The following is a 72089-nucleotide window of genomic DNA, read 5'->3' on the forward strand; positions in this document are numbered from 1 at the left end:
ACAGTCCCGCCCACAAGAGTTTCCGGAAGTAAGAATTCAATGCAATTTCTCCATTGACAATTCGGGTATAAGCCATAAAAACTTAACTGCACATGGTAGACTCAAAACCAGCTACGGCTGTACTAAGCGATTGTGTATGCTCATATAGACGCCAAAAGTTCACGGGGCACTAACCTTGTTTTGAGATAAATGTCTTTTATTCACGATGTCTTGGATAAGTACTTCATTACCCACAATCCTGAACAATCCCACAATCCCACAGTGATGCCTCTGATTGGTGGAAAGGCCGTTAAGGTTATAGTTTGAAACTTTATCAGCGAAAATTATTGACAAAGAGTCTTTTACCGCCTATGGCGAAATTCTTAATGTGAATAAAAACTTTCTAGACGAACATTGGTACTTGTATCAACAAGGATTGTGGTTTATATATCACACAAACTTAGTCAGGGCCAATACACCATCAAATAGAACACTGGAAATGCTAGTTTGAACACTTAACTTTTCAGTTAGCCGACAGGCTAATAATTAGCCTTTCAGACATTAGAATGTCATTATAATGCTGCTAACATTAGCCTACATGCTGCAACACAGGTATGAAATATATTATGTTTTAGTGACCTTGTTGTTTCTATGAATATGAATTGTTGTTTATATGAAACATCAACTTAGTCGAGGCTTGAAAAGCCCGGTATATCCCCATTAAGTACTTAAATCTTTGAACTAGCTAGCTAGCTGATAGCACAGGCTGGATGCTACCACCGGCTAGACACTGCAGTAAAATGGTTAGAACTAGCAAACTGTCCATGCCCCCGTGAATATTTCACTGTTTCAAGGACGACATCAAGAGTGTCCAAAGGGGTGAAAACCACTTTAAATTGGGTCACATTATTGACTGCTGTGTGTCGAGGGTCAGCTTGTGGGTTTTGTAAGGGCCAGCATGAGGGACAAGACCTATCAAACCTACGAAGTTGTGTGGTGAGTTTTGCAGGGAGGTTGGTAATGCTAGTTAACATTAGCTAGGCTACTGTAGCCTTCATACTGTACGAGCCATATCATCAATCATTAACCTAGAAGTACTTCTTCGTACATTTAATGAACATTTTGTGTAATAATTCACAGCAAGTTAATAAACTGAATATGGTGGTCCAAGAGCAGACCATGCACCGGTCCATGCATCAGGATGGCAGTCAGATATGAAGCACTGCACAATGTTGCTAACGTTAACGTTAACCGGTTTCACACACACGATATAAAATACACAATGGTAAATATAACATTCAATACCAAAACACTATTATTTACACGATTACTCCTGAAATAACTGCTATTAACTATATAAAAATCATTGTTTGGAGGAAAGGGTTCGCGTGTTGTCGCCGGTTGGAAACATGGTTGGAAATGATTCGCTGGTTCGTGCTGCTTATATATTTTTCAGTGAGGCGCGGTGGTTTATGGGATGAGTAGTTCCTTCGCTCGGAAATAAAAATATGAACACAGTCTTGTACCTTTGACTTTTTTTGGACTTTCTCTTCGTTTTTTCACTTGAAATGATATGTTATATGCTTATGAGTTACGCCGTAGCTGATTAGCCTTAGACATGCTCTAAAACTCTTTAGATACGGATTTTTCCAAAACGTCAATGGGAGAAATGAATGGGAAATTTACTTCCGGAAACTAAGCTCTCTCGGAGGCGGGGCGGGACTGTGATGCTCTATTGTGCTGCTCGCTCCTCAAGGTGAAGAGAGAGCTCCATTACCAGGCCCTGGCTTTCCTTTCATTTGAGTCTGCTTGTTTGCTCTTTGCCCTGCAGTTGCTGTTGTGTTGCTTATATGAGTAGATGTCAGCTGAATGTGTGTGTGTGTGTGTGTGTGAGAGAGAGAGAAAGTGTGTGCGTGTATATATATATATATATATATATATATATATATTAGTGCTGTCAGTTAAACGCGTTATTAACGGCGTTAACGTAAACCTATTTTAACGGCGTCAAGAGATTAACGTTCTTTTTGGTGTAACAAACTTTGTAGTTTTTTCACAAGCTGTTGCAACAACTAGTAATGTTAGAACAACTACAACACCATACTGGATCTACCTAGACCGTGCTGCATGTAGCCTACACGCCCCCTTTTAGGGGAAAGGGAGCTGTTTGGATAATGGAAACCTATGCTGCATAGAAGTGAGCAGCGAAAAGGGGTTATACTTACTAAATCTTGAAACAAACGTGAATAAAAGGCACAAAATAAGGTTGGTGTAAGAGTTATCTGTGTGTTTATGGGATTAATGTGACCATTATGTTCCTCTTTCCAGTTTAGCCTACTAACAGGAGTGTCACGAATGTAGGCACAGTCAAACTGTCCGTGGCTGACTTTAACAAAGTTCGGCAAGCTTAACTTTACATGTCATAACATCAACTAAACATAAGTCACACATTCATTCTATCACTTGTAATATGAACGTAGCCTTTTTCCTACAACTAGGTGAGATAATTGGCTATGCCTGTTATACTTAAGTTCCACAGTTAGCTAGCTAGCAAGCTAACCATTTTACATGGGATATGGTAAGTGTGGCTAGTACGTGCTGAATGGGTTGTTATCTATGTAGCCTACATCGTTTCAACATGAGTAAGTTACATACACATAATTCTTTATAACTGCCGTGTTAGTAAAATTATTGAATGGCTTGTAAATTAATAACTAGATGTAATGTCAAGGTGTGATTAGGCTATCTGTCTTTCCCATTAGAATCAATGGGGCGTGATGCAGATTAAATGTAGCCTATCTGATAATGCGCTTTTAGTAGGCTACGTAAAGGCATGCTGCACACACTTGTTTGGACTTACGAGCCGGCCAATGAGTAGATTCGTACAATAAACACCAACGCAGTTCTGAACTCCCGGTCAGCTGAATGGTGTTTTAAATTGCTGTGGACACCAATGCCGACATGAGTGCACTCTGCTTTCGACATTCATTTACTGTACATTAGATTCCATTCTTTTCAATACAACTCATTAAATCCATTGTTCATCCAGTGTTTGCATGTTAAAAACTTGATGTGTGCGGCGCTGATGTGTGTGGCAAGTGACAGTGCACCATAGACTGTAGGCCTATAAAATGGCAGTGCACTCATGTCGAAAAGTTCCTTATTTTCAACTGAACTCAAAGATAATGAATATAGTATTTTATGTTTGTTATGCCCTTTATTAGCTATATTTCTGAAGAATATATTGTGTTGTCTCAGGTCTGCTGCACATCTTTTGAAATTTGATTTGAAATAATCAAATAGACCTACGTCTTAAAGTTAAGTTAATGAAGTAACTTGCTTTGCTTTCATTTGAATCCTAATCAAGATATACAATAATTGCTTTATATTGTTAACATTGGATTAACACCTGCTTTTACCAGGCAGAAATATATTTCACCGCAAAAGATGTGCGCTTTCATGGGAACTGGAAAGTTCACAAATGCAAAATAATAGAATTTTAATCATGCGATAAAATATGTGATTAATCGTGATTAACTAAAGGAATTCAGTGATTAATCGTGATTAAAATATTTAATCGTTTGACAGCACTAATATATATATATATATATATATATAAGATTTTATTTTATGACTGTTATTTAGTCTTGATGAGTTCTAGACACTGTATGCTTTGTGATGCCAATAAAGCGTTTTGAATTTGAACATTTGAATTTGAGAGAGAGAGAGCTCACAGAGTAAACTTTGTTTGTTATCTAACACTCCATGTGGAATTCATCAAACTCAACTATCATATTCTACATTCACCCTCTATTATACTATATCAGTGGCAAAAGATATCCTATCGGAACATCAAATATTACCAACCGTCCCGTATTTCCAACCTATGTGTCACTTACTATTCATTTCAATACAAACCAAGACTGCGGATTCCTAAAGAAATACAAGCACCCACACCATAAGTGTATCTAAATTAGCTATGTACCAAAAATTACATTTTACCGATGACTCGAACAGCTGTAAACAGTCTTGTAAGGCTGCGTTTACAAATCCGCTTGGAGCCCCAGTGGAATTTTGAATTGCGACGAGAATTTTCGGGCTAACCGTTGATGTGTTGTGAGAAAGGTTGGAAATAGGCACCCACCAGCCCAGCACTAAAGTCTGAGCGTGGTAAACAAAATCAGATATTTCAGGCAGTAAAAGCCCCAGTAACCAAACTAGATTTTGTACAAATCTACACAACTATGGCTACTGAAAAATGTAAGGTTAATTTATCAAATGTTATTTTGAAGTATTAAAAAAACATAATTGTTTTAGAATTTTCGAACAAAATGGTTGGTAATTAGTATGTTTACGATACATGTGTTAGGCTTGGAAATACACTGAGAGACATATTGGAGAGTGACGCCTTACAGTGATTCATGTTCATGTTATATTATAGCTATAAGAAATATGTAAGAACTATGTAAGAAATATCATTAAATAACATATACATAGTTCTTACATATTTCGGAAACACTTTATAATAACTACACACAATTCATCATTTATTAAGCCTTTGTTACTTATTAGTTAATGGTTTGTTCATCATTAGTAATTTCTTGTTCATGTATAATTTATCATTAATAATAATAATTTACTTTAATTTAATACATGATGAATTGTGTGTAGTTATTATAAAGTGTTACCGAAAAGTCTTATATACAAAACCTAACAGAAGAATTTTCCTATCTAATTTCAACTTATTTAAGTTTCTTTGAACTTTCAGAAGTAGTTCATGACTTTCTTTTTCACTAAGGTATGGAAATAAAGTGACAGAGGCTAAATTCTCTAGTCATTTTTCAACATTGGAAAGACAAGAGAATACACTAAGTCTAAATAAAAACAAAATGTGTTGACATTTGTAAGTCAGGGGATGTCTATAAAAACTAGGTACTTTGTTGAATATGCCTATATTTATAGTTAAAACAATGATTAACAGGTTGTAATCAACTGGAAATGTGACAAACATGCTTGGACAAAGACCCAAGGTTATCTTGCCCCCACACACATTATGGAGGATGGTAAAATAGGCAAAAAATTCCATAAGAACCACTGTTTGAAAGTTACAGAAAAAGGTATCATCTTGGAATCCATGCATTTCCATGGAATTATTTTTGGAATCTGATCCCTTATCATACCTGTTCATTCGTTCTCGTCGCTATGCTATGACTGTTGACAATGCGCTCTTAAAATAACATATCAACAACTCGCCATAGACTTCTGACCAGGTTTGTCTTGATCAGTGGCGTAATGCGTTTTAGGTGGTGTATAATATCGATTTTTACACAATGCGCCAGGCCACTCCCTAGGTTGGTAATTGCCACACCCCTGGATGCAAAAAAATAAATGTGCAAAATAAGAAAATAAACTGCGCCGGGTGGAAGACGAGTTTTACGCCATGCGCCAGGGTGCAAAATAGGGGCCTTGATGTGCCGTGTGCTCCAGTTTTCCCAGCCTCTTGTTATGTGTGTTCAGCCATTTTGGGTTTGCCACCTGAAGTTCATCTTTGTCCATCATTTGATTAATTAGTGTGTGTATTTAAACCTGGTTTTCTGTTACTGTTGTACTGAGTCTTTGTCAAACCGCTTTGGTTAGTTTCTGCTGAGAACTTTGCTCTGTCATTTTTGCATTACGTTGTTATGTGAATAAACCGACACGACACACAGAGCTGTAGTTGGATCTTATGCTACTCCATTTATTCCAACAACACACGTTTTTCTAACTTCCTACTCATGTTCTCACGTGCCAACGTAAAAACCCAATCAACACGCAGCATTGTCATAGCAATGCCAAACATAACATATGTATTACCCTTTTATTTGGTGGATTTATGCTTTGGACCTTGTATTGAAGATTTTTGTTTTTGTGCCTTTGGATTACTTGGACTTTTGTGACTACTGGATTTTCATTTTGGAATGCTGCCTCTTGCCTAACTGCCCTGCCTTAGTTGGATTGCACTTTGTTTTGAGCTTTTGTCTGGATCTTCTGAGCTTTTTGGAATGCTTTATTAAATCTGAACTTTTTATGTTATCTCTGCATCTGAGTCCTATCCTTAGCGTAGTGGTTAGCTAATTACCCTAGCAATCCAGAGACCCGGGTTTAATTCCTGATCCCGGCGTAACATATATGTTACAGTAGCTGGTGGTTCAATTGCTGCTCTGTAAGGATGCTGCCTGGTGTGAGTAGGCCTGTTTGGTGTTCAGCTGTTGCTGTACCAACGTTGCAGTGATGTATGAGTATGCCTATGGTGGTTCAATTGTATGTTATACATGTGGAAGGGGGGCAACACAGAAAATGTAGCCTAGGGGCCCATGACCACCTTAACCCGCAGGTCATCGGATCATCAGATGTCCAGGTGGTGGCTAACACAGGCAGACGGGGAACTAACATATAAAAATGAAAGAAATCAGACTAGTCTAGCAGAAACATGTCCTAAAACAACCCTTAACGTTCGTTTTCAAAACTGTGCAACTCACCGAGTGGTTAGTGGTGTCCATTGATGTTCCAAAACAAGTAGCATAGCGAAATACAGTTTATGTCGTGTTTTATTTGGCATTTTCTAAAATCCCACTGATTTCTGTTGGAAGACTCATTGCACGTTGATATTACTGCGCCACCGTCTATGCTTCAGGCTCAAATATTGAGCAGAAGTTTATACGCGGTTGTGAGGTGTCTGAAAAAATAGTTTCGCAATAGCAAATAAGACGGCTGGAAATCATACTTTGCGCCGATATATTGGATAATCAACGAACACCACTAACCACTCGGTGAGTTGCACAGTTTTGGAAACGAACGTTAAGGGTTGTTTTAGGACATGTTTGTGCATGCCTGTTGCAGCCACTCTGAAGCAGTAAAGCAGTTGATGGCATGAAGGTGTGGGGGACTCATTTGCTTTCAGAGTAGAAGAGTCTGAGGTAAGAAAGCAAAACTAATTTTAACCTGTACTTGATGTACGAGATAACAAAACATTAATAGGTTACCTTTATGTGTGACTGGATGATATTACCTACATTTACATTAATTCATTTACCTGACACTTGAAGTGTCTTTCCAATGGACTGACATTCAAGCTACAATACAATGCAAAAGAGTAACTTAGAGTAACAATAAATACATCTAGTCAGCACTACATTTACATACATTACAAGATAACTAGAGCTTGATAGTGCAGACGTTTCAGTGACAGCCAGGGAAGTGAAGCCTGGAGGAAAACTAAGTTCAGAACACTGACACACTTGTCAAACTTCTACATGTTGTAAAGCATGTAGGGCAATTCCACGGAAAATTGACTTTTTGTCACATCCATAACGCCAGTGAAATGCCTTGGCATTTGTATGATGTGAATGATAACATATTTTACATAACATTTGTTGTGCATTTTTCTCATGTACATTAAAATAAATATAAAAATATAAAATGCTCAAATATCATGTAATCATTCACATCATACCATACCATCACATTTTATTGGCGTTATTTAAACGTTATTTAAACGTAATTTTCCATGGAATTGCCCTGTAACACAATGTGGACTCCCCGTTAGTGTTCAGAATATATCAGATGGGGTCAGGCTGTGGTGTGAATGAAAATGAAATGACAACCATTATACCTTATTCCACTGCTTGGTTGAATTTTGTGTCCTACGTAATTTAGAACGACCATTAACCGTATGTTATTTGCACACCTATGAAGTAGATCCATTTTGTTGGCCGTATCACACTTGTATATTAATTCGCCGAACTCTTTGTGAAGTTTAAATGAACCGTCACATTGCATCCGAGCTGTAAGCAAAGTAATGCAGGCGTTCAGAACATGGCAACATTGTAGCATATGACGGAGGTGGCTTTTAGCTAGATGGATGACAGCAGGCTAAGTAAAATAGCAATGTTTTAAAGCTAAAGTTCATCAGAGTCCGCTTCACGTCAGGGCCGTTTTACAACCTGGACCGTGCATTAATAAAAATGATACAAGTGTGGAAATCAGGTCCTGTGTGTGTGTCAGAGGGTTTTGATGGTGATGCAGAGCAAATAGTTTCAAAGAAATGAGGATAAGATTTCTGAAAATTCAGAGTCTGACACTGAGTTTGAAGAGGAGGATAAGCATGAGCCAGCTCCGAAACGTAAAAGAGCCTCAGGACTAGCCCTTCAGCAGCCAGGACAAGCCTGCGAGCAGCCAGCCCCAGGACCATCCCGTGAGCAGCCAGCCCCAGGACCATCCCGTGAGCAGGCAGGACCAGCCCGCATGCAGCCAGCCCCAGGACCATCCCGTGAGCAGCCAGGACCAGCCCGTGAGCAGCCAGGACCAGCTCGTGAGCAGCCAGGACCAGCCTGTGAGCAGCCGGGACCAGGACCATTCCGTGAGCAGCCAGGACCAGCACGCAAGCAACCAGCCCCAGGATCAGCCCGCAAGCAGCCAGCCCCAGGACCAACCCGTGAGCAGCTAGCTTTAGGACTACCCCGTCAGCCTACATTGAAACGCAAGTGAATCTCAGGACCAGCCTGCCAGCAGCCAGCCCCAGGACCGGCCAATAAGCAGCAGGCCTCAGAACCAGATCGTGAGCAGCCAGCCATAGGACCAGCCTGTCAGCCAGCTCCGAAACGCAAGCGAACCTTAGGACCAGCCCACCAGCATCCAGGACCAGCTGATGAGCAGCAAGCCGCAGGACCAGCCGTTGAGCAGCCAGCCATAGAACCAGCCATTGAGCAGCCAGACATTGGACTAGACTGTCAGCAGCTTGCAAATGACAACATATGGATGTCAAAAAATGGTAGAATTGAATGGTCTTCCTGCTCAAGAAATGAACCCCCCTGCATGGCTGCCAATGTGATTCGGATGCTACCAGGACCTACATGCTCGATGTCTTGTGCATGTCACTTATGCACAAGATATCAATTCTTCTTTTTAACTTTTCATGCCATCCCCTATCAAAAAATACATATGCAATACACACACAGTGAGACTGCCCCTCATGTGTGGTATAGTCTGGTATAAAATTGCCGTGTTCAATGGTTCAATGTGTTGTTCAGACAGATGTTATTGAGTATGTTCAATTTCTAATGAAATTCAAATAAATAAAACTTGCTTCATTTGTACAATTGTTGATTATTTTCCAGTTATCACTGTTTTATGATGCATTTCCTTATTTTGTTATATTTTAATACAAAAATAAACAAAAACAAGTGGCACTTCTATTCATAATTGTGATTTAACAACGGGAAAGGCAACGCATTTAACATATGTGTTGTTTATATTACTTGCAATTGGGATGAAGTAAACATCTAGTGAGTATTTTTAAAAAAAAAAAAGTTTGATTATGTTGAATTAAAAGGCCTAAAATGCAATGGGTCCACTAGACCCAGCAGCACCTCCTGTGTAACAAAAAGCCGAACACCCTATGAGGGTTAAGCTAAAAACTGAAAACGGGTCCCACAGACCCGAACACCTTATAAGGGTTAACTTCTATGAACAGACCACCGTGTCGTCCATTATCCCTTACTTCTATTCTGTGTAGATTTCAATAATTTAACATAATTGATTACAAACAATATTGGGTGACATTTTGTTACATTTAACAAATTGAAAAAAGAGAGAGAAAAAAAAGATATTATAATAGGTCAAAAAACGAGTCATTTTTATCAGGTTGTTATTTATTAAAATCCATCAGAATTCCAGTTTGTAGATTTCATTCATAGGGTTTAAGATTTGCAGGAAAAAAATCAACACTCCAATCTAATGTCTAATCAGTTGCAGTGTTCTAGAAGTCTGCATCTATAGTTACAATGCAAGGGTGTCTTAGGTAGGTCTGCATCTATAGTTACAATGCAAGGGTGTCTTAGGTAGGTCTGCATCTATAGTTACAATGCAAGGGTGTCTTAGGTAGGTCTGCATCTATAGTTACAATGCAAGGATGTCTTAGGTAGGTCTGCATCTATAGTTACAATGCAATGATGTCTTAGGTAGGTCTGCATCTATAGTTACAATGCAAGGGTGTCTTAGGTAGGTCTGCATCTATAGTTACAATGCAAGGGTGTCTTAGGTAGGTCTGCATCTATAGTTACAATGCAAGGGTGTCTTAGGTAGGTCTGCATCTATAGTTACAATGCAAGGGTGTCTTAGGTAGGTCTGCATCTATAGTTACAATGCAAGGGTGTCTTAGGTAGGTCTGCATCTATAGTTACAATGCAAGGATGTCTTAGGTAGGTCTGCATCTATAGTTACAATGCAAGGGTGTCTTAGGTAGGTCTGCATCTATAGTTACAATGCAAGGGTGTCTTATAATGATAATTACTATGCTATTATGTACATGCTGCTCTCTACCAATATTAAGGTCATCATGTTGTACAAAACACTTACAAATAGAACAAATAACTACTGTAACTGAACTTTTGAGTAACTGCATTTGGAATGTACAGTCCCGTATTTTATCATAGTGCAGCATACACTTAACCAACATCTGGAGGATAGTATATTTGACAAACTCTTGTAATCACATGTTATATGAACATTACAATATGTTTAACATCATTTAAACATTCCCTTTATCAGTAATGATAACAACAACACAATATAAAAGCTGAAAAAGACGTCTTAATTGTTCAGTCCCTATGACTTGAAACCATGTCTTTTATTGACATCAACTTGACTTCAGCAATTTCACCAGATCTTTGGCATTCATGCGAGAATTGGGTGTAAATCTTAACAGTGGTTTTAAAATGTCATGAAGAGCAGGCTGTAGTTCAGCCAGAGCTTGAGGACCCTGGCGATCATAGAGAAGTTTACGTATTTCTTGCTGGTTATTGCTTGGCCAAGGTCTAGAGTTTGAGAACATCTCCAGAAGGGTGATGCCAAGAGACCACATGTCGGACATGGTGCTGCATTTCTCACACTCTACTATGCACTCTGGGGCCATGTAGGCAGGGGTTCCTCCCAGAGGGCCATAGTAACCCGCTGTTTTACCACTTCCTGTTTGAACACTTCCATACATGGTGTCTTTGAAGTTCGCCAGGCCCCAGTCAGTGAGATAGGCCTTTCTGTTACCTTCTGAAACCTGTGAACGACAATGAGAAAGGTCAACTTAAATGACCAGTGATTTGTGAATGACATTAAACCTGAAATGCTTGAGCATTAAAATTAAGCTTTGGATGTTAGTAAGCCTACAGTAATATTCTTCAATTATTAAGCTTAGCCATTCATGATTTAATTCGACTCCATATGAAACATGATACTCACCATTATGTTTGCTGGCTTCAGATCCTGGTGGATGATCCGTTTATCATGTATGTACTCAACTGCCATAGCGATATCTAAAGCTACACACAGCTTATCCTCATACTGTAACTGAAAGTGTAATCAAAGAATGTTTTTAACAAATTGTTATTATAATGTATTAAATGTTGATTACTATTTTCTATGTTAATTGCTATTATTACTTATAGCGAACATGCCTCACCTTGATGGGAATATCTTTATAAATAACCTGATTGAGGTTGGCACCTTGGATGTACTCATTAGCAATGAGGATCTTTGTCTCACTTTTGGCTACAGCCATCATCCTCACAATGTTTGGGTGAGACAAACGCCTGAAGAATATTTAATGTGATATTTTTGTCAATATTTGAATGTAAATTAAGCATGTTTACAGTATACTTACTGTATTAATGTGATGTTTAGCATAATTGTGTTGCATAACAAATAAACTGACTATGCAATCTACAGATTGACCAAACAATCATGTTTGAATTACATGCATACTATTACAAGACATATATACATACAAGATTGCAAATGCAGCTTCATGAAATGAACAATAAAGCATACAGAAACAGACAGAGAGACAGACAGACAGACACACACACACACACACGCACACACTTACAAAGGAATGAGAAACTCATTTGTGATGACTGAACTATCTCTAATAGGGATGATCTTTACAGCAGCAGGAGTTTCCTGGTATGAGCCTTTGTAAACTTCTCCATATGATCCACTTCCAATGCAATTACTGTAGTCCACGGTTATTGTAGATACATCCACAAAATGAAAATGTGTAAGGGGATCTAGACGTAAGAGAATATGCTAAAAGTTGTAGGTAAATTGAACCTTTTATGAACACCATACATTGAACTGAACAAAAATAGAAATTTAACATGGAACAATCACAAATATTTACTGATTTGAAGTTGCTATATCTCACAGTAGTGTGGATGCTGTATAATATTTGAGAGAAATAATTTTCCTGTGGCCATGAAGAAATTAAATTATTTCTTTCTCTTCACAAAACATTGGACCACAACCTTTCATGTTTTATTCATATTTTCTTAACATAGGTGTATTAATTGTTTCAGGCTAAAAATATCATACCCTTTAATGAGTTTAAACACCAAGCTTGTTTCTAAGTAGCAAGTCTTTTTTCATGTACTGGTCTCAAGATTAAATCCTGTTGAGCTATCTCACCATGTCCATGTGCTCTCGTTCTGTGGATCCCAATCTCACCATGTCCATGTGCTATGGTTCTATAAGTATAAGTATATATACTTTTTTGATCCCGTGAGGGAAATTTGGTCTCTGCATTTAACCCAATCGGTGAATTAGTGAAACACAAACAGCACACAGTGTACACACAGTGAGGTGAAGCACACACTAATCCTGGCGCAGTGAGCTGCTTGCTACAACGGCGGCGCTCGGGGAGCAGTGAGGGGTCAGGTGCCTTGCTCAAGGGCACTTCAGCCGTGCCTACTGGTCGGGGCTCGAACCGGCAACCCTCCGGTTACAAGTCCAGAGTGCTAACCAGTGGGCCACGGCTGCCCACGGCTGTTTTGTGGACTCCAGCTCCCATCTCTCCAGCTCCCCAGCTCCCATCTCCCCAGCTCCCATCTCTCCAGCTCCCCAGCTCCTATCTCTCCAGCTGCAGCCTCCTCTGCTGCCCCTCCTGTGCCATAGCCAGAGCTCTGAGTGGAGGCAGCCATGTTGAGACCCATGGGCGGATTATGAACTTTCGGGCCCCTGGGCCCAGATGTATTAAGGGCCCCCCACTAATTGTCGTATATGTGGGAGGGGGGGTTTGGGGGTCCTCAAATTTTGAATTTTTTGATGTGATTTCCTGTATTCTGGTGCATTTTGGGGATGGCCAATACTAAATTCAATCAGATTCATAGCCTACATCCTGATTTGTTAGATGGATAGATAGATAGATAGATAGATAGATAGATAGATAGATAGATAGATAAATAGCTAGATACTTTATTGATCCCCAAGGTGAAATTCGTGATATTGAGGCAATGATTCATTGCAAAGGCTTGGGCTTCAGGGCCCCCTGACCTCTTGGGCCCCTGGGCCCGGTAGGCCCGTGCAGTAATCCATCCCTACTGAGGCCTGTGCCATAGCCAGAGCTCTGAGTGGAGCCAGCCATGTTGAGGCCCTCAAAGTGCCGCAGGAGCTGAGATACAGGTCGTGATGAAGCAGAGCCATATCCAGATGTTCCTCCAGAGCCGTCATCAGGGATGTGTTCTTTTACTACATGTATATGCATAAATAATAGGCATTTGGTTAATTTGGTGTGAAGAGAATTACATTCTACATTACATTAAAAAGAAAAAATCACATTAAAAGTTGTATACTTACAATTGGGAGGAAAGTCCATACTCCTTCCTGCCACCATCTCCTCTATCTTGACCAGCAGCTCTGTCACCTGGTCACCATCCCTCTTCTCATTGTCTACAACATGATACCTGTTCCCACATTTCTCTACAACCCACTGCAGAGCCTCTCCTCCACTCTCAATGTGCTGCTCAATGCTCGTGTCTCCCAGACAGTCCCCACATGTGAACAGCACTATAGTGTGACTCCAGACTCTCTCCCCCAGCAGCTCCATGTGTTGCTGCACTGCTCTTCTGTGTGTCTCTGTGAATGAGTCACTCACATTAATGATCAGAAGTAGAGCATGGGGTCCTGGAGGACACAGAGACACACTGAGGACAATCTCTCCTTTATCACGTTCAGGAGTTTCCTCTACAGTGTAGTTGCTCCACCATCCTGGTGCCTCCACTACAGTGATGCGTCTCCCTGCTGTTTCTCCTTCTCTCTTCACACACTCAGCTGTTCTTCCTGAGGTGCCAAACTCCTCTCTGCCCAGGATGGTGTTTCCTGATGAACTCTTCCCAGCCACTCTGTCTCCCAGCAGCACAATCTTCATGTCAGAAAGATGTGGAACTCCACCTGGAAACAGAAAGCATGTAATTCTGTGAAACACACAAAATCATCTCTATGCTTTTGTGATCATAATTATGTGTGTGTGTGTATGTGGTTGTTGTGTGTGTGTACGTGATTGCCGTGTGTGTGTGTGTGTGTTTAGTGTGTGATGTGTGTGTGTGTTGGTGGTTGTGTGTGTGTGTATGTGTGTGTGGGCAGGGGTGGTTGTGTGTGTGTGTGTGTGTGTGTGTGTGTGATTGTGTATTTATGTGGTTGCATGTGTGTGTGTGTGTGTGCTAAAAGAGAAGACAGAGAGTATAGGACAGAGAGATAATGAATGAAGTAGACATGAGTTGTGATGCGTATATTTAAATGTCTCATGTCTAGGTTTGGGAGCTGAAAATGTCTCTCACCTGCTGATGATCTGAGAGTCTGTCTCTGCTTCTGCACCTTCATCTTCCTCTCCTCTGCTCTTCTCTCTGCTTCCTTCTTCTTCTCTTGTAGTTTTTTACAAATATTGCTGTCAAAGTCAAACTGATGGCCCCTGTTTCCTGCCACCATCTCCTCTATCTTGACCAGCAGCTCTGTCACCTGGCCACCATCACTCTTCTTATTGTCTACAACATGATACCTGTTCCCACATTTCTCTACAACCCACTGCAGAGCCTCTCCTCCACTCTCAATGTGCTGCTCAATGGTCGTGTCTCCCAGCCAGTCCCCTCTGGTGAACAGCACTATAGTGTGACTCCAGACTCTCTCCCCCAGCAGCTCCATGTGTTGCTGCACTGCTCTTCTGTGTGTCTCTGTGAATGAGTCACTCACATTAATGATCAGAAGTAGAGCATGGGGTCCTGGAGGACACAGAGACACACTGAGGACAATCTCTCCTTTATCACGTTCAGGAGTTTCCTCTACAGTGTAGTTGCTCCATCCTGGTGCCTCCACTACAGTGATGTGTCTCCCTGCTGTTTCTCCTTCTCTCTTCACACACTCAGCTGTTCTTCCTGAGGTGCCAAACTCCTCTCTGCCCAGGATGCTGTTTCCTGATGAACTCTTCCCCTGCCGTCTGCCTCCCAGCAGCACAATGTTCATGTCAGAAAGATGTGGAACTCCACCTGGAAACACAAAGCATGTAATTCTGTGAAACACACTGAAATTCCTCTCTATGATTTTGTCATAATAATAATGTGTGTGTGTGTGTGTGTGTGTGTGTGTGTGTGTGTGTGTGTGTGTGGATATGATCATGTGTGTATGTGATTGTGTGTGTGTGTGTGTTGTTAGGACCCTGTCAGGAACCAACCCCGCCCCTTATCTGTCAGTGTTCCCATTAGGGCTGGGCGATAAAACGATAGCAATATATATTGCAATAGACATGTAACCGATATCAATAAAAAATACGTTCGATAGAACATTCGATAATTAAAAGCAACACACACCTCCCGCCTTACGTTGTCCATAAATAAATAGGCTAAATATAGCTTGCATTATAGTATGTGCAACTCTACCAGAGTAGGCGATAGAAGTAGGCCTACCTCAACACAAACTCTCAAGGAGTCCTTGCCCCGTGCACTCTCTCTCTCCCTCTCAACAGGCGCATCCCTCAGCATGCACATGTAATCCAAACATTCACAATCGTGCAAGACAACTGGCTAAATTGCTATTAAATTCGGTTAGCATCATTAGCACGCTGTACGAATTTGTTCAAAACGGTTGCATTCAAATTGACTGTTAAGTTCTAATAATCCCAATCGCGATGCAAATAGCAAAGTATTTTTCAAGACTCAAATGGGCCTGTCCCAAGGAGAAAAAGTATTCATTTGAAACACACATGGGAAAACTGGACAGTCTAACAGGTAACCAGTAGACTATGATAAACTAGCAAATTAAGCTACTTTGTTTACAATATTTCCAGGCTTCAACCAGTGCTGCTTTTCATTCAGACTTCTGTGCACATTTATTTATTTGTTTTTCATGATTATGTTGCTATTTATTTTCCCTGTTTACTTTGATAACTGTGGTGATTAAAATCAGAGGACGGTTAAGTTTAAAATAAAAGTGTTCAAATGTAACTTTTCCCTTCTGGTCCTTATCTGAAATACCTTTTTATTTTAAAAAATCAATAATTATCATATTGTCAGGTCTCTGGGCTATCCGCTATGGTGATTTCAATGGTTAGATTGATTTGTTTAGATCCAGTGAAAATGCTGCCTTGACAACGCTACGTCATGGCTTCGGTGTTCCAAAAAGCCTCTGTCAGAAGCAAAGATTCTAGAGCGGAAGTTATATTGGAAATAAGAGTTGCCGGGAATTTAAAACACTAAAAAAAAAGATTCGGGGCTTTTGAAAAAAGATTCGGGGCTTAAGCCCCCTGAGCCACCCCCTAGCTCCGCCACTGATTTAGACCTATAAGGCAAACAGGCGGACATCTCCACACCCATTCGTCGTGGTTGAATATCTCACAAACTTTTCATTCAAAAAATTATAAATCGCATATCAGAATAAACAGCAGAACTTTCCAAACACAAAGGTGTAAAGCGTTCCGTTATGCAATTAGCCATTCCAGAGTAATCCGGTTTTGATATTGAAGCAAATGTCTACAAAGTCTCCAACTTTGGACTTTTGTAATACACGATAAGGCCAAATACAAAATAAATGTTAACAGTATCGCCTAGTTTTTCCAATGTAGTTTCACAAAATGCTAAGCATTAAGTTTCCTTAAGCTGAGCTGTGCATTTATTGTTCAGTGCATGATTTCATAACAGGCCAAATAGAAAATAAATGCAAAATTTTAAATATAGCCTTGATACCTGTAAATATTTAAATCAGATGATGTACAGTTAGATCAAGTTGGAGAGTCGATTAGAAGATGCTCCAGAACTCACACAAACGGAGTCTTAAAGGAGCCACACCACTTTTATGACATGACACTACGGCATATGAATGTGGTTCTGTTGGCCTTTAGTTTTGTTGTTACTGTGCTTGGAGGACAGCCGGTAGGTTTAGGGCAAAATTCAGCACATTTTAGTCGTATCGCAATAATGCCGATAACCCTGATAATTTTTGGTAGCCTACTATAATCATGATATCACATTTTCATGCCATTTCTACGACGGAGTATTAGGGCCACACATGAAGAAAAAAAATATTTTTGCCATGGCGAGATTAAACTCGACATGTTGACTTTAAAGTCAGCATGTCGACATTAAACTCGACATTTCGAGAATAAAGTTGAAATGTAATGTCGACTTTAATCTCGAAGTGTCGTCGACATGCTGACATTAAACTCGCAATAGGCCCTACTGTTTAAACATAGCCTACACAGTTTAAGCTATGTAGCCTACACTAATACACAATATGTTATATGAAAAATGGGCTTCAAATAGGTGTTGTTTCAGATAGATTGCTAGATTGCAGATATTCAGATAGATTGCGTCTTGTCTGTTAACTAGGCTACTCATTGCAGTCATCGTGAAGTGCTGTCTCGCGGTTATGGAAATACCATGCACTATGCCGTTTAGGCTAAATAGCTAGAAAAATATATGTATCCAATGATATAATGTTTCTATACAAAATGTTATTTCACTCTGTTTTACGTGGGTAAGGCCATTGCACATCCAAATAACTGCCCTTCATGACCCACAGGCCGTCACTCTCCATAGGATAACATGGCAAAACTCATTTTTCTAAAACTGCTTTTCCATGTCTCACCTGCAATACGTAGCCTATAGGAGGCTAGAAACACAGGTATAGCCTAAGGATATATACTATTTTGATCCCGGGAGAGAATATGTGTGCATGCACTTTATTTATGCACTAGGCTATGTGTGCATATGTGTGCATGTAGGCTTCATTCGTCCCTCCATAGACATTCAGCAATAGGCTGTTTTGCATCCATTACAAACAAGCAACGTGAAAGTCTAGGATTGGGGAGAGCGCCTAGTATGACTAGTCTAGTGCATAAGCATGAAGTTGAACCTTTAGATGAAAAACAACACTTTAATAATGGGCCTACAATAAATAAATAAACCGCTATGACGTTTAGGCTACTTTTGACCATCGCATTTATCGCCTGTAACTCCGTGATGGGACCTAACTATTTGGCTGAGCAACGTAGGTTAATATGTTCTATGTTTTGTCCACATGATATAGTCCTATGTCTGATCATTGTTGCACTCGAACACTCTGAATCATTGTTGCACTAGTTGCATTGTTTCATTCATCCTCCCTTTCAATCGTCTCGAGCGGTCGTTCTCTCTCCAAACTAACTTTATTTGTCAAAATGTTGAGTTTAATGTCGACACGTCAAGATTAAAGTCGACATGATATTTCAACTTTATTCTCGAAATGTTGAGTTTAATGTCGACATGGCGATATTAAAGTCGATACGTCGAGATTAAAGTCGATCTTACATTTAATTTTTTTTCTCGAAAAGTCGAGTTTAATGTCGACATGGCGACTTTAAAATCGACATGTCGAGTTTAATCTAGTCATGGCAAAAAAAATGTCCCTTCATGTGTGGCCCTAATACTCCGTCGTACATTTCTCTAGTAGAGCCCGACCGATAAAGGATTTTGAAGGCCGATACAGATACAAATATTTGTTGATTTAAAAATCCGATATTCCGATATTTCGGCCGATATATTTTTTTTTCAGGAACGCGCAACAAAACATTAACAGATTTCCCTAACATTAGTTATTTGTAGTTATTTATGAGTATTGACAAAAATAATATGATAATGCATTTTAAAAACAAACTTGTTTATTTTTAAATAATAGGCTATTGTCACAGTGGAACAGAGGAACATCGAAATATATTAAAGGTCTGATAAATAAAATGTATAAAAATAAATATGAAACTTAGATATGAAACTTAAACTAAGATATGAAACTTAGTCTTTTGAACAAAAACACAATAACAACAACCAAATCAAAGTTACCAGTATTAAAAGACTTGGTAAGCTTCATAAATATAACTTTGAACTAAGACTTAATAATTACAAAAAATAATGATGACATTATTACTATCATCATCATTTGTATTATCATTAAACAAGATAAAGGTCAATCCTAAATGTTTGAGTGTGCGTGTGTAATAATTAGTCCCTATTGCCTTATAAGCTACCTTATAATTACAATGTCAGCTTGCTTAGGGAGCGTACCTATGTTCCCCGGGTCCTATGTTCCCCGCTATTTGTATGGGACCGGGGAACATAGGACCCTTATTGTAGAAAAGGGTCCTATGTTCCCCGCCTTGTATCTGACCACGGAAATTGCATGGGATATGCTTGCGAGTGCACATTTCGTGCACAAACGGTAGCAAAGTGTATTTTTCTGTCAATGTTGCTTGCCGTAGCACACCAGGTAGACCTACACATATGCGCACGGTGCAATATTGACACAAGCCAGAAGGGCGATTTTCCTAACATCCACGTTGAGTATAGCGGAGTAAAAGAATAGATGAACATTTTTTATAACATAGGCCTACAATGGTTTTACTTGTGTAGTGCTTCTTTACTGAATATAACGAGTTCAAAGTTAACATTCTAGGTCAGGGGTCCCCAACCTTTTATGTACCATGGACCGGTTTGATTCCTATTTTTTTTTCATGGACCGGCGGGGGGGGGGGGGTTCGGGGGTTCCATGTTCCATATGTGTTGTGCATGCATTACTTGAAAAGAACTAGCTTTAGTTATGTATGAACAGTGAAGGTAACGATCTCTTGTGAAAAACGTGAACTTGAAGAAGTGAAAATTGAACAATATGAACTATGAATATTGAACAACTTGAAGCTACATCTATAAGTGTGAACATGCTTAACAAAATATGGGAACAAAACATGGGAACTAAACGTGCATTACGAATATAATCAGTGGGAGCCCTGCTTGTTTCCCTACAACAAGAAGCTTCCATCTGGGGGTGATGGAAGACAGTGACACCCTCAGTGTGTTTGAAATGTCCAGTCGATTGCGCAATTTGGTCTTAGTTGCAGTCATTGCCGAAAACCCGGCCTCGCATAGATACGTGGTGGGAAACGTTTTCAGCGTTTTCATCTCGGGATATTCTGCTTTGGTTTTGATCCAAAAACCCGCCAGAGAGGTTTCCTTATACACACTCTTAAGACCACCGTCATTTGCAATTTCGATCAACTGCTCTTCCTCCTGCGCTGACAAGTTAGGACTATTCGGGATATTGACAAATGGGTTGTGGACCCACTCATTGGTTTGCCGTGGATCTTTGGAGGATGGTAACGCTCAAACTCATTTGAAAGCGCAACAAGGTGATCGCGCACCAGCTGCGAGAGAAAGGGCCCTGCCTCAGTCTCTCCCAAAACCCCCAATAGGCTACTGTTTGGAACTTATCTGGTCCACTCGTCGTCCCCACAAATCAAGCTTGGCTTTAAATGCAGCGACTTTATCTGCCAGTTTAAAGACAGTCGTCATTCTCCCCTGGAGTGACAGGTTGAGGTCATTAAGCAACCCGAATATGTCACACAGGTAAGCGAGTTTTGACACCCAGTCCTCATCACTAAAATGTGCAGCTAACGGTGACTTTTTTTCTGTAAGAAATCTCTGCAGCGGCTCTCGCAACTCAAACACTCTGGCCAGTGACCTGCTAAAGATGCTTGTTTTTTGTTGCTGTTTTTGTTCGCCAAGAACTGATCAAGTGAAGTGAGCTGACCTGCGGCTGCGCAGCGCTGAAGGCAATATGTAAAAGTGTTGAAGGCGGGACAGACAGACATAAGAAAATAGACCTTGCAAAATGCAAACATGCGTGCAATCAAACAACTGCATATAGGCCTATGCCATGTAAAAACGTGACATTATTGCGAATTAAATTTAGTTTAGTTTGCATGCATATTTTTTAAACTCATGTCGTAGGCTACGGCCCGGTGGTTGGGGACCGCTGTTCTAGGTAACTTCGCATTGTCCGCTTCAGCACTAAATTGAGGACAGCAACACACACGAGCTGCACTTCTCACAGAAGAAACGCGCTACAACTACATGCCTTTTTAAGTTGATATTTAATTGGTTTGTTTTGTTCATTTTTCCGTTCGCTGGCACGCTGCAGGGGGGACTGCGCGTTGCTCCGAAGCCCATTTGGTCTGACTCGTCAATAATCCAAAAATGTCCCTTTGGGTCTACAGCCCAGTATAGTTTGATATGTCTTTGTTCCATTAAAATTAATCCCATTCTTCCGACAGCTCAACCAAAGGCTATTTTAGATCACCTCCTTCACCTCTTAGTAAGAATCAACAATGACATGCCAAGTGCAAAGACAATGACAAGCTTGGGACTGAAGCCATGCAGACTCGGCTAAACCAGTGTTTCTCAAGCTTTTTTTCTGGGGACCCACTTTTTAAAAATGACAGACTATCGCGACCCAACTCGTGACTGTGGTAGTTAACAAACTAGATCAGTGGTTCTCAAACTTTTTCATTCCCCACTTTGAGGGGGCATTCTCGAGCCCCACCTGTCCCTCATCGCTCTAAGAAAGTGGTAGGTCAAGCTTAAAATTGTCAAATTTATTGAAATAATGACAAGTTCTAAATATATCCTCTTCAACAGAGTTAAAATCAGCTGGTGCTGCAGATAGAATAATAAACTAGATGTACCGCAGAGCGGTACAAAATATGACCGCCGCCCAGTCCAGCACATTTTTTCCACAAAAAGAAATCACGCTGAAAGGCCTATATGATTCTAACTGTCTCACTAAATTGCATTATCCACACTCAATTCTCACTGGTATCTGCTAGACAACAAGTACCAAAACATGATTAGTTCACAGATTTCACATGTAAAATTCATTTTATACAACCCCACTTCCATCTTGCCTGTTCATAATTCTGAGAAATTCTTGATTGTTTGTGTTATGTTTATGTTATGTGTGTGGGTGTGTGTGAGTGTGTGTGTGTGTGTGTGTGTCTGTGTGTGTGTGCGTTAGGGTGCATCAAATTTGAATGGGAAATTTTAATTTCAAAATATCAATTTGGCTGGCATTGCATTTTGTTCCAATTAACATAAAAATGACTTTTGCACAGTTTTGAGTAATTCCATTGAGATTTAGGGGTGCCACCTAACACATGAACTTTGGCGAAATTTCGAAAAATGTGCAATTTTTAGTCTAATTGCCAAAAGTTGACCTGGAAATGTTGAGTACAGTGAACTTTTATACAGTAACATGTTCTATAGGGTTATCAAAGTAAAAGTTGTTTGTTTGCCCTTTGGGGATTTCTCAGAATTCAACTTTCAAGATTCTCCATTCACTGTCCTATAGACAAAATGAATGGAGGTCAATGGGACATGTTCATGTGGCCTTACCCTGAATTCTGTGCAGCAGTGATGGATGTCGGACACACATATAAAATTGAATTGACTTTATTGTTAAACACAAAGGGTGATACTGACAAACTTAAAAGAACAAACCCTCTCTAGTGGCTAACTCACTGACTAACAGGGCCTAATGGTAAGAGCTGACACTAACTAAACTCCGAACTTAACTGCTCAGTCTGTGCCAGAGTCTTTGCTCCACTGAGCAACATCAGCAGGGAGAAAGAGAGAGGGAATGGAACCTGAACTCTGAACCTAGCCAGTGTGTCTCCCCCCAGATATGTCTCCCCCACCCGCCACCCAAGAGTAACCGTCCTATTCAGGGATTAGCTTGGGTTTGCAGCGGCAAAGGTTTGGCTGTTGGTTGCGGTCATGTTCAACACACACACACACACACACAAAGACACAGACACACACACACACACATACAGACACATACAGAGAGAGAGACATACACACAAAGACACACACACACACACACACACACAAAGACACACACACAGACACAGACACACACACACATACAGACACAGACAGACACACACAGACAGAGAGACATACACACAAAGACACAGACACACACACACACACACACACACACACAGACACACACACACAGACATACACACACAGACACACACACAAAAACACACACAAACACACACACACACAGACATACACACACACACACACACATGTTCTCCACAGCCAAAGAGATAAATAGAGAGAGAGAGAGAATAAGGGATACAAAGGAGAGAAGAAAGACACACCCAGAGAAAGTGGATGAAAAAAGGAGAGACAGGGCCAGATGTATGTTTTTGTGCCCACGTCAGGCATATTTCATTTGCAAAGTGCACGTAAAGGCATGGCGAGGTATGTACAAACAGGCCGCACTAAGGATAAAGTGTAGACTGCCTGTCGTGGGAGCTGCAAATGGCTATTTGCGCTTTTCCGTGTCATGCATATGCATTCATAGGAGGGTCAGAGGAAAGTGGGAGTATCGCGTAAACACAGGAGACGACAAGTGCTAATAGCATTGATTAGGTATTCCGCCATATGTATGAAAACAGCGCATGTCTGTTTTGCGGTGAAAAACTTGCGCCTGTTAAAAGCAGGTGTAATCAAAATCGCGGTTGAATGCGTCAATTAGAGAAACTTTTAGAGACAGCTGAATAAGTATTCAGAGCATCAGTTTTCTTCATTGTGCAATAAATAGTTCAAGTATTTTTAAGTAGATTAGTAGAACTACTAGGCCTACTCTGTATGTCGCTGCTCGTTGACATCTTATTATCATGTATGATCGCTAAAGTTTGTTTCTTTTTAATGTCACAATTGGTTAACTATTCAACTGCGCTTGTGGTTCAGCTGTGGGCACGCAATTAGCTTTGCAGAGGGGCGGGGAAACAACTACAGATATGATAGTAATATGTAATAACACATCCAACACAGATCAAGATCACCTCAAACAGAAAGATCACCTCAGTTTTCTTGAGCTGTAGTATTGTTTACCTCAGATCTCCATGGCGACCATTGAGCACTGTTAACCACTTTATCCAACAAAAACAGATGTGCGGTGGCACCCCTAGATCATAATGTACTGGAAAAATATTTTGCATGTGTTGTTTCTACATATATTGGAACACTTTTAGCACCCAGCCATATCAAAATTCAAGAATTGTGTTTTTTGATGCACCCTAGTGTGCGTGCTTGTGTGTGTGCCTGCGTATGTGCCTGTGCATGCAAGCGTACATATGTCTACTGTGTGAGTATGTGTCATACGTATGATTACTGTGAATATATGTGTGTGTGTGTGTGTGTGTATCTGTTTGTGCACATGTGTGCACATGAAATGGGTTAACATGACCCCTGGAGGCAAACATACAGAAAAAAAATGGTCATCCTAGTCCCTACAGTTCTCAAGATATTCACAGAGAACTGTGTCTGCCCTACCCTCCTTTCGGGGGTCCAGTCCAGCGGGGGGGCTACAGATCAAAACGAAAAACGACGGTTCCATGCTATTCATGTGGGGTTACATGCCCACCAAGTTTTGACTATGTTAGGTCACAGATACCTGCGATTACAACACCTCATTTTTACTTTTTTGTGTTTAACTAGGTGGCGCTATACATGAAATGAGTGGTTATGGAATGGGTTGACATGGCCCCTTGAGATCAACATACAAAAAAAAAAAAGGTCCTCCTAAACCCTACGGTTCTCGAGATATTCACAGAAAACTGTGTCTGCCCTACCCTACCCTCCTTTCGGGGGGTCCAATCCAGCGGGGGGGCTACAGATCAAAACGAAAAACGATGGTTCTATGCTATCCATTGGTGGTTACATGCCCACCAAGTTTCGTGTACCCCGGTCTTTCAGTGTCCCGGGAATCATTGACGGAAATTTGGGCATGCGAAAAAGAAAAAAAAAAAAATCTGACTAAACCTATATGACCGCCGCTTCGCTGCGCGGCGGTCATAATAAATACATAACACACATATTTCTGTTTTCCAGCAACATCTTAGGAAGCATAGGCCATTATACAGCATTGTACAATATATTCAATAAAAAGCCAACATGCTGCATTAAATGGATCCATAATCAAGTCATACTGAGCACTGCTGGTTGGGAAATATTTTTGAAATAAACTTTGCAGGGATGTGATGTAGGCCTACTGTTGGGATCACAAGAGTGCCTCCCAATCAGACGTTTCAGCGATTTCGCTCAGAAATCTCAAAGGCATAATACTGTCGTGATTGGCGCCTGTCCCATAGGCCTACTCAAGTTTTTTTGGTGAATGCAGTAATCTTATTTGCTAGGTGAGGTAGGTGCTTGTCTTTGCCTTGTAACTGGACATTTAACTCAAATGTATCGCTAAGATATATCAAATATAATCGCTAAGATAGGCCAGCTTCGTCAAGAAATGTTCATTAGTGAACGTGCTTGCAGATTCAAACATGCGCTCCTCCTCCAAGAAGAGGCGACTCGGAGCTCAAACACGCGCGACAGCACTTTACCTCGGGAAAGCCACCTTGCCTCGCTGTGAAACAGTAGGCCTACAGCCTTTTGGTCAGCTACCATCTCTTCGCAAAGTGTGGAGAATAGACGCGCTTTTAAGGGCCGGGTTTTGATGAAATTCACCACTCTCACGCCACTGTCTTTTCAAGCAGCTACTGTTACAATTAAATAAAAAATTAAACGTGACTATATCACACTGGGCTCCGCACTGCGCCTCTGTGCAAAGAACTTCAGTTCGCGGCGCCCCCTCTCCTTCCCTCATCACAAACAAAGTGTGGGCACGGAGCAACAACAACCCGCGCCTTGCCGTGCGGCTGCAGTCTACTTGGAAGCAGCGGGGAACATAGGACCCGGGGAACATAGGGATGACCCCCTTGCTTATCCCTTTACCTGCACTTTTAAAATTATTTCCATCAAGCTACATCAAACCATTTTCAATCATCAGTTGCTGCCTGCCTTCTAAAACCTACTATTTAGTGATCTAAATCCATTATGTAACTGGTTGAAGGGTGTTTTGTCAGTTTTTATTTTATTTTTAAAATATTCATTTATCGGCCATTATAAATGCCGAGGCCAAGGACCCCTGTAGTCATTTGATTGACCATGTCTTGAGGGACAGCGAAATCAATGGAAATGTGCGACGGTGTCGATATACAATGCTGCGGCTGAACGACAGTCTGAAACGCACACTTGGCGTCATTGGATTTCACACACGTGTAAAAGAAAAGCTAACTTTTATGCACAAGCTACGTTTTGCACAAGCTACAGTACGTTTGATACTTTTTCTCTATGTCTAAATGTTCACTCCTCGCACGTCTAACTTACATTTTACAATGCAGGGACTGTAACCACAGATATACTAGTTATAAAAACAGTAATCATTACTTTATTTAGGCAGAATAAGTTAGTTGTGGTTTCCAAGCTCATTAATGTTAACGTTAGCGGTCTTCCACTGATATTCATGGCATTAGCTTTGTGGTTAGCTAGACTATGATGAGCCATAATTTAGCAATGGATAACGTCATACTGCAAATTGTAAAACATGCGCTTTCAAAATAACAGGCCGGGGAGAGATGATACGTCTCACTGCTATAACTGTCACGCTATTAAAGAAATACATCTTCAGTCACATTGTCAAAAGTTAAAAGGACAGACAGTCAACTACACTGTAAAAACGTAACGTAATTACTAGCTAATTCCGCTTCACTCTCGACTTATTTAACAGCAGCAAAACTGGACATTGTTTTCACAAATTTTGTCATGCTTATTTGAGTTAAGAGAACTGATGGGGATGTTCTTTTAATTGTTATTTAAGCAATGTATGTCTCGTGACCAAATCACCATGAACACACTTCACTGATGATCTCACTCGTGGATAACTGGTTCTCTCTACCCGACTCTGCTGTATCAGCAGGTTGCAGGATGTGTGGCGCGTTATACACGAGTGCCAGCAGGGACGGTGTAGAGTGCCCTCTGGTGGACAAACTATACAACGCCAACACTCATGACATGGTTGAAAGGTGTTTCGTCCATTTTTATTTTATTTTTAAAATATTAATTTATCGGCCATTATAAATGCCGATACCGATAGTTTGGAAAATGCCTAATATCGGCCGATAATATCAGCCCGCCGATAAATCGGTCGGGCTCTATTCTCTAGTGGCTGGTAAAAAAGTTGAGTGGCTGGTAGATTTTGGAATCCACCAGCCACAGTGGCAGGTGGAAAAAATATTTAATTTCCATCCCTGGTGTGTGTATGTGTGTGTGTGTGTGTTCTTACGAAGAAGACAGAGGATATAGGACAGTACGGTGGCCGACAGGTGCAAACGACGTGCAACTTATGACAACAGATCAAATCAACAAAACACGTGCAAATAGACAAAACACAACCAACTTAAGAAAACAACTTCATCTACATTTGACAACTAGTGCACATCATTTAGAAAAACGCACTGCAAATTCAGACAACATTTACCTTTCAAAAACGCACAACGAAATTCACATAACAACGGAAGTGTTACCGGAGGACACTTAAAAGTGATGAACACCTCTGAAAGGTGGCGAACGGGTGTGACAACAGCAGCTCCTGTTTAAAGAAATCTGGCTTGAAATGTAAGTATTTGGGTTTATCTTAAAATTTTGACACTGTCTGTACGTATATAGTTCGCCATTTATTCAGAGGTGTTCATCACTTTTAAGTGCCCCCCAGAAACACTTCCATTGTGTTTCTGAATTGCGTGCAGATCGTTTCTGAAATGTAGATGTTTTCTGAATTTGTAGCACATTTTCTAAATGATGTGCACGTGTTGTCAAATGAAGATGAAAATGTTTCCTTAAGTTGTTTGTTTTTTGTCTATTTGCACGTGTTTTGTTGATTTGCATCTGTTGTCATAAGTTGCACCTGTCGTTTGCACCTGTCGGCCTAACCGTAGGACAGAGATAATGAAAGAAGTAGACATGAGGTGTGTGTTTGTGTGTGTATAATATTTGTTGTGTATTTTGTGAGCATGAGAGAAATTTGGTAACAGATGCTTTTTGTGTATAACAGAGTATTATGCTTGTGTGAGTGTGTGAATGGTTGTGTGTGTGTGTGTATACGTGACTGAGTGGTGTGGTGTGGTGTGTGTGTGTGTGCTAAAAGAGAAGACAGAGTATAGGACAGAGAGATAATGAATGAAGTAGACATGAGTTGTGATGCGTATATGTAAATGTCTCATGTAGGTTTGGGAGCTGAAAATGTCGCTCACCTGCTGATGATCTGAGAGTCTGTCTCTGCTTCTGCACCTTCATCTTCCTCTCCTCTGCTCTTCTCTCTGCTTCATTCTTCTTCTCTTGTAGTTTTTTACAAATATTGCTGTCAAAGTCAAACTGATGGCCCCTGTTTCCTGCCACCATCTCCTCTATCTTGACCAGCAGCTCTGTCACCTGGCCACCATCACTCTTCTTATTGTCTACAACATGATACCTGTTCCCACATTTCTCTACAACCCACTGCCGAGCCTCTCCTCCACTCTCAATGTGCTGCTCAATGGCCGTGTCTCCCAGCCAGTCCCCTCTGGTGAACAGCACTATAGTGTGACTCCAGACACTCTCTCCCAGCAGGTCCATGTGTTGCTGCACTGCTCTTCTGTTCGTCTCTGTGAATGGCGTATCCACTCTAATGATCAGGAGTAGAGCATGGGGTCCTGGAGGACACAGAGACACACTGAGGACAATCTCTCCTTTATCCCGTTCAGGAGTTTCCTCTACAGTGTAGTTGCTCCACCATCCTGGTGCCTCCACTGAAGTGATGCGTCTCCCTGCTGTTTCTCCTTCTCTCTTCACACACTCAGCTGTTCTTCCTGAGGTGCTAAACTCCTCTCTGCCCAGGATGGTGTTTCCTGATGAACTCTTCCCCATCAGTCTGCCTCCCAGCAGCACAATCTTCATGTCAGAAAGATGTGGAACTCCACCTGGAAACAGAAAGCATGTAATTCTGTGAAACACACTGAAATTCCTCTCTATGATTTTGTCATAATAATAATGTGTGTGTGTGTGTGTGTGTGTGCATATATGATTATGTGTGTATGTGATTGTGTGTGTGTGTGTTGTCAGGACCTTGTCAGGCCTGAACCAACCCTGCCCCTTATCTGTCAGTGTTCCCATCTTCCAGCAGGTGGCTGTAGCCGTGCTGTGTGTGTGTGTGAGTGTGTGTGTGTGGTTGTTGTGTGTGTGTACATGATTATGTGTGTGTGGATGTCAGTATGTGTGTTTGTGATTGTGTGTGTGTGTATATGTATGTGATTGTTGTTGTTGGTGTGTGTGTGTGTGTGTATATATGTGATTGTTGTTGTTGTGTGCGTGTGTGTGTGTGTGTATATGTGATTGTTGTTGTTGTTGCTGTTGTTGTGTGTGTGTGTGTGATTGTTGTTCTTGTTGTTGTTGCTGTTGTTGTGTGTGTGTGTGCAGGGTTATGTGTGTGTGTATGTGGTTATTTTGTTGTGTGCGTCAGGGATGGAAATTAGGCTCCCGCCTCCCGCCAAATGCGGGTAGTTTTGTGCGCTGGCAGGTGAATTTGGTCACATTACCAGCCACTGTGGCGAGTAAATAAATAGAGCTAGCATAGGCTACCACAAATAGTCAGATCCGGTCTAATTTTCATACTTATTGACGGTTAAAAATAAGAAAGTGTCTGTAGGGATCATGTAGCATAACGTTACCACGCTATAAGGGTAAATTGCGCTGATTTCAAGTTCTACAACGACTACCAGTGAGCCGCCGCCCGCAGCATAGCCTATAGTCACTGGTGCAGTGCTTCACTTTTTGCCATTACCATTAAGAAACTGTCACTATGATTTTATGTGCCACTGCTAGCTTATTTCAGGATGACTGCATAAACAAATCTAGTGAGATCTGTGGATCTGCGTTGTATCTTCACAGACTAAGTCTCACGCGAATAGTTGTCTTTTGAAGTGGCCAGTAGCTATTTTAATCCGGCCCGGACATACTACTATTTAGACCTATGAGGCAAACAGGCGGACATCTCCACACCCATTCGTCGTGGTGGAATATCTCACAAACTTTTCATTCAAAAAATTATAAATCGCATATCAGAATAAACAGCAGAACTTTCCGAACACAAAGGTGTAAAGCGTTCCGTTATGCAATTAGCCGTTCCAGAGTAATCCGGTTTTGATATTGAAGCAAATGTCTACAAAGTCTCCAACTTTGGACTTTTGAAATACACGATAAGGCCAAATACAAAATAAATGTTAACAATATCACCTAGATAACTGTAAATATTAAAACCAGAGTTTTTCCAATGTAGTTTCACAAAATGCTAAGCATTAAGTTTCCTTAAGCTGAGCTGTGCATTTATTGTTCAGTGCATGATTTCATAACAGGCCAAATAGAAAATAAATGGAAAATTTTAAATATAGCCTTGATACCTGTAAATATTTAAATCAGATGATGTACAGTTAGATCAAGTTGAAGAGTCGATTATAAGATGCTCCAGAACTCAAACAAACGGAGTCTTAAAGGAGCCACACCCCTTTTATGACATGACACTATGGCATATGAATGTGGTTCTGTTGGCCTTTAGTTTTGTTGCTACTGTGCTTGGAGGACAACCGGTAGGTTTAGGGCAAAATTCAGCACATTTTAGTCGTATCGCAATAATGCCGATAACCCTGATAATTTTTGGTAGCCTACTATAATCATGATATCACATTTTCATGCCATTTCTCTAGTGGCTGGTAAAAAAGTTGAGTGGCTGGTAGATTTTGGAATCCACCAGCCACAGTGGCAGGTGGAAAAAATATTTAATTTCCATCCCTGGTGTGCGTGTGCGTGTGTGTGTGTGTGTGTGTTCTTACGAAGAAGACAGAGGATATAGGACAGTACGGTGGCCGACAGGTGCAAACGACGTGCAACATATGACAACAGATGCAAATCAACAAAACACGTGCAAATAGACAAAACACAACCAACTTAAGAAAAGAACTTCATCTTCATTTGACAACACGTGCACATCATTTAGAAAAATGCACTGCAAATTCAGACAACATTTACATTTCAAAAACGCACAACGAAATTCACATAACAACGGAAGTGTTACCGGGGGACACTTAAAAGTACCTCTGAAAGGTGGCGAACGGGTGTGACAACAGCAGCTCCTGTTTAAAGAAATCTGGCTTGAAATGTAAGTATTTGGGTTTATCTTAACATTTTTACACTGTCTGTACGTATGTAGTTCGCCATTTATTCAGAGGTGTTCATCACTTTTTAGTGCCCCCCGGAAACACTTCCATTGTGTTTCTGAATTGCGTGCAGCTCGTTTCTGAAATGTAGATGTTTTCTGAATTTGTAGCGCATTTTCTAAATGATGTGCACGTGTTGTCAAATGAAGATGAAAATGTTTTCTTAAGTTGTTTGTGTTTTGTCTATTAGCACGTGTTTTGTTGATTTGCATCTGTTGTCATCAGTTGCATGTCGTTTGTACCTGTAGGACAGAGATAATGAAAGAAGTAGACATGAGGTGTGTGTTTGTGTGTGTGTGTGTGTGTGTGTGTGTGTGTATGATATTTGTTGTGTATTTTGTGAGCATGAGAGAAATTTGGTAACAGATGCTTTTTGTGTATAGAGTATTATGCTTGTGTGAGTGTGTGAATGGTTGTGACTGAGTGGTATGGTGTGGTATGTGTGTGTGTATACGTGACTGAGTGGTGTGTGTGTGTGTGTGTGTGTGTGTGTGTGTGTGTGTATTGTAACGATTCTGTAGCTGGTTGAAAGTTATGTTTTATTTTCCAAGTAGTTAATTATAATTTTTTTTAAAGGGGTGCCAGGCAGCATAAGCTACCAACTTTCCAACACAAAATGTTACAGGAGCACACAGCGAAAGTGTCACAGTTATAACATTAACCCATGAGCCCCTTCAGTCAACAGTGAAATCAGAATTGGAGTACGGATGAGTACGCCGCCAGACCCGTTCATCCACCTCAAAGTCCAGATCTCTTCGCCGTTTATCATAATTCTGCTTCTGGCGAAGTTTGGCCTTGTACAAGTTCTTGGAGACCAGCTCCTGAAGCTCATTGATCTTTGCACATTTCTCATAGCTTGGATGAGATGGATGAATGTCCCTAGGTTGCAACGCGCTGTGTAAGGGGCCCTGTAACACACGGTTGAGATTCAGCTCAGCCGGAGTGACACCAGTAGACTCCTGGACAGCAGAGTTAATTGCAAACCGGAATTCAGGTAGGTAGACATCCCATCTTTTATGATTTAGACCAACATAGGAGGCAATCATAGTTTTTAACGTACGATTCACCCTCTCCGTCAAATTGGTTTGCGGGTGATACGCAGACGTAAACCTTTGATGGACACTCCAGCCTTTACAGGTCTCCTTCATGACTGTGGCTACAAACTGCGAGCCCTGATCTGATAAGAGGTACTCAGGTACCCCCCAGCGGGTCAGTATTTCATTCACCAGGGTCTTGCTGATGGTTTCACCGGTGGCTTGGCGCAAGGGGAAGAGCTCAACCCATCTGGAGAAATAGTCCACAAAAACGAGGAGATATTCATTCAGTCTGGAACTTCTGGGAAGTGGTCCCATGATGTCGACCCCGAGCATCTCCCACGGTCTGGAGGTGACAGTTTGTTGGAGCTTTCCACCAGCCTTCCGACCCTCTGGCTTGTACATCTGACAGGTCTGACAATTCTGTAGGTAAGTCTTAACATCCCGACTCATGTTTGGCCAATACACCACAGAATGTAGGCGGCGGTAGGTCTTGAATCTGCCTAGATGACCAGCTAGGGGATCATCATGGTAAGCCTGCAGTAACTGTGGCCGGAGCGATGCTGGCACATAGGCCTGATACAAAGTGCGATGAGGCAGCTCAAGGACTCTGTAGACCTTATCTTCCAGGATGGTCATTTTGGTGACAGCATCCTCCAAGATAGATTTATAAAGAGCCAGAACCTCTGGATCGTCCTGTTGGGCTTTCCACAGCACCTCGTTTGACACAGGAAACTCCATTATCTCTAACTGGGGCGTCTGGGCTCTAGTCTGGACCGTGGCACAGGTAGCCTGTAGACCCTCACCCTCTAGAGGAGCCCGGGATAACGACTCAGGAACAGAGTTATATTTTCCCTTTCAATACTCCACTGAGAAAGAGAACTCTTGCAATCGTAGAGCCCAGCGGTTGAGTCTTGAGCTTGGTTTACTAGTCTGAAAGACCCAGACCAAGGAGGCATGGTCGGTGACCACAGTAAAGTGACGACCCTCCAGGTAGTATCGCCAACGCTCCAAGGCCCAAACCACGGCAAGACATTCCAGCTCGGTTGCAGAGTAGTTCCTTTCAGCGGAATTAAGGGAACGGCTTGCAAAAGCCAGCACTTCTTCCTTCCCAAGTCCTGTTCTCTGGGTAAGCACTGCGCCCAAGCCCACCTCACTTGCATCAGTATAGACTATGTTACATATAGGATGGCAGCAAATGCAGGCATGGAGTCATGGATACGTTTCAATCATTTATCTGTAAACCCATTCAAAATAAATGTACAGTTCACCATATCACAGTCATTTTTGCCTAGGTCTTAAACAAAAAGTTTCACATTCAAATCACCCCAAAACAGGTTAACATTACCACAGTAGCATGGTGATTCCATGTTCGCGTGTAATCAAGAAGAACCAATCACAAAGCATGCTGAGATGATCACTAGTCATTAAACTGTATCTGAACTCGTTGACCTGTTCATGAACTCTTTTCTATGTTCTAAACTCTGCTCTCCATGCAGACAAAGCATGAGAGAATGAAACATTGATAATATCTTTACCACTGTATAGTACAATTCTTATGTTATTGCAATGCACTTAATCAAACAAATAGATGACCTTATGACAAAATAAAATACAGAATCATATAAATAAAACAAAACAATATAGAAATAAAATGTAAATGTAGGCTCATCACACCTTCCCCCTTAAAGGGAAAATTTTTATCCCATAGATAAAAATTTTCAGACAGGTCTATCATACTTTTAACATTTTAACATCGAGATAGACAATCAGCAATAACATTATCTTTACCCTTAATATGCTTTATCACAATGTCATACTCTTGCAAAATTAAACTCCAGTTTAACAATCTTCTGTTTTTGTTCCTCATCTTACTCAAAAACACTAACGGATTATGATCAGTATAAACAATAAGGGGTTTCTGACCCGTACATAAGTAAACATCAAAATGTTGTAGTGCTAGAATCAAAGCTAATAGCTCTTTTTCAATGGTTGAATAATTTCTTTGATGCCTGTTGAACTTTTTAGAAAAATAGGCAACAGGATGTTCAACATGATCATTCGCATCTTGTTGCAGTAACACAGCACCTGCGGCGTCATCGCTAGCATCTACAGCCACTGAAAATGGTTTACTAAAATCAGGAGACTGGAGTACAGGGTAATGACATAACATGGATTTAAGTTTGTCAAATGCCTTTTGGCAGGATTCGTTCCAGACAAAATTCTCTCTTTTCTTAAGCAAATTTGTCAGGGGACATCAGCAAAGTTCTTGCAGAACTTGCGGTAATACCCCACCATTCCCAAGAATCGCCTCAAAGCTTTCTTACTGGTGGGAACAGAAAAGGCCAATACAGCCTGGATCTTAGCATCAACTGGAAATACCTGACCTTGACCAATAACATGTCCTAGATATGTTACATGAGCACATCCAAATTCACTCTTAGCCAAGTTAACTGTTAGGTTGGCCTCTGACAATTTTTCAAACAGTCTGCCAACATCCTTGAGATGACTTTCCCAAGTCTCATTCCCAGTCACCAAATCATCAATGTAAGCACTAGTGTTGGGCAAATCTTTGATCACTGAATGAATCATTCTTTGGAACGTGGCTGGTGAATTTTTCATTCCAAATGGTAGAACCATATATTCGTACAGCCCAGAAGGTGTAACAAAAGCAGATATTTCTCTACCTCGTTCAGTTAATGGAACACACCAATAACCTTTTAACAAATCGATCTTAGTGAGGAACTTTGACTGTCCCACTTTGTCAATACAATCATCCACCCTTGGGATTGGAAAAGCATCAGTCTTGCTAACACCGTTGACTTTTCTATAGTCTGTACAAAATCTTGTACTGCCATCAGGCTTTGGTACAAGCACACACGGGGAGCTCCAATTGGAGTGTGATGGCTGAATGATGTTGTTCTTTAACATGTAAGCCACTTCTTCCTCAGCTAGCTTACATTTCTCAGGACTCATCCTATATGGATGTTGTTTGATTGGTTGAGCATCACTTACATCAACATCATGGACTGCGACATAGGTTCTCTTAGGAACATCAGGAAACAAATCAGGAAACAAATCTTGATGCTGAAGCACCAAGTCCATCATTTGAGCTTGTTGCCAAGGCTCTAAATGTGACATTTTCCCATCAAGGTTCTGCAAAATCTCAGAATTGGACAACTTACAGGAAATTATTTCAGGTTTGATGGAGGGTTCCTCCTCCTGACAATCATCATCAACAGAACTTTCATCCTGGCTAACAACTGAGACCATCTGTACAGACCTATCATGGTAGGGTTTCAACATGTTGATGTGACACAACTGTCTTGCCTTTCTCCTATCTGGAGTTGTCACAATGTAATTGAGGTCATTAACCTTGGAATGGATCTCATAAGGTCCATGAAATCTAGCTTGCAGTGGATTGGACTGCAGTGGGAACAAAACAAGCACTCTCTCTCCTGGCTTAAATGTTCTTACCCTAGCCTTGCGGTCATACCAAGTTTTCATCTTCCCTTGAGTAGCCTCAAGATTCTCCTTGGCTAGTGCACAGGCTCCATTAAGTCTCTCTTTGAAATTAAGGACATAATCCAACAGATTAACATGAGTGTCTTTGTTAGTCCACTGCTCACCCAGCAGGGCTAACGGTCCTCTTACCTGGTGTCCAAAAACCAGCTCAAAAGGGCTGAAGCCCAGAGACTCTTGGATTGACTCTCTAGCCGCAAACAACAACAAATGAACACCTTCATCCCAGTCCTTCTCATTCTCAAAGCAGTATGTCCGAATCATTGTTTTCAGAGTGGAATGAAATCTTTCTAAGGCACCTTGGCTCTCAGGATGATATGCACTTGAAGTGATCTGCTTAATTCCCAACTGGTAAATAACCTGCTGGAATAATCCTGAGGTGAAATTACTACCTTGATCGGATTGGATCTCCTTAGGCAGACCAAACAAAGTGAAAAACTTTATCAAGGCCCTAGAAACGGTAGCTGCTTTGATGTTTCTAAGCGGAATTGCTTCAGGGAACCTCGTTGAAGCACACATGATAGTCACCATGTACTCATTTCCAGTTCTCGTTCTAGGTAAAGGACCTACACAATCCACAGTAACCCTTGAGAAAGGCTCACCAAAGGCTGGGATAGGTTTCAGTGGTGCCACAGGAGGGTCTAACTGGTGTTTACCCACCACCTGACAAGTGTGGCATGTGCGACAGAAGTTTGCAACATCTTTGCGCAAACCTGGCCAGAAGAATTGCTTCATGATCTTGTTAACAGTCTTGTTAACACCAAGATGACCCCCTAGAGGTAAGCTATGTGCCATGGTAAGTATGTCCTTCCTATAAACTTTAGGTACAACAACTTGATTGATGACTGCCCAATCTTCATTGGCAGGAATATCAGGGGGACGCCATTTTCGCATCAAAACCCCATCTTTCAGGTAAAAACCAACTGGCACTTTAACAATTTCGTCACCAGGGAGAGCTTTTTCTCTCAAGTCAACAATCTCAGGATCACTGCTTTGCTCAGTGATTAATTGCTTTCTTGACAAAGACAAACCGTCAGACACATGCAAATCGTTCCCAACCTCTTGTGGCGAACTACTAACATCTTGATCCAAGACTGGTCCAAGAAAAGTATCTGACAGCTCATCAAAACATGAACTCTTACCAGAGCCACTATCTAACCCATGACCTGAATGATCAAGGTCATGATTCAACAACGTGCTAGATTGCACAGAGTCCTCCTCTTCTTGGGCCTTTTTGGCCATAGCTCGAGTCACTGCACATGAAGGGAAAATCTCAGAATCTAATTTAGATTCATCTTCAGTGATCGGCTGTGAAGTCAACTGAACGGAGGGGATGACTTTTCCACCAGCGAGGTCATTGCCGAGTAAAAGAGAAATACCTTTCACAGGGAGGCTGGACATAAGCCCCACTTTAACTTGTCCTGTAACTAAGTCTGACTTCAGAAATACGGAGTGCAGAGGTACCGATAAAATTCTCCCCTCAATACCCTGAACAAGAGTGAAGTCACCTATCGCAGTGTCTTCACTTACAGAGGAGGGCAATGCCTCTTTCAACAAAAGCGATTGGGAAGCCCCAGTATCGCGAAGAATTCGAATGGGTTGAGAAGTAGAATTTTCACTTGGAGAAACAAATCCCTCTGACACGAAAGGAAGGAACTCTTCCCTCAGAAGATCAGACGACTCAGCCTTTTTAGCATCATAAGGACAAAATGATTCACTTGAACCAAACTCAATAGGCATTTCTGTGACAGACTTCACCAAAGCATTAGGTGAGGCCCCCTTTTCTCTCTTTCTCTGAAGAATTAGGCACTCCGACAAGACATGACCTGGTTTCTTGCAATAATGACACGTAGGACCCGTAGACACCTCCTTCTTGGTGTCACTAAACTTATTCCTAACATCAACACCCTTGCCTTTAACCTCGGTGGTCTGGGCTAAATTAGGTTTACCACCACTCTTCTTAAGTGGATATGGCCTATCATGAGACCCAAACTTAGACTTGTGAGTGAGTGAATACTCATCTGCTAACTTAGCAGCCTCATGTAGTGTGGACGCGTCTTTCTCATCCAGGTAAGACTTAATATCATCCTTAACACACCGCTAAAATTCTTCAACCAACATCAAGTCTTTCAATTTCTTGAAATCAGCATTGACGGCTCTAGATGTACACCAACGCTCAAAGTACACCTCCTTATCATGAGCAAATTCAACATATGTTTGACTATCAATCTTTCTGAGACTCCTAAATTTCTGTCTGTAAGCTTCCGGAACTAATTCATAAGCTGACAAAATGGCTTGCTTAACCACATCATATTTGGAAGCGTCATCAACAGACAAAGCTGAATAAGCTTGTTGAGCTTTTCCTTTTATAACACTTTGCAGCATCAAAGACCAATACTCAATGGGCCATTTCAAACTCTCAGCCACTTTTTCAAAATGCTGGAAATATTTGTCAACCTCCAGCTCATCAAAAGGAGGAACTAACCTCACTTCTCTGCTAGCACTGAATTTGGTTGTATTTAATGGATCTGCTTTTCCTAGCTTTGCTAACTCAAGTTGTTTATCTATTTTTTCTCTTTCCAGCTCTATTCTTTGTCTTTCAATAAGCATTCTTTCCTTTTCCATTCGTTCTTGTCTTTCTCTTTCTCTATCCTCTCTGTCTCTTTCCAATTTCAATTTATCCAGTTCAAACTGTCTTTCTTTTTCTCTTTCATCAGCACGTTCTTTTTCTCTTTCTCTCTCCAACTGAATCAGTCGTATTTTTAACTCTATGTCTGAGCCACTTTTAGGTTGAGGCTCCACATCAGAATCTTCAAATTGAGCTAAGTCTTCACTTGTAAAAACGCCCTCATCATGATAATGTTGTGCTATCACCTTTGCAATCTTTTCTTTTCGGTAGCTTGCATTCAAATCAGCTAATTTTAGCGACTTAGCAACTTCTAATAAGTCAGTTTTTCTCAATTGCTGCAGACCCTTAACAGTAGGTGATTCCAAAAACTCTTTTACTGCTGCTGCCATGATTATGACAAAAAAAAAATCACTTAGATTCAATAAATGCTAACTTAATGTAAATGCAAATGACTCGTCAAAATAGGATGTCAAAATGGTAAATATCCCGGACGATTAGCCCCCAATTTTGTTACATATAGGATGGCAGCAAATGCAGGCATGGAGTCATGGATACGTTTCAATCATTTATCTGTAAACCCATTCAAAATAAATGTACAGTTCACCATATCACAGTCATTTTTGCCTAGGTCTTAAACAAAAAGTTTCACATTCAAATCACCCCAAAACAGGTTAACATTACCACAGTAGCATGGTGATTCATCTCACTGTCCTTTAGGCATGGCCATCTCAGCTAGCCTACCGCACACGCACGCACGCAGTGTCTCTGTCACTGTCCCAAAAGTTCGACGGTGCAAAAGTCCTGGAAAACATCCAAACGATATGGCATCCATTCCCGAGAAAGTCCACGAGATATGTGCCACGGAAGGGATCCAAAAGTGAGACGATATAAGGTCCGATTATGTCCTTCGCGATAACGGAGTGCATCCGAAGCTTGCGTGTCATTCCACCAAAGTAACGTTCGTCCAGAATGTTCTCCTCCCAGAATTCGCGCGCTATCGCGTGTAATCAAGAAGAACCAATCACAAAGCATGCTGAGATGATCACTAGTCATTAAACTGTATCTGAACTCGTTGACCTGTTCATGAACTCTTTTCTATGTTCTAAACTCTGCTCTCCATGCAGACAAAGCATGAGAGAATGAAACATTGATAATATCTTTACCACTGTATAGTACAATTCTTATGTTATTGCAATGCACTTAATCAAACAAATAGATGACCTTATGACAAAATAAAATACAGAATCATATAAATAAAACAAAACAATATAGAAATAAAATGTAAATGTAGGCTCATCACAACTATAAACGGGAAATTGAAGTTAGGATGGCCCAATACTGGAGGACATACCAGGTGCTGTTTGAGCTCCTCAAAAGCCCGCTGACACTCCTGGGTCCACCGAAACTTGACCCCTTTTCGCTTCAATGCATTGAGTGGCACAGCAATCTGGGAGAAATTGGGGACGAACCGGTGATACCACCCTGCCATCCCGACAAATCTCTGAAGAGACTTAAGAGTGGTAGGAACTGGGAACTCTTGCACAGCTTTGATTTTTTCCGGATCTGCCTGGATTCCTTTAGCTGATACAAGGTGTCCCAGAAATGTCAGACTCTTTCGGCAGAACTGGCTTTTTTCATGTTCACCGTCAGGCCAGCTTTTCTGAGGGCATCAAGAACCTGCTGGATGTCCTGGAGGTGTTGCTGGACGTCTCTGGAATAAATAATGATGTCGTCCAGGTACATGAAGCAGATTTTTCCTTTAAGGTCAGCCAAGACTGTCTCCATTAAACGTTGGAAGGAGGCTGGAGCATTCCGCAGATCAAATGGCATGACCTTAAAGTGGAATTGGCCTTCTCGACATACAAAAGCAGTTTTCAGCCGACACGCCTCCGCCATCTCCACTTGCCAATAGCCACTGTTTAGGTCAAGGGTGGAGAAGATGGTGGCTCCTGCTAAGGATTCAAGTATTTCGTGGATAGTGGGGAGTGGGTAGGCATCTGGGAGAGTGATAGAATTCAGGCGCCTATAGTCAACGCAAAATTGAGGCTTGCCCACTTTACGTGGTATAATAACAACTGGAGCAGCATAGGGTGAAGATGAAGGTTCAATAATGTCGTTGTCCAACATGTCTTGGACCAATCCCTTGACAACAGTTTGTTTTGCTGGAGAAAGCCTGTAGGGTTTTTGCTTGATGGGCATTTCATGGGTGAGAAGAATTTTGTGCTGTAGCACCATGGTTCGCCCTAGCCTAGTGGTACACACATCTTCATTAGTCCAGAGCAGGTTGTACAACAGGTTTTTCCCAGCCGGGTTGAGCTGTGCTTGATCAATCACTTCCTCCAATGTGTCCTCTTGCTGCCACTGAGCCGACACGGCAGATGGCGGCACTGCTGAAAAGAAGGCGAAGGTAACAGAGGCTAAACCTTTGACTGGCTGCGACATAAAGTTAAACTTCTCTTGGGGTCTTGAAGGGAACCAGTATTGCTGTTCCAGGACATTGATTTGTATGCCACTACGAGATAAGAAGTCAAGGCCTAATACCATGGGGAAAGCAAGAGACTGAGCAGGTAAGACAACACAAGGCAGAACGCATGAATGGCCGGAGACACCGAGGGTAAGTTCAATCCAACCTAATGGTTGCTTTGCAGATCCATCGGCCAAGAACAATGGCCCATTCAGCCATGGATTTAGCATTGTAGAGGTTCTGAGTTCTTTCCACAGGCGCTCGTTCATCAGTGAGAAAGAAGCTCCAGAATCCAAAGTGGCTGTTCCACTCCAGGTTCCTATGGTCAGAGGCACTGTAAGCTGTCGAGGAACCTTCAATGAACCGTGAGTGAAGAGCATTGGTTCAGAGGCGGAGCAGCAGAGATCACTGTTGTCCAAGTCAGCATGCGTGACCAGAGAGAACTGCGGGTCTGATGACGGTCCGGGTTGATGGAGGTGTACTGGAGGCTTCCCTGGTTTGTAGCCTTTTTGGGTAGGGTGCTTTGAGCAGTTGCCTGGAGGATGGCCAACCTCTTTGCATTTCCAGCAGAACACAGTAGGCTCCTTTGGAGGTGGTGCTTCTTGTCTCACATTTTCTGATTTAGGGGTTGACTTAAATGCAGGCTTTTGACGATGTTCAAACTTCTCTTTATCCTTCTCCAGCTGCTGTCCAAGTCGTACAAGGGCACCTACTGTGCTGACTCTTCCTCTCAACTGGCTAGCCATGTGGGGGTGGATGTTCTTTAGAATCAGCTTAATGACTTCTTCCCCAATGCCAGCCTTCCACTTGCGGCAGAGAGCATGATAACTGTACAGAAAGTCCCGGATTGACTCACGCTCACCTTGGAGTCGGGTTCGCACTCGATCTTCCAACTCCTCCTGATAGTCCTCCGCCAAGAAAGCAGTAACAAACTGGGCTTCAAACTCTGACCACTTACTGACTGTATGCCTTGCAACGTCCCACCAGTCTCGTGCCGTGCCATGCAGAACATTACCCATGGTGGCCAGAAGCTCCTCATCACTGAGTGGGCGTAGGGTAAGAAAATCCCTGCACCTCTCAAGATACAGCAGAGGATCAGAACTGTTGCCCTTCTTGCCAAACGAGGGGAACTCCATTTTAAATGGGCATTTTAGCAGTGCGTCTATTTGGCTCACCGGCCTGAACAGAGAGGGTGGAACTATGCAGATAAGGACGGCTGGGTTGAGATGGAGTTGTGACGACCTTCTCCAAAGACGCCACCTGCATAGGTGAGGCAGGGTAGAGGTCCCACTGTCTGAACAGCTGGTTTCAGGGGCGTGGCCTAAGGTGGACATCAGGGAGGTAAGATGGAGTGATTGCTGTTTTACAGAGACCACCTCTGTAACAAGGGAGTCCAGTCGCTTAGTGCAGTCGCTTAGTGGTGTGCATGACTTCTCTTTGCAGGTTGTCCAAAGTTAAATCAAATGGTGTAAAAGCTGAATTGATATCACTGAGGACTTCAGAGTGGTGTTTTTGCAGGCGCCACTGTAAAGCATCCATCACCTGGGTTTGAACATAATTCAGATCAGACTGCAGGACACTGAGGATGTTCTTACGCACTTCATCACATTGGGCTACAATCCGATTCTCCACTGTAGGGCTGGGCGATATGGCTGAAAACTGCATCACGATATAAGTATTTCATATCAGTCGATATCGATAATTATTGATTTTAAAAAAAAAATCTATTTCAGATAAGGACCTGAAGGATAAAAAGTTCAATTTAAACACTTTTATTTTAAACTTAACCTTCCTCTGATTTTAAATCACCTCAGTTAAGTAAACAGGGAAAAGAAATAGCAACACAATCATGAAAAACACTCAAATAAATAAATGTGCACACAAGTCTGAATGAAAAGCAGCACTGGTTGAAGCCTGGAAATATTGTAAACAAAGCAGCTTAATTTGCTAGTTTATCATAGTCTACTGGTTAGACTGTTCAGTTTCCCCACGTGTGTTTAAGTTTCAAATGAATACCTTTTCTTCTTGGGACAGGCCCGTTTGAGTCTTGGAAAGTAGCCTACTTTTCCATTTGCATCGGGATTGAGATGATTAGAATTTAGCAGTCAATTTGAATGCAACAGTTTTTAACAAATTCGTGCAGCTTGCTAATAATACTAACCAGATTTAATAGCAATTTAGCCAGTAGTCTTGCACGATTGTGAATGTTTGGATTACGTGCATGCTGAGGGATGCGCCTGTTGGGAGGGAGAGAGAGAGAGAGAGTGTGTGTGTGTGCACGGAGCAACGACTCATTGAGAGTCTGTGTTGAGGTAGGCCTACTTCTATCGCCTAATCTGGTAGAGTTGCACATAGCTACAATGCAAGATATATTTAGCCTATTTATTTATTTATTTATAGGTGTGTGTTGCTTTAATTATCGAATGTTCTATCGAACGTATTTTTTATTGATATCGATTACATGTTTATTGCAATACATATCGCTATCGTTTTATCGCCCAGCCCTACTCCACTGTATACAGCCGTTGTGTTAAGGCATCCATTTTAATTTTTTGTTCTTCATGAGAGACCTGAATTCTATGAAGGAGGAGCATGGAGGAATCCTGCTGTGCTTGTTGGAGTGCAGTCACTCGTTCCAGTAAAGACAGTTCCCTGGAACACACAGAGGAACCCTCCTGCTGAACTGGTTGCTCAGGTTCCAGCATGGCATCTTCAAAGTCTCCAGCATCGCTGTCAGATTCAACAGTGGTAAGCCTAGCCTGGGCTTGTGCATCATTGGTTGGTTGTCCACTATAAGGTTGCTGGTGGCCATGCTTACTCTGGTCCTCATCTATGCTATGGTCTGCAAACAGGGACATAGTGCCTTCCATGCGTGTTTATTTGTAGTATATGATTTGACGTTATGAGTTTAAAAAGGGTAGCAAGGGATTGCTTTTGTCGAGTTCTTTTGTTTTTATTCTCTTAATTTAATTGTGAGCTTTTGGTCTTAGTAGGGTAGTCTAATTCCCTGTCCTTTGTCCCATCTGGGGTGCCATTTTCTGTAACGATTCTGTAGCTGGTTGAAAGTTATGTTTTATTTTCCAAGTAGTTAATTATTATTTTTTTTAAAGGGGTGCCAGGCAGCATAAGCTACCAACTTTCCAACACAAAATGTTACAGGAGCACACAGCGAAAGTGTCACAGTTATAACATTAACCCATGAGCCCCTTCAGTCAACAGTGAAATCAGAATCAAATTAAATAAAATTGTCTGGCCCTCACCAGAAGCACCACAAGATCCACATGCTCATAAACATCAAAAATCAACATGAATTCATACACTACAGTTGAAACAGCACATCAATGACAGATAACAGGAAAACCCCAATGTTCAAATGTCCTTTTGAGTTTTGGCCCATTTAGTACTCCGTAGTTCAACAAAACAATACCATAGTTTGTGAGTTCATCGGCAGTAAATATAACAAAACACTTAGTCAGACGTCACTTTTTTGAGTTCAGTTTTGGAAACGGGGATGATTGTTCATTCAAAAAGGATGGTCAAAAAATATATATATATATGAGTCTTTCGGAGTAACGGGGAAACGTGGGCATTAGTCAGTGTTCCAGGTGCGATGTGTGCGTTGGTGTGTGCGTAGCGGGACTTTGGAAACACTGCTCCAGCGGTAATGTCACCGCCGGAGTTACCTTCGGATATGCAGTCCTCTCGGTATGTGGCTGGTTGTGGACTACAGCCCCAGGAAAAGGTGCGCAGGCCGCTCCGTAGGCAACCGGACTCAGGCAGGAAGACAGCGGTCCTCGGAGGAGTGAACGTCGCAGCTCCGCGGTAAGTTTAAATTCCAGATATTCCGTCAGCGAGGGAATCTCCACTTAAAGCCGGCACGGACTTGACAGCGTAGGCTCACGAAGAGACGCGTTTTTAGCAGTTGCTATGCTTTAGTTTGCTTTTCTTTGTCGTAGTTGTGTGTGTTGATTGCACTTTTCTAGGACTCAAAAGAAACGGATTATAGTGTTTGCTGTAGGCTACGTTCTCACTCTCTCTCTCGCTCTCCCATTGCCTGCGTCCAACTATCTTTTAACTCTGCCGTGGCACTGACTTAATTACAATAACCGCCCCCACCTGGACTGACGATTGCAATTGTTAATGGGTAACTCGCAGCTGAGCACAGGAGAGACGGGGGGCCGTCACAGTATACGTGACTGAGTGGTGTGTGTGTGTGTGTGTGTGTGTGTGTACTGTATGTGGGTTCACACACACAAGAGAAGACAGAGAGTATAGGACAGAGAGATAATGAATGAAGTAGACATGAGTTGTGATGCGTATATTTAAATGTCTCATGTCTAGGTTTGGGAGCTGAAAATGTCTCTCACCTGCTGCTGATCTGAGAGTCTGTCTCTGCTTCTGCACCTTCATCTTCCTCTCCTCTGCTCTTCTCTCTGCTTCATTCTTCTTCTCTTGTAATTTTTTACAAATATTGCTGTCAAAGTCAAACTGATGGCCCCTGTTTCCTGCCACCATCTCCTCTATCTTGACCAGCAGCTCTGTCACCTGGCCACCATCACTCTTCTTATTGTCTACAACATGATACCTGTTCCCACATTTCTCTACAACCCACTGCAGAGCCTCTCCTCCACTCTTAATGTGCTGCTCAATGGTCGTGTCTCCCAGCCAGACCCCTCTGGTGAACAGCACTATAGTGTGACTCCAGACTCTCTCCCCCAGCAGCTCCATGTGTTCCTGCACTGCTCTTCTGTTTGTCTCTGTGAATGACGTACTAACTCTAATGATCAGGAGTAGAGCATGGGGTCCTGGAGGACACAGAGACACACTGAGGACAATCTCTCCTTTATCACGTTCAGGAGTTTCCTCTACAGTGTAGTTGGTCCACCATCCTGGTGCCTCCACTACAGTGATGTGTCTCCCTGCTGTTTCTCCTTCTCTCTTCACACACTCAGCTGTTCTTCCTGAGGTGCCAAACTGCTCTCTGCCCAGGATGCTGTTTCCTGATGAACTCTTCCCCTGCCGTCTACCTCCCAGCAGCACAATGTTCATGTCAGAAAGATGTGGAACTCCACCTGGAAACACAAAGCATGTAATTCTGTGAAACACACTGAAAATCATCTCTATGCTTTTGTCATCCTAATTATGTGTGTGCATGTGTGTGTGTTTATGTGGTTTTTGTGTGTGTGTACGTGATTGTCGTGTGTATGTGTGTGTGTGTGTGTGTGTGTGTGTATGTGGTTGTTGTTGTTTTGTGTGTGTGTGTGTGTTTGTGTTTCTGTTGTGTCTCATGTACGTTTGACAACTAATTTCTCACCTGCTGATGATCTGAGAGTCTCTCTCTGCTTCTGCACCTCCATCTTCCTCTTCCTCAGTACAGTCACAATCTAATCTTCTTCTTCCTCTTCCTCAGTACAGTCACAATCTCATGCCTGATTTCAAAGTAATTGCAGAGTATGCACTTTTGCAAAACATGTTTTCTACACCTTGCAAAATAATTTTACTTGACGGGTGAGTTCATAACACATTCATAGCAGCTGTCATCAACTGCACATAAAGCATTCATGACTGTTTCATGAGCCATGACTCAACATTCATACCAAACCTTTCATGAATGTGGAAGACAGAACGACGACAACTTGTCAAAACTAGATGTACCGCAGATCGGTACAAAATATGACCGCTGCCCAGTCCAGCACATTTTTTCCACAAAAATAAATCACGCTGAAAGGCCTATATGATTCTAACTGTCTCACTAAATTGCATTATCCACACTCAATTCTCACTGGTATCTGCTAGACAACAAGTACCAAAACATGATTAGTTCATAGATTTCACATGTAAAATTAATTTTATACAACCCCACATCCATCTTGCCTGTTCATAATTCTGAGAAATTCTTGAATTGTGTGCATGTGTGCATGTACATGTTTATGTTATGTGTGTGTGTGTGTGTGTGTGCGTGCTTCTGTGTGTGCCTGCGTATGTGCTTGTGCATGCATGCGTACACATGTCTACTGTGTGAGTATGTGTCATACGTATGATTACTGTGAATGTATGTGTGTGCGTGTGTATCTTTTTGTGCACATGTGTGCACATGAAATGGGTTAACATGACCCCTGGAGGCAAACATACGGAAAAAAATGGTCATCCTAGGCCCTACATTTCTCAAGATATTCACTGAGAACTGTGCCTGCCCTACCCTCCTTTTAGGGGGTCCAGTCCAACGGGGGGGCTACAGATCAAAACGAAAAACGATGGTTCCGTGCTATCCATGTAGGGTTACATGCCCACCAAGTTTCGTGTACCCCGGTCTTTCAGTGTCCCGGGAATCCTTGACGGAAATTTGGGCATGCGAAAAAAAAAAAAAATCCCGTATTTGTGTAACTTACAGTAGGTTGGACATTCCCAGTAAGTAGCAAAAGATGAGAAATCATCTGCAAAGGTTACATCATAAAACAAATACATTTTTATGAAACAAAAATTATTTGCTTGACCATGTTCTGTCGTTTTGGCACTGGAGTAGCCCACTGACTCAGATGTGACATGATCAGGTAAGAGGTTTGGACCAAAAACAGCAATGCTGCTTTGCGACTTTGGACTTTTATTTTGACAAGTTCTCGTCGTTCTGTCTTCCACATTCATGAAAGGTTTGGTATGAATGTTGAGTCGTGTCTCACGAAACAGTCATGAATGCTTTATGTGCAGTTTATGACAGCTGCTATGAATGTGTTATGAACTCACCCGTCAAGTAAAGTGTTACCAATAATTTTATCCACAAAATGAGAAATTAATCCAGGCTTTCTTTTGTTTTAGTGCATGTGTTGGCCTGTTTATGTTTTTTAATTTCAAAATGTCTAATTTTATGATTTAGCCATGAACAATCCATCATACAAATTAGGCTACATTCAGTCAACAATTCAGCATCCCATAAACTTCAGCTTGTCTTTTATTGTATCATACTCACTCAATCATGAAATCTACTTCCTGGTAATTCATTCCAGGCATTGATAAACCTTTAAAAAGTCATCTCTTCCTCAGATTAATATATTTAGAATTTTCATTTTTCATTTTCACAGAGGGAGACAGAGCTAAGATCATAAATCAGGTTATCTGATGGTATGTTGTCTTACTTGATTTTTGGAGAGCGTTGATCTTCAGTCACAGGAGGTCAGTTCTGTTGTGGTGATCTGCAGGAAGACCAATATTAACATCAGTCTGTGATCAGGAAACAGACCAAAGCCCCAACATGTCTGTGCTTCTGGCAGCACCTGTCTGTGATTACTGTCTTTTGCATCTGCTCTCATCCTGAATAATATTAATATCAATAACGTTATCCATAATTCCAGATATGTTTCACCTTCATCTCCATATTCCACATATACCAAATGTGTTTGTTTTTATATGTCTGTTTCTGTTGTAAACATATGAATAGTCCTGATGTGAATACCAAATAAAACAGAAAGGAGGACACGCTTAATCAAATATAATCTGTAGCTGTACTATTTAATGGTTTCTATCAAAATTGGTGGAAACTATAACCGAGAGCAAAATGACGAGGAATATAGTCGGAACTGAGAGATCATTTCATATGATTCAGTTTAATTTCATAAAGAACCAAAAGGTCATTCAGAGAATGTACAAAGGTAACAGTCGATATTTGACAAAGACTATAGTTGATTCCTCCATGTCTTTGATTGCAACCTATATATGTCTAGACATACTTTTGTCTTAGAATTATTGACAACTAGGATTGTACATAAGCACATGTTGTTATGTGTGCATTTATGTAGGCTACTACTTCCAAACTGTAAATAGTTGACAAAGTAGACCATACAAATAGCCTACTTCAGAGGATAATTGGAATATAAGACATTGTATGCAACTGGTACAGGTTATAGATAGGGAACCACTATTCACAACCACCCATCAAGTCAAAATCTTGTGCAAAACTAAAGTTACAAACTTCCTCTACAACCAACTTTGGTCTGTGACTTGACAGGGCATAGGATACAAGCTAACATTTTGAGAGTAGCTTACTGAAAAAGATCAGCGTCTGCAGCGTATTTTTTATCATTTGTTATTTTTTTTTTTAGGCTTTTCATTAAAAGATGTTGATACTGGATAGGGCTGTAAAGATATATGCATACCGAAAACAGTCAAAATCTCGTATCACGATTCCAGAAGACAGAACCCCCTGAGCCTTGAGTTGAATCCGCTTAAACATCGCATTGGTTCTTCCTTGTCCCATTCTCCAGCTCTTTCATGAAAATAGTATCAATAGTTTCTGTGTAAACCTGCACACAGAGACAGACAAACAGAACAACTGCACTGAAAAACTGACCCTGATGTTGATCTTCATGTGTGTGAGTCATCGTCAACTAAACAGAATCACACACAAACCCAAAGCAACAAATACCTATCTATTGCCAGATTGAATACATGCACTGCATTTTGAACAGTTTGTTGCAAAATGTAAAGCTCATGAGAACAAATAATGTGAATGAGTTACTAGAAGATAAAACAATTGTTCAAGGGCAAGGCTATCTCAAAAGAGCAGGATTTTTTGAATGTCATAATGTGCATGCCAATAGGCCATATGTCAGATTGATATCAAATTGATCGAGAGAGTAAGTGATTGAAGATCTGAGCCGATGGGTTAAGATTGGCTTGATTGGATTGGATTCTTTCATAGACCAAATGAATGTGCTTTACATAAAAAACTGAATTGAAATGATGGTCAAAGTTATGGTAGCCTTTAAATAAAGCCAGACCAGACTTTCCCACCTGACATTAGAATGAACTTTCCCCACTAAAGCTACATGTAATTGTGCATGTCTTAGGCTATTACCTTTATAAAAGGTTGCTTTTATATTATGCAACATGACAACGTGAAGACAGGCTCCAGACAATGCAGATTTGCACTCCACTAGGGCCTACTATAGGACGGATTCAGATTTGGACAAATCAGCCATAAGATACAGTACATAGCCCACAGAAATAGAAACCTTAATCGAGAGATTAAAACATTTGTCAAATGTAATCTTAATCACGATAGGTTCATAGCAAATGATCTCAAAGTAGAGGGGAAAGGAAATCATGATCGGCACCGCCGCCCAGCCCACATGTTGACGCACAAGGATTCATATTTAGAGGAAAGCAGTGTTATAATCCTGTGCCCAATAGAAATCAAAAACTTTACACAACTTAAAAAGTATTGTTAAACTTATGAAAGTCAACGAAAAACAACAGAATTTAATAACTTACGATGGCTGCAACATTTTGTGTAGCTCCTTCAACAACAGTAAGTCAAAGTGGACTACAAACTTTCACGTAAGCACATTACCTGTAGCGTGACACTGACACTGAACCAGTTGAACCACTTCTACAACAGGTTTGACTGCCCTGCTCCAGCTCCAATGGGAGTGGTCTGTCTGTCCACCCCCGGCTGACTCAGGCACTGCTCTGTTTGCGTGACTGCCCTACCCCCACCTTCCAGCCTCCCAGCCTCTCCAGCTCTGCATCCCGGTGACACCCAACGACCTAAGCCACCATCACCTCACGCCCTGCCCCCGCCTGACGTCTCCTTGCCTGTGCCTGTGGAGGCGTCCACGACTCTGGCAGCCTTGACAGGGACATCAAGGAGGTGGTCATCCCCCAGCCCCATCCCCCACCACCACACCCCCTCAATACCAGTGCAACACTCACCTCCACCATCACAGGCTATCGTACCCCCACCATCACTGGATATTGCACCCCTCCCCCACATGGCGATCACGAACAATGAGGCGACAATGACCTCAGTCAACAGCCATCAGACACACAGATCCCAGATGCACCCCTCCCCCTCTCCTCCCCTTACACCCCCCATCATCACAGCAAATCAAGTGAGAGCTAAACTAAAGAAACTGCACACGAATAAGGCAGCGGAGCCTGACAGACTGTGTCCAAGGCTACTCAAGGCCTGTGCTGCTGAACTGGGGGAGCCACTGAAGCACATCTTCAATCTGAGTCTACGCCTTGGACAAGTTCCAACACTGTGGAAGACATCGGGCTGTATTTTGGGCTCCAGCGCATGCATGGCGTAAAGCTTGTTATTTACCCGCTTAATTCGCTATTTTGCACGTTTATTTTTTAAACATTGCGACCAGGGGTGTGGCAATTAACAACCTAGGGAGGGGCCTGGCGCGTTGTCTAAAAATCGCTATCATACACCACCTAAACCTGGTCAGAAGTCAATGGCGAGTTGTTCATATGCTATTTTAAGAGCGCATGTCAACAGTCATATTGGCAGGTGCACACACCATCCTTCTATCATTCATGAACGCACACCAGTGCAAAGCAATCGTGCAAAGCATTACAAATTGCACGATTACAATGGGAAACATAATTAGAATAAAGATATTACGAAATACTGTACATCTCATGATGAGTTATTCACCATCATTTGCAAATTGGTAATGACGGTTAAAAGTGATTAGGGGAGAGGCGAGAGACACATATGGAGTCACGAGATATAAGCAACTCCTCTGCAGGATAAATGTTGTTTTATTCAGTCATTTGAGCAATATTAGGGTAAGTGTTGCTTTTTCCAGTCTATGTTTTCGGTGGTAACCCATTGTCAGTCAATAGTGAAAGTAACTGCATATAACTGTCTTGTCCTTGGTGAAGTTAGTTTCACTTTGCCAATGAGTTCAAATAATAGACGAGTGCAAATGTGTGAAGGCTATGCTAGGTTTTAGTAAAGCATGGTTTAAGAATGACTATTCCATATGGTCTCGCAAGCAGCTCCCTTCAAATGCGCCGTTGAATGCCAAAATACCGATGCATTTATTTGACATATCGCGCGTTGCACCGTTAAAGGGAATGACCGATGTCATTCTCATTGGTTTAAAATGATGTTACGCCCCAAACACACCCATATGACTGATTAAAAAACCTAGGAACACCTTGTTGCGCCATGCGCTCCACGTTTGATAACGAAACCCCTCCCAATGTGAACTGGACATCCTACTAAATTTGAATAGACTTTTGACAAGTGAGGATGCACTTTAGGGCCCATCATGTCTCACCCCTGTCCCTAAAAAGCCACATCCTAGTGAGCTTAATGACTACAGACCTGTCGCTCTAACATCACATCTGATGAAGACAATGGAGCGATTGGTCTTACTCAGAACCCAGATACGCCATGTACTAGACCCGTTACAGTTGGCATACCAGGACAAAGTGGGCGTGGACGATGCCATCACTTATCTTCTACACAGGACACATTCTCACCTAGACAAGGGAAAAGTGCTGTGAGAATCAAGTACTTTTAACACCATCCAACCCCTCAGACTGGGAGACAAGCTCTTGCAGATGGATGTGGACACTCACCTGGTAACCTGGATTACAGATTACCTGACTGAGCGACCACAGTTCGTCAGACTGAAGAACTGTCTCTCTGACACTGTGATCAGCAGCACCGGAGCGCCACAGGGAACTGTGCTCTCTCCAGTCCTGTTCACCCTGTACTCATCTGACTTCTGCTACAACACTGAGTCATGCCACATGCAGAAGTTTTCTGATGATACTGCAATTGTGGGCAGGGGCGCCTGCAAAATTCACTCGTGAACAATATTTGTCCATTTTTGGTCCATGCATTGGTCAGTCAGCAAAAAAGTAGCCTACATAGCATAACAACATCCACATACAATAATACAACGACAACGTCTACAATGACCTATTAATTTGGACAACTTGATACAGCCCTATAGGCTCAAGTTACCTAGTTTTGTTCTAGCGTAACGTGACGTCTGGCTTTAGTGCAGTCTAACATTCTGACAAGCACACCAATTGCCTACCTTGTTCTTGTCCATCTGGAATAACTCCTAGCTTTGCTGCCTCCATCCTTTCTGTTTTCGTTGTTTAAAACTTGTGATATCCATGATGAGTACTGAGTTAGTGAATTAGCTCAACATTGTGTGCGTATAACCATATATAGATAGCCGAGTAAAAGAAAACAACAAGTAGCCTATTGTGTGCCTGCGTGCACATTCTCTCTCCTAATGTGTGCACGTTAATTTTGATAACGTGTTCACTAACTTTACGTAATAGAAAATGGTAAATAGCCTGATGGCATGCAGCTAATGGGATACTGTGCATAGTTGGGAAGGTATGGTAGGCCAATTTGGTGTGAATACACACACACACAAGGGAAATTTTCTCTCGCTGTTGAGTAGCCTGATGGTACGCACAGTGCGTACGGACGTACACCTGCAGGCGCGCCTGATTGTGGGGTGTATCAGGAACGGGCAGGAGGAGGAGTACAGGAGCCTGGTGGAGGACTTTGTGCAATGGTGCAAACTCAATCATCTCCAACTCAACACTTCAAAGACCAAGGAGATGGTGGTGGATTTCCGCAGGTCTAAGCCCACCCTGCTACCAGTCTCCATTGATGGGGTCAATGTCGAGGTGGTAAGCACCTACAAATACTGAGACTGAGGAAGTAATTCGTCCCCAGGGCCATTGAACTGTTCAATGCTTCACTTAAGGGAAGAGGAGAAATAGACTTTTCCACATAGTCTGTCTGCCTCTTCACCACCTCCATGTCTTGAACTGTCTATCCACTAGCCACTTTTTACCACTGTCTTCTGCCTCACTGTTTGCGTGCTATATTAGCACATATGCACAACCCCTCCCTCCATGCCACAGCCAAACTGTGACCACACTTATACCTTTCTTAATATAGTTATATATATATATATATATATATATATATATATATATATATATATATATTTAGACTTTATTCTTGCACTGTTGCACTGTTTGACTTACTCATTTGCACCATCACCATGAAACTCATTCACACAGAACACCTTACCTTACCTTACCTTATGCACAGAGAATCACAGGCTCAGTCCCTGCCTCAGTCATTGCAAGCGCATCTTGATTGATGCTACTGTTACTACCTGTAACTTCACAATAATGTTACATTTAATTTACATGTTGACAATGAGTAGCCTAGTTTTGGTTGTTGTTGGTGGGGTTATTGCATGTTAGTTATGCCTACAATGCAAAATTGCTTCCTCACGAATGGAAGCTCCTGTAGCCGCATAGGATTTCAAAACAGGCGAAATGCCACAAAACCGGTTTGTGAATAGGTCTGTGAGTTAGGAGTCCTCTCGACTTCTTTTAAGCTGTCACAGCTGGTGGGAAGGTGTGATTTCTTGGGGGCAGGGCCGGATTAACTGGGCACAAATGTCTGATGGCCCCCCCTGCCCCCCAGCCAACGTGAATCGGGTGGTCAGTTAATAGGCCTATATCGTGAAGATTTTTCTTGCCATCTAAGGCACGAGCGCATCTGTGAGGCCAAGCCTCACCAAGTAGCCCGTTTGTTTACAACTAACATTACATTTAATTAAACTGCTTATAGGCTATGCCGAAATAGTTTTCAACATTTTGAATATTAGTGTCGGGTGAATTAGGAAATGTTCTCAAAGTAGCCTTATGGCTGCTCGGGATCCCCCCCTGTCAAGCAATATAACCATACAAACGCGCGCACTCATTGTTTCAAAAGGAGTAATTTCGGCTTTGTCAGAACTGAAGAGCTGTGGACGACACGGCACGCCCAATTGAAAATAAATTAACGCAACGCAACACAACACAGACCCCGCTTCTCTCGCGTCAGTCACTGACATGAACGAAACACAGAACCCGCTTCTCTCACGGCAGTCACTGACAGTAGCCTAGAATAAATGGATGGGGAAAAAAACTTCCCCATGACAAAGACATCGTAAAACACTGAAAGTTAATATTTTGTCACTATAACATACATCTGTCCTTTGTCAAATGTGTTATGTTCCAAGTAGCCTAGTGCGTAATTCTGCTTCATAAAGTTGAACAAATACATTTGCTTATTTCACAGAAAAATATAAATAGCCAGTTAGGGTCTACAGTGCAGAGTTGGTAACTTATGGTAGGCCAACTTGGAGTGAACATAAACAGGGGAAATTCTTTCTCTAGTAGCTGAGTAGCCTCAGGTGCGCACGTAGACATAAGGCCAAACATGCAAGCGCCAATGGATCGTGCTCTCACGACAATCACGCCGTCATGAGGATACTATTTAGTAAACCGGGCACAGAATTTACTAAATTATGTGCACAATCTAGTAAAATGAGAGGTACAAACGACCACACATTTTAGTGAAATGAGTGCACATTCATCCAAAATAGCTGAAATAAATAAAAAATATATTCAGAATTATAGCTTGGGTCTTGAGGATGTCAGAACCTTGCCTGGTGACAATAATTAAATGAGTGTTGGCTAACATCTCCCAACACCTGGTGTCCATTGGGATGGACATTAAACTTTGAAAAAATCCTGTACTACACTGTTATGAAATATATTCAAACTATCTTAAAATATCATCACCTGCAATGGTTAGAATTATACTGAGTGCACATTGGTTAGGCTATCATAAACATAAATTCATATTGATGAGGGAAAAAAGATGCTTACTCCTGTTCCTATCTAGCTTCAGAGCCATGCTTGTGTTGTTTGATGTCTGAAGTGCTCTCAGATCAAGTTACAGGTCATAACTGCATTCTGATTGGGTCATCAGGATCCAATCAGTAGCAAAGCATAATTAAAATGGTGAAACCACAGATTTTCATTGGTTTAGACCCAAAAATATATCATGTCCATTCCAATGGACGTGGGGTCCGAAAGGGTGGTCTGTGCACGTCTTCTTAAAACCGCATCTTTTTCTCTCTCGTGGGCATTTAATCTGCTGCCGGCTTGTCACTCCACATCGCCCAAAATGCTTGATTGCATTGCATTCTCTACATGTTTAGCTAAATATTCATGTACCACATCAACATTTTTGTTCAGTGAATCTTTTGTAAATTGCTTTAAAATTGTTGGGTCTATAGGCCGATCGCCTGGTTTGCGCTTTGGTCACGTCCTTTTAAAACCGTCTATTTCTCTCTCGTGAGCATTTAATCTGCTGCCAGCTTGTGACTCCACATTGCCCAAAATGCATGATTGCATTGTCCACATTTTTAGCTAATTTTTCATGTACTATATCAGCATTTTTGTTCAGTGAATTTTTTGTAAATTGCTTTACAATTACCTTCGGGCCTATAGGTCTATGCCTGGCTTGCTTCGGTCACGTCCTTTTAAAACCATGTTTTTCTCTCTCATGAACATTTAGGGCTCTATTTTAACGGTCTGAAACGGAAGTGTCTTTGCGCAAAACGCAAGTGACTTTGTGGGCGGATCTTGGGCGCTGATGCTATTTTACCGGCGGTATATTTGACTGTTGCGCCCGACGCAAATCTAAAATGGGGTGGTCTGAAGTAGCTACATTAATCATGGGTGTGGTTTGGGCATAACGTGCAATAAACCAATCAGGGCGTCATCTCACATTCCCTTTAACAACAGGCACGCTTGTTCCATAGCTGATTGCTATTACGGTGGCATATTTGCCAGGCATAGCCAGGAGCATTCACAGCCTATAATTTTACTGTTCAGTTAGGAACGGTCAGCTATTGATTTTTCCTCTTGACAAAATGTAATACAGAATTGTCACAAAGACATACTTTCCGCTGTTTTGGGATCACTCTCACTGAATCACGAGATTATGAATACATGGTGATATTTTTGCTATGTACAATGTAATCTAACATTACCTCTCTATAGACAATGCATATCTTCTGTCAGTTAATCTTTTCTCTCCCGTGCTGCCGCTGGGGCATTTGGGTTAAATGGCATCGGCATGCAATTCAACATCACGTCTCCTTAAGTCATCTAATATTTCCTAATTTATGTCATCAACACAACCATGATTCCTGAAAATGTGTACGCTAGATTTTTTCACATCTTAATGGACACCACACTGATTTCCCTCGAGTGGTAATATTTTTCTTTGAAATTATGTATGGTTTACCGAAATAGGAACTATGTTGTATATGAGTGGAGCGAAGTGTGCGTTGCGCAGCACAGGCGGCCTGTGAGAAAGTTGACGGCCTGTTTCCAAGTTGACCTAACTTTCAACTCTGCACAGTATATCCCATTAACTGCATGACAGTAGGCTATTTACAATATTTTCTGTTAAGTATAGTTTGTAAACACTTTATCATCAACTTAATGCACGCACAACATTCGTTTGAGCAGGAGAGAATAACAATGAATGGGTGCAGCAACTACAGAAATTGTAGCCATACTTGCTGCTTTCTTGTACTATTTGCTGGTTAACAGCACATAAAAGCTGATTTAAGCTAATTCACTAACTCAAGACTTTAAGGCCATCATGGATATAAAACGTTTCTTGAAAATACGAAAGGATGGAGGGAACATAACAAAGCTTGGAGTTATTTCAGATGGGCTACAACAAGGTAGGCAAAATTGTGGTGCTTAAAACCTTAGCGCAGCTGGAATAATGAAAGAGGCTGATGTTAAAGCGCACGCGATGTTTAAGACATACACAACGGTAAATTGGAACAAAACTAAAGGTAACTTTAGCCTTTATAGGGCTGTATAAAGTTGTCCAAATTAATAGGTCATAATTAGGCGTTGTTGTTGTAAATATATTGCATGTAGATGTTGTACTATATAGGCTACTAAATTTTTAGGTCACCAATGCACGAACAAAACCGGGAAATGGACAAATATTATCAAGGCTTTGAATGTTTCCGTCTGTGCACGGGGGTGTCTGTAGATTGGTGTGCAACACATTCATTCATGCAGGCCTGTAGTCATGCATGCACCCTTAAAATAGCATCTGCATTTGCGCCACAGACTTTAGACCAGGGAGTTCCTGGTCTGTGGCGGAATTGTTTTCTGAAACTGCAAAATATCAACAGTGAACGTTTGCGCCGGAACACGCCCCGTCTTTTCGCTGAACCGCCCCAGTGGGCGCAATCGAATTCCCTAATTTACAGGCACGTACCTGTGGAGGGAAAATTCCAATATGCGCTGACTGCAAAATAGGAAAGACAAAAGCGTGAGTATACAAAGTCAATTGCGCTGGGACGCACGATAGAGCCCTTAATCTGCTGCCAGCTTGTGACTCCACATTGCCCAAAATGCTTGATTGCATTGTATTCTCCACATTTTAGCTAAATGTTGGTGTACCACATGGCATTTTCTTTCAGTGAATCTTTTGCTTTACAATTAGACCTTCCGGCCCTCCTCTTGGCTGCCTTCACTCCTTCCTCTTCATTAACATTATTCTTTTTGGCCTCAATAGTCCAGTTACAGGGGGCGCTAGTGAGTAATGAGCTGGTAGGTCGCTTACCCTAATAGCTCCCGCAAAAGCTAGGTTAAAATGGTTCTAATTTGACATATATTTCAAGCAAGTGTTAATAACATCTAGGACATAAAATTCACTAACTGGACTCAAGATGAAGTCAACCTTACGGACGCAAACGAAGTCTACTAGGAAGAATGAAGCAGCTGCTGTTCCATGTGCTCTGGATGAAGCTAATGCTACCCCGTCAGACCATCAAGAACGGTCAGTAGATAGCCCAATTTTGGAGGCCATCAGTTCACTACGTTCTGACTTACAAGCCACCAAAGTAGAGATATCCCAGACTATTGACACTCGCATCGCAGAGGTTGCCTCTACTATTAGGGGAGAACTTTCTGCGCTTAAAACTGAGACTCAGGCTGCTGTTTCAGCCCTGCAAGCCACGAGTGCTCAACATGGCTCAACCATCACCGATACTGTAGCCAACCTCCAGTCGGAGGTGAAACGATTGTCTACAGAAGTTAAGTATCTGGCGGATAAATGTACAGATCTGGAGGGGCGATCCAGAAGACAGAATGTGAGGATTGCAGGCTTGAAGGAAGGGACAGAAAGGGCCATGGTGACGGAAACTTTTGTTTGAGGACTCCTGAAAGAAGCGTTGTCCTTGGAAAAATAAACCACTAGTTGATTGCGCGCACAGGGCTTTGCGAAAACGGCCGGGTGACAAGGAACCACCTCGCTCACTCATAGTCAGACTCCACTACTTTCACGATGTAACAGCAGTCCTCAAAAGATCTGCCGAATTAAAAGACCTCTCCTACGACGGGCAGAAAATTCGCATTTTCCCGGATTTTACTCCTGAAGTGGCAAAGCGTAGAGCTGCATTTAATAAAACCAGGGAGATGCTTCGAGATCAACAAGGAGTCCGATACGGAATGCTGTACCCAGCGAAGTTGAGAGTGACATTTAATGGCACAGAGACTGTGTTTACGGATGCAAGCAAAGCTCAAGAGTTTGCCGAACGTCACTTTGGTGATGTTTCGGCAGGGCACCGAACGGCCGATGGAGGTGGCCCGGTGCTGCACTCTGAGGATACATTGGAGCAGCGCTGAATAAGACCTGTTCCTCATTGCCACAGGCCTAAAAAACTCCTGACAACTTGTATGGGTGATTATATTTCGATTGAGTTCAGGTTTTGTTTAGAATAAACCGCTTGTGTTTTTCAGCTGTCAAATTTGATGAGGCTACAGTAGCCTAAAATAGATTACAATTGCAGAGCTATCTATAGTTAAACTTTACTAATGTTGGTGTGTTAGGTGAGGGAAGTTAAACTTTACTAATGTTGGTGTGTTAGGTGAGGGAAGTTAAACTTTACTAATGTTGGTGTGTTAGGTGAGGGAAGTTAAACTTTACTAATGTTGGTGTGTTGTTTCTATTTAGCTTTTTGTTTTGTTCTCTTCTATATAACTTCCGTACTGGAGTCTTACTATGAAGGTTTCCTTTAGTATAGGCAAGACATTTGGGGGAGGGAGGGCGTGGGACTTCTTTATGCATGTGGGAATGTTTATTGCACTTATGAGGCATAAAATGATCTGGCGTGAGCCTAAATTATACAAGATAATGTAGCACAATTTGGGAGGGGGAGATTAATCAATGTGGTCACTTGGAATGTTAAAGGTTTAAATCAGCCAGTTAAAAGAGGCAAGGTATTAGGACATTTAAAGAAACTGTCTAGTGATATAATTTTTCTCCAGGAAACCCACTTGAACAAAAATGAGTACACTAAATTACGATGTAGATGGATTGGACAAACCTATCAAGCTGTGTGTGCAGTTAAATCAAGAGGAGTAGCTATTTTATTCAGAAAAGGGACTCCATTCATTCACAAAACAACTAATGCTGATAAAGAAGGCAGGTTTCTCATAGTGGCAGGGGAATTATATTCACTGCCTATTACTTTGGTCAATGTCTACGGACCTAATCTAGATTCACCATCCTTTTACAGACATGTCTTTGCACAGATTCCTGACATCTCTCAAAAAAAATAGGAGAGAGGCCGCACTATGCATACATACTCTTTTATTTGCACATACGCGTTTCGGCGTGTGCCTTCTTCAGTGTGTACCCGCCGAAACGCGTATGTGCAAATAAAAGAGTATGTATGCATAGTGCGGCCTCTCTCCTATTTTTCTTGTATGTATAACTATCCAGGCCAGCACTCTTAAAGTTTAGAAATAGACAAATTGAGTGAAGCCTGCTCCTATCCTCACTGACATCTCTCAAACCAATCTGCTTATAGCAGGTGACTTGAATTTAGTAATGGATCCTTATTTGGATCGTTCCTCATCTCGTAGAGCGCCTCCTTCAAAATCTAGCATTTTTCTGAAAGAATTTTTAAGAAATTCTAATCTATTTGACATTTGGAGAGTTTTTCATCCACAGGAAAGAGCTTACTCTTTTCATTCTAATGTTCATAATGTTTACACACGAATTGACTACTTTTTGGCACTCACAGATACAGTTGATTATCATGATATAGTGATATCATCACGCTCCTCTCTCACTATCCCTACGATTTGATGATCTACCTCAGTGTGACAGATTGTGGAGACTTGATCTGCAACTTTTGAAAGAGCCAGAGTTTTGCATGTTTATTAGAGAACAAATCAACTTTTTTTTGGAGATGAATGATCTACCTGAAACTTTGCCATCTATATTGTGGGAAACTCTGAAGGCGTATGTCAGAGGATGCATTATATCATTTCAAGCTGAGAGGAAAAGGAGGAAACGGGCTGAATTAGCGCAACTTGAACAACAAATTCACCTTCTAGATAAAGATAACGCTGCACGTCCTGACGAGAAGACTCATAAGAAAATACTCTCTTTGCGGTTTAAATATAATAAATTACTTTCAGAGCAAATAGCAAGGGCATTCATGTTTACACAACAAAAGTATTTTGAATTTGGTGAAAAACCTCATAAATTATTAGCTAGACAACTTAGAAAAATGGAAAGTGATCGTACAATAAATAAAATAAATTCTGAACAGGGGACCTGTTTAACATCCTATAAAGACAACAATGTTAGATTTCACCAATTCTACGAAGCACTGTACTCCTCTAGGACCTCAGGGGATCAGTCTGTTTTGGACTGCTTTCTGGACAATTGTAATCTTCCTATGTTAGACCAACAGGACCACAATCTACTTAATGCTGATATTTCTATATCAGAACTACAGGAGACAATTAAAAACATGAACAATGGAAAGACTCCTGACGGATATCCCTGTGAGTTCTACAAAGAATTCAGTGACCTTCTCTCACCGTATCTACTAAAAATGTATGTACAAGCAAGCAAGGATGGCAGCCTACCTCCCTCCTTAAATGAAGCTATTATAACTGTACTACCCAAAAAAGGAAAGAATCCAATAGAAGTGAGTAGTTATAGACCAATCTCATTATTGACATCTGATCAAAAAACACTTGCCAAAACCCTGTCTCTCAGACTTAACTCTTTAGTTAGTAAACTCATTAATCCTGACCAGACAGGATTTATACCAAACAGACACTCCTTTTTTAATCTTAGACGTCTCTTCAATATAATCTTTTCCCAGAGCAAGAACTCAGATGACCTAGCTATCCTCTCCTTAGATGCGGAGAAAGCCTTTGATCAATTGGAATGGCCTTATTTATTTTCAACTTTGAAGAGATACAATGTTGGTGGCCGTTTTGAAAACTGGTTGAAGGTTCTTTATAACAAACCCTGTGCCAGAATCTTAACCAATAGGATGCTCTCTCCACCTTTCATATTACACAGAGGCACTAGACAGGGTTGTCCTTTGTCCGCTGGCACAGACCATTTGCTCTGAGGAGCGCATACATGGATGCGGTTTAAATGATACCTTAAGTAAGATTTATCTGTATGCGGACGACATTTTACTGTATGTTACCAAACCTTTGTCTACAATTCCAGCCGTACTGGACATAATATCTAAATTTGGAACATTTTCAGGTTACAGGATCAACTGGTCAAAAAGCGAACTTCTGCCTGTAAAGATCCAAAACCTCTCAGCTTTGCAGAGATTTCCCTTCAAAATAGTATTACAGGAATTTACATATTTAGGCATTAATGTCCCTAAAGACTTTCAGTCGTTGTATCAAGCTAACTTCCCCCCTTTGGTATCTAAATTACAGAATAATATTCAGTTTTGGAAATCCCTTCCTATATCACTAGCGGGAAGAGTTAATGCAATAAAAATGGTTTTCCTACCTCAAATTCTGTATCTTTTTCAGAACATTCCCATATTCCTTCCTAAGACTTTTTTTAAACAATTGGATTCAATTATAGTTCCTTTTTTGTGGGATTATAAGACCCCTAGAATCAGGAAAGCCCATCTTTGCAAACCTGATGGTGGACTGGCCCTCCCAGATTTTGTTCTTTATTACCAGGCTTGTGCTCTTCGCACGGTGATAATGTGGCTAGATCATACTTTTACTGATCCAGTTTGGATCAAAATGGAGAGAGAGGAGTGTGTTCCACATGACATTGGCGCTTTGGTGCTTGCACCGACACGAGTTGATAAGTCATGCTACAATCATAACTGTATAATTCATAGCATAATCCGCACCTGGAAAAAGATTAAAGCTAAATTCAATCTGAAGTCCTTATCCTTTGCCCTACCGGTCGCAGGAAATCCATCCTTTGTCTCATCTTGCATGGACACAGTTTTTTTTCAGTGGAGAGATCTGGGTATCTTAAATGTAGGACACCTGTTTATAGATGGAAACTTTGCTTCTTTTAGCCACCTCCAAACGAAATTTGGTTTGCACCAAAATATTTTTTTCAGATACCTACAGATCAGAGACTTTGTGAGAAAACACACGCACACACTTGATAATGTGGAACCTGCCACATTTGATGTACTTCTTGGACTTGGAGGCAGGGTTAGACATTTAATATCTCTACTTTATACCTCACTGTTAAATACATCGTTACCGTCTACACAAGGTATTAAAACACTCTGGGAACAGGAATTGGGGGTGGAGATTAGAGCCGAGCTCTGGGATGATGCTTTGGAGAGCATACACAAATGTTCTGCTAACTGAAGGCACTGTCTTATTCAGTTTAAGGTGATTCATAGACTGCACCTTGCAAAAACGAAACTACACAGAATTTTCCCAGACATCTTCCCCATGTGTGACAAATGTAGTATTGAAGAGGCCTCTCTTATTCATGGCTATGTTTTATGCCCTAAATTGATTTTGTTTTGGTCTGGGATATTCAGAACCATATCAGATATGCTGGAGACAATCCTGGATCCAGACCCATTCCTGGTGGTGCTTGGAGTCTCTGATAAAGTGTATATGCTATCACCTTGTCAACAGAAACTGTTGGCATATGCTTTGGTTGTGGCAAAGAAACTTATTTTGCAGTTTTGGAAAAAAACTGAGATCCCATCTGTTAAAATGTGGTTGGAAGAAATGGTTAAACTCCTACACTTGGAAAGGATACGGTTTGTCCTGTCAGACAGATTGGAATACTTTAATAAGATCTGGCAGTGTTTCCTCTAGGATTTTTTTAAGCAGTGGGGGCAGGCCCGTCCGAACACTCCCCCCCCCCCCCCCGTCCCAGCACCACGGAACTGACAACTGACACTTCGCTGCAACACAAACAATTATATTTATTAACCTCTATTCACACACTCTATTCAATGAGGCATTATTTTCAGTTGTGATTGAACTGTATTTTTGGAGAATCTACAACAGGTCTGCAAAATGAATTTTACAAGAAATTCTTCGTGGGGAAACCAAAATTCAAAGAAGCCTTGCTGTGCACATTTAATTTTTCTTTTGGAAAAATAACTCCAAGGCTCGGTTATAGGGGAATTCAGAAAGAGGTGGTCCATTGATGCTGAGTAGCATACATGTTGTTAGATCAGGGGTGGGCAAACTTTTTGGCTCAAGGGCCACATTGGGTTTTGAAAATTGCCGCACAACAACCCCCCCCCCCCCCCCCCCACGACACATACATAAAAAACTATTGTTTTTATACCCAATAATTTAGTATGAAAAGTATTTCTTTTAAAATATGAATTGCTTAAAAATACTGCTAATTTTATGCAGTTTAACAAATGTATAAATTGTGCACTGTCGCTTTAAGACAGTCGCTTTAATTCACGTTTATTTCTCAATGATCTTCTGCCTGCACCGCTATGGCTAGTGCTGTGCCTATGGCTGGGCCCTCTCACAGTTTTTAAATGGTCAGTAGTTGGAACTACTGTTGCCTTCATGATTTCCTTTTAAAAGTTTCTTATAAGAAGGAGATATCAATTATCAACAATGGCAAGCCAGCTGGAACCTGCGGCGCTCTCTCCCTCTCGTGAGTGCAGACGCGTTCCCAATTAAATGGATCGCATAATGTTCACGTTAGATCTGCTGCAAAGGAGATAACTAAGAGTTAACTTAGTTTAACATGATGTTATCTCTATTTAACATGATGTTTTGACATTGACATTGCAAACGTTCTCTAAGGAGAATGAAAAGCAGTTTGCAGTAAGGCTAACCAACGTTGTCTCTATCGCAGGAAAAAAATAGCGAGCAGCCTGATAACCAAATGAAATGCTCGGCGGGCAGGATGAAAATGCTCGGCGGGCCGGATCCGGCCCGCGGGCCGCAGTTTGCCGACCCCTGGCCTAGGCTAAGCATTCTGTAGCCTAATTCATTAGAAAATTAAAAAAATGGTTGCATTTATTTTTGCTAATTTATTTTCACATTTAGCAACAAGGGTAACAAACGTTTAGGTCGTGCGGCCTTTGTGCGTCTGTGTAGCCCAAATCATTAAAAAATAAACTTTTCCGTGTCATACAACACAACTATTTACTTTAACATCATTACATCTATTACTACATCTATAAACTATTTCCATTTTGTATTATATTAGTGACTCACTTATCGTTTTAATGTTTCCAGATGTTTGATATCAGGACGTGAGCTGTCAGAACTGACAAGTTGAACGTTGTCTTATTAAAACGGACCCACCGCGGTGACATTTGTGTTGTGTTTATTTTTGTGTATTTTGTTTGTCTTTCTCTGTATTCAAACTTGAGAATGTTTTGAAAAATGTATGAATACGGATGATTCCTCAATAAAAAGATTTTAAATAGTCCAGTTACATAGTCTCTGTTTTTGGTTTTGGATTTTGTGAAATACATTTCTAAATAAATGCGACTTATAGTCCAGTGCGACTTATAGACCTATATGTTCATGACGCATGTTTTGACTAATGCGACTTATACTCCAGAGCGACTTATAGTCTGGAAAATACAGTAATTGCATTTTAATATGCTACATCTATACACCAAATCTAAAGTAGGCTATGCCTGTGCCTAGGCTACATGCAGAACATTGAATATTATTTCAGAAGTGAAAGAATGGCTTTTGTTGTGGATTTGCTTTTCACCTTGACAAGGAGCTACTCACTCGTCTACAGATCCACTCATGACAACGTAGCCGGTTGATTCAACTGACTCATACTCATAAGAACTAACGTAACCGGGCCTGGCTCATAGTTCTTACATATTTCTTACAGGTGTACGTTATTTTCTCCTTATCATCCGAGAGATAGAGAGAGAAGAAATACTCTTTTTCTGATTGGCTGGTGGGGTGGCTATTAAGTAAGGGATAATGTATAGAACGCTGGTCATTATTGGAAAAATAAGTCCCGACAGGGCGAACCGGACCCCAACGCGCAGCGGAGGGGTCTTGTTCCGCCCTGAAGGGACTTATTTTTCCAATAATGACCGGCGTTCTATGCATTATCCCGCTTATTACACGGCTACTTGCCAAAAAGAAATAATAAACTCCCCACGATATGACTTAGCCTACATAGCCTAGCCTATTTGTTACCGTTCATCGTGGCATTTGCTGAAACAAATAGTTTGCAACAACACGCGCTGAACTTGAATCAAACATTCTTTAGAACACAGCTGATCAACCGTCTGCTTTTACTTTTGTGAATGCGCAGTGATATGAAAAGACATGAAATAGAAGCACAAAGCCCATTTTCCTTGACAGCGGTCTGTTATACTTAGCAACGGTCTGTTATTGAGAATTAGCAGACCACCGAACGTTGGGAAGGCCCATTCAAGTGAATGGAGCATTCTGCAGCATTATGAAGAGCCGTGTAATAATTCTGAATAACAGGACACCGTTCCATATCAATGCTTATGAATGGTAACTATAACAACCATAGTAGGACGACGGTTGCAGCGCTCTAGAATCTTTGGTTGCAGGCTTCGCAACAATGGAATCAACTGTAAACAAGCTTACTGTCCATACTATCGCTGTTATAGGGCCCACGAAAGTTGTACAACAAGCTGAACTAGTGAGCTTCTTTTTAAACAGAACAGCGTGTTTCCTTTGCTTTACAGTGGCAAAATTGGTTAAATAATCCATCAATCAAGTGCACAAACGACTGACGTTTCGACGCACTGCGTCTTCCTCATTTCCCTTAGAACTTCTGGACTTCTTAGAAAACCCAGATCTCTCTTTCTCTCTGTCTCTGTCTGTCTCTCTCTCTCTCGCACACACACACACACACACACACAACCACACACACACACACACACACAACCACACACGCACACACACACACACACACTCACACACACACACACACACACACAACCACACACACACACACACACACAAACACACACACACACACACAACCACACACGCATAGCAATTTTACCCAGTCTTTGGCAATTTCTTTTGATACACCTTACAATGCTCGTGGTCTGCCACATATCCAACTACCAACCTACACACACACACACACACACACACACTGCCCACTTTCTTAGAACCAGACAGAGTGCAATTTAAGGCATATGGCACAGTGGAACTTTCCAATAATGGTGGAGTTACAGAAGTGATAGACACAGTTGAGGAGGAAGGAGAGAGAGAGGGGGAGAGAGGGAGAGAGAGAACAGAAGGGGAGAAATAAAAGAGTCCCCTGGAGAGCAGTTGATGAAGGAATGGAGGAGAGAGAGAGGGGGGATGGGATGAATAAAGGGAGAGAAGGAGGAGAGAAGGATAGTGGGAGGAGGAAGGAAAGAGAGAGAAAGAGAGAGAGAAAATACTTTTACTTGTATTATTATCAGTCAAAAGGAAACTAACTAAAAGTAAAAACAACCTGAGAGAGAGACAGGAAGGGAGAGAGGGAGGGAGAAAGAGAGGGAGGGAGAAAGAGAGGGATGGAGAAAGAGAGGGATGGAGAGAGAGAGAGAGAGCGTGAGAGGGAGATATTGAGGGAAGAAGAGAGAGAGAAAGGATGATATTGTGAGGCGGAGAGAGAGAAAGGTAGATATTGAGAGAGAAAGGGAGATATTGAGAGAGAGACGGGGAGATATTGAGAGAGAGACGGGGAGATATTGAGAGAGAGAGAAAGAGAGAGAGAGAGAAAGTGAGATATTGAGAGACGGAGATATTGAGAGAGAGAGAGAAAGGGAGATATTGAGAGAGAGAGAGGATGATATTGAGAGAGAGAGAGAGAGAAAGTGAGATGTTGAGAGAGAGGGTGATATTGAGAGAGGGAGAGAGAGAGAGAGAGGGAGATATTGAGAGGCAGAGATATGGAATGAAGGAGTGTCCCCTGAGGGACCCACTAGAGGCCTGCTGAGAGGAGCATCCATCCACAGCACACACACACACACACATGTGAATATCTGGCTGTGCTGTGATCTGAACACACACACACACACACACACACACACACGCACGCACGCACACACACACACACAAACATACACACCCACACACAGGGTTGGGATCTTATCTTATAAGATGTGTGCAGAGATTCTGCCAGCCAGCCTGACAGCTCTGTCTACAGGAAGGAGGGGGGTCCACACTCATTCGCTGGTTATCCTCTGTTCCATCTCTCTTCATCTCTTTTTTATTTCCTATAGCGCTCTCTCTCTCTATAGCGCTATCTCTCTCTCTATAGCGCTATCTCTCTCTCTATAGCACTATCTCTCTCTCTATAGCGCTATCTCTCTCTCTATAGCACTATCTCTCTCTCTATAGCGCTATCTCTCTCTCTATAGCGCTATCTCTCTCTCTCTCTCTCTATAGCGCTATCTCTCTCTCTATAGCGCTATCTCTCTCTCTATAGCGCTATCTCTCTCTCTCTCTCTCTATAGCACTATCTCTCTCTCTATAGCACTATCTCTCTCTCTATAGCACTATCTCTCTCTCTCTCTCTCTCTATAGCGCTATCTCTCTCTCTATAGCGCTATCTCTCTCTCTCTCTCTCTATAGCGCAATCTCTCTCTCTCTCTCTCTATAGCACTATCTCTCTCTCTCTCTCTCTATAGCACTATCTCTCTCTCTCTCTCTCTATAGCACTATCTCTCTCTCTATAGCACTATCTCTCTCTCTATAGCACTATCTCTCTCTCTATAGCGCTATCTCTCTCTCTCTCTCTCTATAGCACTATCTCTCTCTCTATAGCACTATCTCTCTCTCTATAGCACTATCTCTCTCTCTATAGCGCTATCTCTCTCTCTATAGCACTATCTCTCTCTCTCTCTCTCTATAGCACTATCTCTCTCTCTATAGCGCTATCTCTCTCTCTATAGCGCTATCTCTCTCTCTATAGCACTATCTCTCTCTCTATAGCACTATCTCTCTCTATAGCGCTATCTCTCTCTCTATAGCGCTATCTCTCTCTCTATAGCTCTCTCTCTCTATAGCGCTATCTCTCTCTCTATAGCGCTATCTCTCTCTATAGCGCTATCTCTCTCTCTATAGCACTATCTCTCTCTCTATAGCACTATCTCTCTCTCTATAGCGCTATCTCTCTCTCTATAGCGCTATCTCTGTCACTCCCTCTTTTTCTCTTGGTCTTTTTTCTTCTTTTCTTTCTTTCTGTCTTTCTACTCTCTCAGAAAATTTTCCTTCTCTTATACATCTATACATCCCCCTTTCCGTATCTCTCTCTCTCTCTCCTTCTCTCTTCCTCGTCTCTCTCTCTCTCTCCTACTCTCTTTCCCGTCTCCCAAATCGGATCTCCAGGTGAAAGCAGATGAAGAGATGTGGCTCTGGTGAGATAACCTCATCACTGCACCCTGAACACACACACACACGCACACGCACACACACACACAGCACACACACAGGGCTGGGATTTTTCACACACGTAAATGTACAACATAAAAGCCAAGCCACATATATGAATAAATTCACACAAATATGCACACAAAGACACACACACACACTTTAGTCCTGGTCTTCCCTCTGTACTTTATAAGGCTTTATTCAGCAGAAGCCTGTAAGTCTCAACTTGTCTTATTTTAGCCTTGTGCATCAAAAGCCTGGTCCCTCTGTGTCTATACACACTTTCACATACGCACAAACGCACACATGCATACATACAAACACTCACAAACACTCACTCACACACACTCTCATACAGGGGTCTGGTTCTCTGTGTTTATATAACCCCCAACTGGAAAAAGGGATGGAAAGTCAACCCTTAATCCAACACATGAAATGCAACACCCACCCACAAATATGATAAAGCACACACACTCTCTCTCTCTCTCACACACACACACACACTTACTTTTACCACAGAACCGCCTGCGGTGGATGTAGAAATGTGCTGCGTGTGTGTGTGTGTGTGTGTGTGTGTATGTGTGTGTGTGTGTGTGTGTGTGTGTGTACTGCTGTAGGAGTGATGAAACCTACAGTAACTCCCCCGGTGGGCTCTCAGTCAGTAATTAGGGTGGAGTTTACCTCTGTACTCCACTCTGTCCTCACACACTCCTTATACACGTGTGTGTGTGTGTGTATGTGTGTGTCTGTGTTTGTGTGTGTGTGTGTGTGTGTGAGAGTGAGTGGATGCGTGATCCCTTTTGGATCAGTTCAGGGCATCTGTGAAGAGTCCATCAAGCACAGCAGGCTTCTGGGTGGTGACACTGAATATGTGTGTGTGTGTGTGGGTGGGTGTGTGGGTGTTTTTGTGTGTCTGAATGTGTGTATTTGTGTGTGTGTGTGTGTGTGTGTGTGTAAGAGAGAGAGAGAGAGTCCATCAAACACAGCAAACTTCTGTGCAGTGACACTTTTCAAATCAAACTTTCAGTGACAAGGAGCTGTTGCTTGGCAACCAGCAGCAGCTGCAATGACTTCAGCACTCTTTACAGATGATGGAGATGGAGGATGTGCTCTCTGTGCAGCTAACCCGGAATGGCATCAGGTGTTTGTGTGTGCGTGTGTGTGTGTGTGTGTTTGTGAGTGTGTGCGTGTGTGTGCTTGTGAGTGTGTAAGGCTGGGAAATATTGAAATCCACAATCTTCTCACCTCACAAGTGTGTGGCCAGTTAGCTAAATGATGTTGAATCATAGGCTCTCTCGCAGACCTCTTCACACTAATAGAGGGTTTCCATTGCAGTGAATTTTGCAAAACAGATTTAGCAAAAGTTTAGCTTTATGGAAAAGAGGACAACTCGAGAACCAATCAGTTCATTAGCTTGTGTTTGGTGAGAGATAGCGGACCTCTTATCACGCCAGCTGACCAATTACAGACCAGCTGGGTAGGAGGACGTTGTCATTGGTTTGTGGCATATGTGTATGGGTTAGAGGATAAAAGATCTCCATCTTGGGGGATGTGGGCTGTGGACTGTCTTGTTCTTCCCTCTTTCTCTCTCTCTCTCTCTCTCTCTCTCTCTCTCTCTCTCTCTCTCTTTCAAAGCTCAAATACAAGTACACTCTCTCTCATTCATGTTTGGACAAGAAAACATGTTTTCTTTCTCTCCTGGTGAAACTATGATAAAACCATGTTGAACCATGACAGTCATAAACCATAGTGTATGGTTTATAGTAGTTCATAGTTCATACAGTAGTATAGCAAACACCAAAAAGCCATGGTTATTTGAAGAACCAGCGTTATTTACAATAGTAAAAATACTGGAGGTGTGTTTGTGTGTGTGGTTGTTTGTGTATGTGCGTGTGTGTGTGTGTGTGTGTGTGTGTGTGCATTTGTGTGTGTGTGTGTGTCTACTGGTATCAACTTATCAATTTTATGAGTAATTGAATTGAGTCAGAGTAATCGTAGTTTCTCCACTGATGCATTGTTCCGTCTCATAGCACTCACAATGTGTGTGTGTGTGTGTGTGCTCACGATGTGCTTAACCTTTCAGGCCAAAGAGTTTCTCTTCCCAGAGCGCCGTTTGGCTGAGCCTTATTTGTGTGAGCGAGGGAGAGAGCGTGGGAGAGAGAGACGGAGAGAGGGAGAGAGGGAGAGAGAGAGAGAGGGAAAAAATAAGTTAGGGTTTGCATGAATATGTGTTAATTAGATGTTGGTCTCTCTCTCTACGTGTGCGTGTGCGTATGTGTTTGTTAGTGCATGCACATGTGTCTGTTTTTCTAAATATGTGAGTATGTGTGCTTTTGTTTGTGTATTTGTATGTGAGAATGTATATGGTTTTTGTGTGTGTGTGTCTGTGTGTGTGTGTGTGTGCATGAACATGTGTCTGTTTTTGTATTTGTGTGTGTGTGTGTGTGTGTGTGTGTTTAACTTGCGTGTTTATGGCATGGCTACACTATTAGTGGATGGTTGGCACCTCGACCCCCCCCCCCACCCTCCCGACCCCCTCTCTCTTTCAGGTTGCAGCCGTAAAGCTGTCACACTTTGGCGGGCGTTTGAAGCGGCCTCCTCCCTGGTCCTGTCTGGTGCCCGTCTCCCAGTGTAGCCCGGTGCTGGGTGAAGACTGGCAGCGCCCATCCATCATCCCAGGAGCAGGGTCTGTGTGTCTGACCGTCGGCCCTCTCAGCTCCCCCTCAGCTCATCCATCAGGCTCAGGAGCACGGGCTGGACTCACACACACTGCACACACTCTGAACTCCAACACAACACAGAGAG

General features: G+C 41.8%; 1 protein-coding gene across 4 annotated transcripts; it reads right to left on the reverse strand.

Moving 5' to 3' along the window:
- Nucleotides 1–9656: 9656 nt before the first annotated feature.
- Nucleotides 9657–50290, reverse strand: LOC143140340 (GTPase IMAP family member 8-like). Of its 4 annotated transcripts, XM_076301150.1 has the most exons (14): nt 50202–50290; nt 49085–49231; nt 48068–48124; nt 47902–47950; nt 46252–46366; nt 45305–46009; nt 28295–28999; nt 14622–15323; nt 13642–14235; nt 13339–13533; nt 11897–12077; nt 11471–11600; nt 11251–11358; nt 9657–11068 (listed from the first exon to the last, which is right to left on the reverse strand). In XM_076301150.1, exons 5-14 carry the CDS (start codon nt 46292–46294, stop codon nt 10655–10657), a joined length of 3777 nt encoding a protein of 1258 aa, XP_076157265.1. In that variant the 5' UTR covers nt 46295–46366; nt 47902–47950; nt 48068–48124; nt 49085–49231; nt 50202–50290; the 3' UTR covers nt 9657–10654. The 4 variants fall into 4 exon arrangements, with proteins under 4 accessions (XP_076157265.1, XP_076157263.1, XP_076157266.1 ...); XM_076301148.1 differs by lacking the exon at nt 47902–47950; XM_076301151.1 differs by lacking the exons at nt 46252–46366; nt 47902–47950.
- Nucleotides 50291–72089: the final 21799 nt, after the last annotated feature.

Source organism: Alosa pseudoharengus, unplaced genomic scaffold (assembly GCF_046254945.1).
Source record: "Alosa pseudoharengus isolate Yale_2024_CS ecotype anadromous, Long Island Sound unplaced genomic scaffold, YU_APseudo_1.1 YU_APseudo_1.1_scf_23, whole genome shotgun sequence".
NCBI lineage: Eukaryota > Metazoa > Chordata > Actinopteri > Clupeiformes > Clupeidae > Alosa > Alosa pseudoharengus.

Bases quoted from the DNA above. Each gene is read 5' to 3' on its own strand.
- LOC143140340 (XM_076301148.1), bottom strand. From the start codon at position 46,294: ATGGAGGTGCAGAAGCAGAGAGAGACTCTCAGATCATCAGCAG. The intron at 29,000-45,304 runs GTGAGAGACATT...TTCTGTTTCCAG, and splicing joins GACTCTCAGATCAGCAGCAG to GTGGAGTTCCACATCTTTCT. The intron at 11,359-11,470 runs GTGAGGCATGTT...TTACACTTTCAG, and splicing joins ATAAAGATATTCCCATCAAG to TTACAGTATGAGGATAAGCT.